The sequence below is a fragment of the Coregonus clupeaformis genome, chromosome 29 (assembly GCF_020615455.1).
Source record: "Coregonus clupeaformis isolate EN_2021a chromosome 29, ASM2061545v1, whole genome shotgun sequence".
Lineage (NCBI taxonomy): Eukaryota > Metazoa > Chordata > Actinopteri > Salmoniformes > Salmonidae > Coregonus > Coregonus clupeaformis.
In genome coordinates, this window is record NC_059220.1 from 63463799 (window position 1) to 63535887 (window position 72089).

Genomic DNA, 72089 nt, shown 5'->3' on the forward strand with positions numbered 1-72089 from the left:
AGCGGGAGAGAGAGAGCGAAGGTTGCGACGGCACATTACCGCAGCTACATTATAACTACAGCTACATTATAACCACATCCTCTTTCTATAACCTACGCTACAATATCTATCCTATCCTCTATCTATATCCTACTTTATAATATTTGAATGCATGACGTTCAATGGGATTTCTCTCTGTGTAGCCACCATTTGTATTTCGTTTTATTCTCCAGATATTGCAGATGTACAGACCACTGATTTAAACAGACATCTTTCTATGTCTGCTGTTGCTGTCTCTGACATCCTCCATGCTGTCTCTACAGATCTGCTCCCTCAGAGTGCTGGTCCATATTTTACCATATCTTTATGTCCAGCGAGACGTGTTGCATTTGCCCAGGCCTAATATGAAGGGAGACACCCCATGGGGGGAAGGGAGAGACATTGACAGAGACATAAAGACGAGAGAGAGAGAGAGAGACAGACAGACAGACAGGTAGGGCTGGGCGATATCAGCAAAATATCATATCACAATATTTTTCTACGTTTTGACAGTATGAGGGTATTTGAAGAAAAACGTATTTATTTATTTTTTATTTAATTTTATCCCCTTTTTTGTGATATCCAATTGCGATCCAATTACGATCTTGTCTCATCGCTGCAACTCCCCAACAGGGCTCAAGAGAGGCGAAGGTCGAGTCATGCGTCCTCCGAAACACGACCCGCCAAGCCACGCTTCTTAACACCCGCTCGCTTAACCCGGAAGCCAGCTGCACCAATGTGTCAGAGGAAACACCATTCAACTGACTATCAAAGTCAGCTTGCAGGCACCCAGCCCACCACAAGGAGTCACTAGAGCGCGATGAGCCAAGTAAAGCCCCACCGGCCAAACCCTCCCCTAACCCGGATGACGCTAGGCCAATTGTGTGCCGCCCTATGGGATCGTACCCCAGGCTGTAGTGACACTGCAACACTGCGATGCAGTGCCTTAGACCGCTGCGCCACTCGGGAAGCCCGATATTTTTTGTTTCTGAATAATACAAGTTTGAAATACTGTATGTTCTATGAGAAGTGCGTGAACCTAGGATGTAAACAAATGAATTCTTAGTGGTTTTAATGGGCTTTCTGCATTCTGATGGTTTTACACTGAACGGAAATATAAACACAACATGTAAAGTGTTGGTCCCATGTTTCATGAGCTAAAATAAAAGATCCCAGAAATGTTCCAGACATCTTGTGAACAAATTTGGTTTACCTCCCTGTTAGTGAGCATTTCTCATTTTCCAAGATAATCCATCTACCTGACAGGTGTGGCATATCAAGAAGCTGATTAAACAGCATGATTATTACACAGGTGCACCTTGTGCTGGGGAAAATAAAAGGCCACTCTAAAATGTGCAGTTTTTTCACACAACACAATGTCACAGATGTCTCAAGTTTTGAGGGAGCGTGCAATTGGCATGCTGACTGCAGGAATGTCCACCAGAGCTGTTGCCAGATAATTTAATGTTCATTTCTCTACCATAAGCCGCCTCCAACGTCGTTTTAGAGAATATGGCAGTACGTTCAACCGGCCCCACAACTGCAGACCACGTGTATGGCGCCGTGTGAGCCAGCGGTTTGCTGATGTCAATGTTGTGAACAGAGTGCCCCATGGTGGCGGTGGGGTTATGGTACAGTATGGGCAGGCATAGGACACAGACAATGAACACAATTGTATTTTATCTATGGCAATTTGAATGCACAGAAATACCGTGACGAGATCCTGAGGCCCATTGTGAGGCCCATTTATTTTAAGGTATCTGTGACCAACAGATGCATATCTGTATTCCCAGTCATGTGAAATCCATAGATTTCCAAATCCATAGGTCCTAATGAATTTATTTCAATTGACTGATTTCCTCATATGAACTGGAACTCAGTAAATTCTTTGAAATTGTTGCATGTTGCGTTTATATTTTTGTTCAGGATATATTCAACCATACTAGAACAAAACTGACAGTGAGTAAATTAATCCAGTTTGTAAAACGTTTTATTTATTTAGCATTGTATCAAAATATCGTTTTAGGCGGTATTGTAAAAATCCATACCAGTATAGCTTAAAAGATGATACTGTATGTCACCCAGTCCTACAGACAGACAGACAGAAATCTCCAGATAAAATACTGGTGAGAGACTGGGAGGAGAGGGAGGAGAATCTTCATGATAGATTCCTACCCCGTGGAACTCTGTGGAGGAGTCTTCATGATAGATTCCTACCCCGTGGAACTCTGTGGAGGAGTCTTCATGATAGATTCCTACCCTGTGGAACTCTGTGGAGGAGTCTGCATGATAGATTCCTACCCTGTGGAACTCTGTGGAGGAGTCTTCATGATAGATTCCTACCCTGTGGAACTCTGTGGAGGAGTCTGCATGATAGATTCCTACCCTGTGGAACTCTGTGGAGGAGTCTGCATGATAGATTCCTACCCTGTGGAGCTCTGTGGAGGAGTCTTCATGATAGATTCCTACCCTGTGGAACTCTGTGGAGGAGTCTGCATGATAGATTCCTACCCTGTGGAACTCTGTGGAGGAGTCTTCATGATAGATTCCTACCCTGTGGAACTCTGTGGAGGAGTCTTCATGATAGATTCCTACCCTGTGGAACTCTGTGGAGGAGTCTGCATGATAGATTCCTACCCTGTGGAACTCTGTGGAGGAGTCTTCATGATAGATTCCTACCCCGTGGAACTCTGTGGAGGAGTCTGCATGATAGATTCCTACCCTGTGGAGCTCTGTGGAGGAGTCTGCATGAAAGATTCCTACCCCGTGGAACTCTGTGTTGGAGTCTTCATGATAGATTCCTACCCTGTGGAACTCTGTGGAGGAGTCTTCATGATAGATTCCTACCCTGTGGAACTCTGTGGAGGAGTCTGCATGATAGATTCCTACCCTGTGGAACTCTGTGGAGGAGTCTGCATGATAGATTCCTACCCTGTGGAGCTCTGTGGAGGAGTCTGCATGATAGATTCCTACCCTGTGGAACTCTGTGGAGGAGTCTGCATGATAGATTCCTACCCTGTGGAACTCTGTGGAGGAGTCTTCATGATAGATTCCTACCCTGTGGAACTCTGTGGAGGAGTCTGCATGATAGATTCCTACCCTGTGGAACTCTGTGGAGGAGTCTGCATGATAGATTCCTACCCTGTGGAGCTCTGTGGAGGAGTCTTCATGATAGATTCCTACCCCGTGGAACTCTGTGGAGGAGTCTTCATGATAGATTCCTACCCTGTGGAACTCTGTGGAGGAGTCTGCATGATAGATTCCTACCCTGTGGAACTCTGTGGAGGAGTCTGCATGATAGATTCCTACCCTGTGGAGCTCTGTGGAGGAGTCACTTGATAGATTCCTACCCTGTGGAACTCTGTGGAGGAGTCTTCATGATAGATTCCTACCCTGTGGAACTCTGTGGAGGAGTCTGCATGATAGATTCCTACCCTGTGGAACTCTGTGGAGGAGTCTGCATGATAGATTTCTACCCTGTGGAGCTCTGTGGAGGAGTCTTCATGATAGATTCCTACCCTGTGGAACTCTGTGGAGGAGTCTGCATGATAGATTCCTACCCTGTGGAACTCTGTGGAGGAGTCTGCATGATAGATTCCTACCCTGTGGAACTCTGTGGAGGCCTGTCTGATAAATGGTGCTGTTGCAAAGGTCAACCGCAGCGTCAGCAGAGCAGCACTCCTAATACTTGCCTCCCATCCACCGCGCTCCTCCTCCTTTCCTCCTCTCATCCTCTCACTCCTCTTTTACTGTCATCCCAACACCTTCCTCTTCTCCACTCCTCCATCCCTCTCACTCCCAATCAGTCAGGGAGGGGTGAGAGGGGACGGACCCTGGTGGAGCTATGCACCACCCCACCCCTATACCTCTGTCTCAGCCCTCCCTAACCCTGCACCCCCATCCATCCACATCCCCAACTCAAAGCCAGCCAGTTTTAACACACACACACATACACACACACACACAGGTTTAATAAATCACCCTGGTGCTAATGGAGCTGAGGGGGTCTTGTAAAGAGGGATCACATTTCTACTCTCGCTGCTGCCCTTATATTGATAGTTTGTGTGGGTGTGTTTGTGTGTGTGTGAGAGAGCATCTCTATTTGTCCATCTATTAATAGCCCATTGCTTTGTAGTGTCCGCCAGGCTAGTGTCAGAGCAGGTGATATATGAGTGGCCAACTGGCGATGGGGACATTCTTCTGTGATGTATGTGTGTGTTCTGATGAAGATGTTGGGTTTTGTGGCAGTGTGTGTGTGTGAGAGAGAGAGAGAGAGAGAGAGAGAGAGAGAGAGAGAGAGAGAGAGAGAGAGAGAGAGAGAGAGAGAGAGAGAGAGAGAGAGAGAGAGAGAGAGAGAGAGAGAGAGAGAGAGAGAGAGAGAGAGGGGGGAGAGAGAGAGAGCGAGAGGGGGGAGAGAGAGGACAAGAGAGAGAGAGAGAGAGGGGAGAGAGAAAGAGAGGAGAGAAGAGAGGAGAGAGAGAGAGAGAAGAGAAGAGAGGAGAGAGGAGAGAGCGAGAGCACTAGCCTGTGGTAATTATTTTACTGATCTGCACTATTCTGTATTCTATTATATATTCTATTCTATCCACTCCTAATCTGCACCTCTCATTTACAAAGATACAGCAGCTAGAGCCTGCATGCAGCCCCAGCCTCTGGCTCAAAGACGACTCAGTGCTTTTTAGTGCCCAGTTCTGTCCTATCATATTAGGGAGGATTCAAGCTAAGACGCAGGAAAACATTCCCTTGTTCTCTTGGATCCTCCGAGAATATTTCAGCCTTTGTGTCTGTGCTGTGTCTTGGATTCCTTTCTGGGGGATAGCGGGTATCTTGTTTTCCCATCAGTTTTGAGATGCTGAAGAGATATCAACAGGCATGTGTGCATTCACTCTCAACTGACTGATAATATCAAAGTCAAAGACTTCCAAAATATGTCCCCTCAGAAACACACAGAGACACAAAGAGACACAAAGAGACACAGAGACACACAGAGACACACAGAGACACACATAAACACACAGAGACACACAGAGACACACAGAGACACACAGAGACACACAGAGACACACAGAGACACACACACAGAGGTTTTGTTTGCAGTCTTTGTGGTATTAACATGGCAAGTTAAATTAATTACTTTGTCAAAGTATACATGAATGGTGGGACCAACATCAATAACAATAGTAGTAGTGGAAATGGGATTACCATTAACAGCAACTACAACAACAATATGAATGAGAATAACAATACATTAAAGCAATAGTAGTAGACCAGTCTCAACATGATTGAGAAGACACATGACATGGTATGAAAGCCAAAACAAAACAGGAAATATTATTGACATTAAATTACGCTTTTCACTGGCTGTCCGTCAGGTTGTGGCAGGAGGACACATATTTGGCTGCCAAAACTGCACATTTTGGCTTTTCACCCAATAAATATTTGATTTTATAGTTTCAAATTCTCTCTCTCTATTAATTTAGCCTACCCTTTGTGATTTTAATTTACATATTTAAATGACTCGGCTCAGTCGGCTGACTGTTATATTATCATACATACACTACATACAGCATATTACATTTGAGCTCATGTTGAATGTCAACACAGGATTGTTAGACCCTGAGCAGTTGGTACATCTCAAAATGTTAAAAGGGTTAGGAGTGAGAATATACAGTACCAGTCAAAAGTTTGGACACACCTATTAATTCAAGGTTTTTTATATATTTGTACTATTTTCTACATTGTAGAATAATAGTGAAGACATCAAAACTATGAAATAACGCATATGGAATCATGTAGTAACCAAAAAAGTGTTAAAATCAAAATATATTTTATATTTGAGATTCTTCAAAGTAGCCACCGTTTGCCTTGATGACAGCTTTGCACACTCTTGGCATTCTCTCAACAATGAGTGCATTCAGGTGCGGGTCCCGCGGCAAATTTTCTTCACAATATATATATTTTTTATTCGGATCCCTATTAGCTTTTACCGCAGCTACAGCTAGTCATCCTGGGGTCCACAAAAAACACAAAACATGCCAAGTAACAAAACACTGATGCACTGATAGACAAGGACAGTCACACACATTTTAAATTCAACGATATACAAACAATACCCAAAAAATTATGTGCGTTAGAGTGTGTCTGTGTTTGTGAGTGTGTGTCCCCTCACAGTCCCTGCCGTTCCATGAAATGTTGTTTAATCTGTTTTTTAAAGGTTATTTTGCTGTTTGCTTGAGTAATGGGAGATTGAACGGAGTTCCATGCGATCATGGCTCTGTAAAATACTGTGCGTTGCCGTGAATTTGTTTTGGACTTGGGCACTGTGAAGAGACCCCTGGTGGCATGTCTTGTGGGGTATGTATGGGTGTACGAGCTGAATGTTATTTGATTATGCAGACTATCTGGAATTTTCATTACAGTAATAAAAACTAGAAGAGAGCAGTTCATCTCTCGTCAACCATCAACCAGGAAAGACTGGCATGCGTGTTATTGATGACAGGCAATGTGTGCTGCTCTGTTCTGAGCCAGCTGCAGCTTTGCTAGGTCTTTCTTTGCTGTACTTGACCCTATTACCGGACAGTAATCAAGATGAGACAAGACCAGAGCCTGAACAACTAGTACAGTTGATTTTTGTGTAAAAAACAGACATACCCCTCACCATCTTCACAACAACTTTGTCAATATGATTTGACCATGATAATTAACCATCCATTAACTTGTTCAATGGTCACACCCTTTATACACAACTCCAGCTGAGGTTTAGGTCTTAGAGAGTGTTTTGAACCAAATACAATACTTTTAGTTTTAGATGTATTTAAGACCAGTTTATTATTAAATCACCAATTCCGATACTGACTCTAACTCCTTATTTAGAATTTCAGTGAGCTCACAGGCTTTGGGTGCTGACATGTAGAGTGTGGAATCATCCGCATACATAGTCATTCTAGCTTCGTGTAAGACCAGTGGCAAAGAATTTGTAAAAATAGAGAAGAGTAACGGCCCAAGACAACTGCCCTGAGGGACACCACACTGTATCTGATGTTAGAGATGCTTCCACTGAAGAACACTCTCTGGGTTCTATTGGTTAAATAACTCTCCAACCATGTGATGGCAGGTGCTGTAAAGCCATAACAAACATGGCTTTACATCTCAATAAACAAACATAGGCTCATTGTGTTCAGAACAACCCAGGGTATGATGACATGTAATCTTGTAACTGTACATCAAACATATTGATCATAAATGTTGACAATGTATATGTATATGTGAGTTTTATGATGTGAAGTGCAAATTTGGACACACAGGTGTTTGCCTTGCTTGTATGACATCAAAGGGGTAATTATTATAATCCTCAATGTCTCATCTTTCACAAAAATGTATGCACGCATGACTGTAAGTCGCTTTGGATAAAAGCGTCTGCTAAATGGCATATTATTATTATTATTATTATTATCTTTCAAAATACATTGAGTCATCTTAATTTACAGCATTTCCCTCAATCACACAACAAAACATTTGCAAAAGTTGCCCACTTATCAGGAGGGATGGGGGAACTTCTTGTCGCGCTCAAGTTCAAAATGGCTGTCAGTCAAAATCCATACAGAGCTGTGAAGCGCAGAGCCAGAGCTCTGACGTCATGTATAGCATCCCTGCAAACAATAATGAGTCGTTAGGACGTCCCTGGGACGTCACGAAATGGTCACCTAAAGTCGTCAGGACGTTGTGTCATGTTCCCTGGAGGTTTTGTCTAGTTCCCGGTTGGTCTCGGAGGCGTCCCCAAGGACAACTTTAGGACGTTCTTGGGACGTTGTGTCATTGTCTCCTGGAGGTTTTGTCTAGTTCCCGGTTGGTCTCGGGGATGTCCACGAGGACGTTTTTAGGACTTTCTTGGGATGTCCTAAGAAAGGGAACTAGACAAAAACCTCCAGGGGACCATTACACAACGTCCCAAGAATGTTCAGGGGACCATGACACAATGTCCCAGGAACATCCTAAAAATGTCCCCGGGACAAACCAGGAACTATTAAAAAGTCCCCCATAGAACTGTCCCTTGGGACCATCACGTGACATCCTAAGGACTAGTAAAATGAAAGTCCTGAGAATGTCCTAAAAAGGTCCTGACATGGTCCTCAGTGACGTCCTGGGAACATACAGGGAACTAGACAAAGGTCCCCCAGAGAACGTTCCCTTGGGACCATCACGCAACGTTCTTAGAACGTTCACAGAATGTCAGTGGGATAACGTCGCACCGAAACCCTTAAGGGACCTAATGGGAACATCGCAGAATGTCCTCAGGCAATCCCCTGTTTGCTGTGATTTTACTGTACAGCCACTACATTCCACTTTAGGCGCTTAGTGCCCAAATCTGCCATTTTCAACCCATATACGGGTACGAGTGTAAAGGGTTAACTTTCTCACTCTCTCCAAATGGAGAAGTGACAAACTAACTTCATATTATCATGATGAGTAAGCTTTCCTCTTGCTCGGTGTTGGCCATATGGAGGGAAAGAGATAGAGGGATTGAGAAAGAGAGAGAGAAATAGAGTGTTAGAGAGTGTTAGGCTACAGAGAGCGAAGATCTGAGAAAAATAGAGGGAACGAGAAGTCTCTCTAGAGGGTTTTTTAATAGGGGTAATCAGACCTGGGACAAGTCAATAACACAGAAATGTAATTGAAGAACCCTGCTCTAGACTATAGTGAGTTAATGGTTGACACAGACAGCATTGTTTGTCCGCTAGCTGAACCAAGGACACACAGTGGAGCAGGGCAGAGCACAGTGGAGCAGGGCAGAGCACAGTGGAGCAGGGCAGAGCACAGTGGAGCAGGGCAGAGCACAGTGGAGCAGGGCAGAGCACAGTGGAGCAGGACAGAGCACAGTGGAGCAGGGCAGAGCACAGTGGAGCAGGGCAGAGCACTGTGGAGCAGGGCAGAGCACAGTGGAGCAGAGCAGAGCACAGTGGAGCAGGCCAGAGCACAGTGGAGCAGGGCAGAGCACAGTGGAGCAGGACAGAGCACAGTGGAGCAGGGCAGAGCACAGCAGCATGCCCTTAATGTGGATCAAGGCCCCGTGCCTCAGCCCATGAGACACTACTGACAGAGAGCCGGGAGAGAAAAGGAGAGAAATGAAAGGGGGATGAAGCACTCCTTTAGGAACCTGTTGCCAGCCATACAACCCCCCATTTTGAGCCCAGAAGTGCAGCTTCAACCTTATACTATAGGAATGCAAGGCAAGGCAGTGTGGTGTTATCCATCCCCTCTGTGTTTTATAGAGAGAGATTGTGTGTGTGTGTGTGTGTGTGTGTGTGTGTGTGTGTGTGTGTGTGTGTGTGTGTGTGTGTGTGTGTGTGTGTGTGTGTGTTTGTGTAAAACAGCAGCGCTGCTAGCGTAGCTCGCTAAGCTTCCTGCACTGTTAACCATTAGACACTGTGAAGGCTTCATTTCCTCCTGTGAATAGTACACTGCTTTGCTTTAATCCCATATGAATAGGTTCTGGTCTACTGGTTGGACGAAGAACAAGCAACAGGGTGTGTGTACGCGTGCACGGGTGTGTGCTTGTGTGCACGTCTGATTTTGTGTGCATGTGTTTGCGTGTGTGTGCTGGGAGGGCTATGCAGAACACAGGGAGGTAGAGGACAGTGGGCTCAACTGTGGTCTGTGGGACAGACTGACTGGTAGAGGACAGTGGGGTCAGTTGTCATGACAATGATGGGGATAGGTGACATTAACTGTAGGCAGAGTTCTACACTAATCACTCTCACAGAGGTCACTGCAGGGCTCAGCTGTGTTAGTGTGTGTGTGTGTGTGTGTGTGTGTGTGTGTGTGTGTGTGTGTGTGTGTGTGTGTGTGTGTGTGTGTGTGTGTGTGTGTGTGTGTCACTGACTGTCCCTAACCCTGCCTGTTACAGCACTAGAACATTCAGCACGTTTCAATTTCATTTCCTTCATTCCTTGTTTAAAATAAACTTCTTTAGAGAGAGAAAGAGAAGGGGAATATGAAGAGAAATAGAAAAGGAGGGAGGACTCAGAAGGGAAGAGAAAGAGAGTCAGAGAGGAGATTCAAAGACGAGAAAGAGAGAGAAAATAACGTCTTTAAGCAGCCCTGAATGTCACCGTCTGGCCCTGAGTGTCACCGTCTGGCCCTGAATGTCACCGTCTGGCCCTGAATGTCACCGTCTGGCCCTGAATGTCACCGTCTGGCCCTGAATGTCACCGTCTGGCCCTGAGTGTCACCGTCTGGCCCTGAATGTCACCGTCTGGCCCTGAATGTCACCGTCTGGCCCTGAGTGTCACCGTCTGGCCCTGAGTGTCACCGTCTGGCCCTGAGTGTCACCGTCTGGCCCTGAGTGTCACCGTCTGGCCCTGAGTGTCACCGTCTGGCCCTTAGTGTCACCGTCTGGCCCTTAGTCTCACCGTCTGGCCCTGAGTGTCACCGTCTGGCCCTGAGTGTCACCGTCTGGCCCTGAGTGTCACCGTTTGGCCCTTAGTGTCACCGTCTGGCCCTGAATGTCACCGTCTGGCCCTGAATGTCACCGTCTGGCCCTGAGTGTCACCGTCTGGCCCTGAATGTCACCGTCTGGCCCTGAGTGTCACCGTCTGGCCCTGAGTGTCACCGTCTGGCCCTGAGTGTCTCTGTCTGGCCCTGAGTGTCTCTGTCTGGCCCTGAGTGTCTCTGTCTGGCCCTAAGTGTCTCTGTCTGGCCCTGAGTGTCTCTGTCTGGCCCTGAGTGTCACCGTCTGGCCCTGAGTGTCACCGTCTGGCCCTGAGTGTCTCTGTCTGGCCCTGAGTGTCTCTGTCTGGCCCTGAGTGTCTCTGTCTGGCCCTAAGTGTCTCTGTCTGGCCCTGAGTGTCTCTGTCTGGCCCTGAGTGTCTCTGTCTGGCCCTGAGTGTCTCTGTCTGGCCCTGAATGTCACCGTCTTGTAGATAAGAAATGAGAGGAAACCAAAAATCCAAACTAGCCCTCTAAATTATTGTTGGGGAACAATGTCAGAGCAAAAGGAAGCAAGTTTTCTTCCAGGACAACCTTGTACGTGGCTTGATTCATGCGTCCTTCACAAAGACAAATCTGCCCGATTCCAGCCTTGCTGAAGCACCCCCAGATCATCACCGATCCTCCACCAAATTTCACAGTGGGTGCGAGACACTGTGGCTTGTAGGCCTCTCCAGGTCTCCGTCTAACCATTAGACGACCAGGTGTTGGGCAAAGCTGAAAATTGGACTCATCAGAGAAGATGACCTTACTCCAGTCCTCTACGGTCCAATCCTTATGGTCTTTTGCAAACCTCAGCCTGGCTCTTCTTTGCTTCTCATTGATGAAGGGCTTTTTTCTAGCTTTGCATGACTTTAGCCCTGCCCCTAGGAACCTGTTTCGAACTGTCCTCGCCGTTTGCCATTCTTTTTGTAGGTCACTTGATGTCATCCTACGGTTGTTGAGTGACATTCGAATGAGTTGGCGGTCATCCCGGTCAGTAGAGAGTCGTTTTCGCCCTCTGCCGGTCTGTAGCTTTGTTGTCCCCAATGTCTGCTGCTTGACCTTGTTCTTATGAACCGCCATCTTTTAAATTTTAAGGATTGAAGCAACCTGACGCTCACTGTATCCCTCTGCCAGTAAAGCCAGAATTGAACCCTTCTTTTCCTCACTCAAAACGTTCCTTTTCAACTCTTTTGGCATGGTCAATAGTTATTTTTTGATTAATATTACTTTTGAGGTACTATTAGCACTGTTTTTGCCATCCAGCTGGTCCTATTGCAAGAGGATAGTGATGACCACAGCAGTGATTTTTATACTTTTCCTCGTTAAATAAGATTTGGTTCAGGTGATCACCTAATCAGTACCTAATTCAGTAGAATGAGGTGTGCCTGTGTTGGAATTCAACAGACACTGGAATGGAATGGCTGTCATACATGTAGAGATGCTGATTTAAGAAAATGTTGCAGTGGTCTCTTAATTTTTTCCAGAGCTGTATATAGCTATTTAAAAATAGATATCTATTCAAATATCTTGCATATCTTATTTTCCATCATTATCAATTAATATGTGTAATAATGTTGGCAGTTCATTAGTGTGATTTTAACCTATAACCCGGATTGCCATTGTATTACATTACATTTTTGACAAGCAATTATTACCATGCCAGACCATTAACATCAATTCGTGGGACGATCACCGTCTCCATGGCAACGCCGCCCGCCATATTCCGTTTGATCAACACTGACTGTCCCCGCAACACAGCCACTGATTGGTTTAGATTAGATGCTACTTGGAGGTCTGGCAAACATCAGACAGTGACCCGTGGAACGGACCGTCAGTGTGTGGTTGAGGACAGGAAGGCCCAAAAAATTGTCAAAGACTCCAGTCACCCAAGTCATAGACTGTTCTCTCTGCTACCGCACTGCAAGCGGTACCGGAGCACCAAGTCTAGGTCCAAAAGGCTCCTTAACAGCTTCTACCCCCAACCCATAAGACTGCTGAACAATTAATCAAATAGCCACCCTGACTATTTGCATTGACACCCCCCACCCCCACTTTGTTTTTACACTGCTGCTACTCACTGTTTATTATCTATGCATAGTCACTTTACCCCTACCTACATGTACAAATTAACTCAACTAACCTGTACCCCCGCTCATTGACTCGGTACCGGTACCCCCTGTATATAGCCTCATTATTGTTATTTTATTGTGTTATTTTTTTAATTGTTGGTTAAGGGCTTGTCAGTAAGCATTTCACTGTAAGGTCTACTATGCCTGTTGTATTTGGCGCATGGGCGGCAGGTAGCTTAGTGGTTAAGAGCGTTGTGCCAGTAACCGAAAGGTCGCTGGTCCTAATCCCCGAGCCGACTAGGTGAAAAATCTGTCGATGTGCCCTTGAGCAAGGCACATAACCCTAATTGCTCCTGTAAATTGCTCTGGATAAGAGCGCCTGCTAAATGACTAAAACGTAAAATGTAATGTGACAATTTGATTTGATTTGATTTGATGTGTGTGTGTGTGTGTGTGTGTGTGTGTGGGCTGTCCCCCCTGACTGCTAGCACCATATTCCAAACTACAATAGATTAGTCAGCTGTGGCGTTAGCTAGCTAGCTGATGGTATTGTCTTAGACAGGGCAGGGGGCAGGTCCAGGGGCGGGTCCAGGGGCGGGTCCAGGGGCAGGTCCAGGGCCAGGGGCGGGTCCAGGGGCAGGTCCAGGGGCAGGTCCAGGGGCGGGTCCAGGGGCAGGGCCAGGGGCGGGTCCAGGGGCGGGTCCAGGGGCAGGTCCAGGGGCGGGTCCAGGGGCGGGTCCAGGGGCAGGTCCAGGGGCAGGTCCAGGGGCGGGTCCAGGGGCGGGTCCAGGGGCGGGTCCAGGGGCAGGTCCAGGGGCAGGGCCAGGGGCGGGTCCAGGGGCGGTTCCAGGGGCGGGTCCAGGGGCGGGTCCAGGGGCGGGTCCAGGGGCAGGTCCAGGGGCAGGTCGGGCGGGTCAGGGGCGGGTCCAGGGGCGGGTCCAGGGGCAGGGCCAGGGGCGGGTCCAGGGGCAGGTCCAGGGGCAGGTCCAGGGGCAGGGCCAGGGTCGGGTCCAGGGGCGGGTCCAGGGGCAGGGCCAGGGGCGGGTCCAGGGGCGGGTCCAGGGGCAGGGCCAAGGGGGACAGCGTCCTGACTGGCTAGAGCTACAGTCTGTTGTGGAGCTGCTGTACGGAACACAGAAATGGCCCTCAGACAGGCCTTAGGGATGGGTGTGTCACTCTGTTTCCTGTCTGTGTCACCTTGTCAGAGGTTTTGTCTGTGAGTGTGTGTGTGTCTTTATGTGTTTGTCCGTGTCCGTGAGTGTGTGTTTGTGTGTGTGTTTGTGTTTGTGTGTGTGTGTGTGTGTGTGTCCTATCTTTGGTGCCCCCTCAGGGCTTTCTCTGTCTTCTATACTGAACAAAAATATAAACGCAACATGCAACAATTTCAAAGATTTTACTGAGTTACAGGTCATATAAGGAAATCAGTCAATTTAAATAAATTCATTAGGCCCTAATCTATGGATTTCACATGACTGGGCAGGGGCACAGCCATGGGTGGACCTGGGAAGGCATAGGCCCACCCACTGGGGAGCCAGTCCCAGCCACTCAGAATTAGTTTTTCCCCACGAAAGGGCTTTATTACAGACAGAAATACTCCTCGAAACCTACTAACATTACTACATTTCAGGGATTATCTTTTTCAGCTCATGAAACATGGGACCAACACTTTACATGTTGCGTTTATATTTTTGTTCAGTGTAGCTGTCTATGTGTGTCGTGTCCTCTCTTGGCTTTGAGTCCCCCACCCGGTCAGACACAAGGCCCTACGGAACACAAGATGGCGAGCGTGGTCAGGGGAGGGGTGTGTCAGGGAGGGGGGCCTGAGGTGTGAGGACATGCCCAGAGGGATCATGGGGGAGAGAGGCGGACGCATGCTGATTAGCGTGGCATTGATTATCATTAGGCCTGTCAGACTGACACAGACACATACACAGCATACACACACACACACAGATCTACAGCAACATATGCTGCGTGGCGTGAAATCGTGATGAGAGGCGGAGATGGACCTGCTGGAGCTGGTTTGGTCTTTCTGCTCTCACTCTGTCGGGTTGGAGAACGTCACTTCACAGAGGAATTTGTGTCTGATACAAGGATGTGAGAAGCCCTCGTATTGAATAAAACATTAAACAAAAGAAGGCCCCTCTTTGAAAGTACAATGAAAGTGTCACGACAAATGCGTCATAGGATTTCTTCAAAATGCGAATATTTTGCATTACTTTCAATACATCTTAGTCATAAATTGTATTTATTTTTATTATATGAAATTGCAATTTTGAGCACACTCTCACTTCCACTTAACCTCCATCAGCGCTTCATAAGCCCTTTACTTATAAAATAACCAAACTGCTCCCTAAACCCAAACTTCCTCATTGTATTATTATATACAGTACAGGTCAAAAGTTTTAGAACACCTACTCATTCAAGGGTTTTTCTTTATTTTTTACTATTTTCTACATTGTAGAATAATAGTGAAGATATCAAAACTATGAAATAACACATATGGAATCATGTAGTAACCAAAAAAGTGTTAAACAAATCAAAATATATTTTATATTTGAGATTCTTCAAATAGCCACCCTTTGCCTTGATGACAGCTTTGCACACTCTTGACATTCTCTCAACCAGCTTCACCTGCAATGCTTTTCCAAAAGTCTTGAAGGAGTTCCCACATATGCTGAGCACTTGTTGGCTGCTTTTCCTTCGCTCTGCCGTCCGACTCATCCCAAACCATCTCAATTGGGTTGACGTCGGGTGATTGTGGAGGTCAGGTCATCTGATGCAGCGCTCCATCACTCTCCTTATTGGTAAAATAGCCCTTACACATCCTGGAGGTGTGTTGGGTCATTATCCTGTTGAAAAACAAATGATAGTCCCACTAAGCCCAAACCAGATGGGATGGCGTATCGCTGCAGAATGGTGTGGTAGCCATGCTGGTTTAGTGTGCCTTGAATTCTAAATAAATCACAGACAGTGTCACCAGCAAAGCACCCCCACACCATAACACCTCCTCCTCCATGCTTTACAGTGGGAAATACACATGCGGAGATCATCCGTTCACCCACACCGCGTCTCACAAAGACACGGCGGTTGGAACCAAAAATCTCAAATTTGGACTCCAGACCAAAGGACAAATTTCCACCGGTCTAATGTCCATTGTTCGTGTTTCTTGGCCCAAGCAGGTCTCTTCTTATTATTGGTGTCCTTTAGTAGTGGTTTCTTTGCAGCAATTTGACCATGAAGGCCTGATTCACACAGTCCCCTCTGAGCAGTTGATGTTGAGATGTGTCTGTGACTTGAACTCTGTGAAGTATTTATTTGGGCTGCAATTTCGGAGGCTGGTGACTCTAATGAACTTATCCTCTGCAGCAGAGGTAACTCTGGGTCTTCCATTCCTGTGGCGGTCCTCATGAGAGCCAGTTTTCATCATAGCGCTTGATGGTTTTTGTGACTGCACTTGAAGAAACTTTAAAAGTTCTTGAAATTTTCCGTATTGACTGACCTTCATGTCTTAAAGTAATGATGGAGTGTTGTTTCTCTTTGCTTATTTGAGCTGTTCTTGCCATAATATGGACTTGGTCTTTTACCAAATAGGGCTATCTTCTGTATACCCCCCTACCTTGTCACAACACAACTGATTGGCTCAAACGCATTATGAAGGAAAGAAATTCCACATATTAACTTTTAAGAAGGCACACCTGTTAATTGAAATGCATTCAAGGTGACTACCTCATGGAGCTGGTTGAGAGAATGCCAAGAGTGTGCAAAGCTGTCATCAAGACAAAGGGTGGCTATTTTAAGAATCTCAAATATAAAATATATTTTGGTTACTACATGATTCCATATGTGTTATTTCATAGTTTTGATGTCTTCACTATTATTCTACAATGTAGAAAATAGTAAAAATAAAGAAAAACCCTTGAATGACTAGGTGTTCTAAAACTTTTGACCGGTAGTGTACATCGAATGATTTATTCTGGAAATGCCTCTGGCTCTTAGACGAGAATCCTCCCTGGGAAGAGTTCTCAGAAGCCATCCAGCTGTGCATTCCCGAGTGTGTGTGTGGTGTGTGTGTGTGTGGTGTGAAAATGTGTGCACTCACTAACTGTAAGTCTCTCTGGATAAGAGCATCTGCTAAATGACTAAAATGTAAATGTGAGTGTCCCTGAGTCTGCAGGCCCCTGGAGCTGCGCTGGGCTTTGCGGGTCCCAGCTGCAGTGGGAGCCAGTGTGTGTGTGCGTGTATGTGTGTGCGCGTATTGTGTGTGTGTATGTGTGAGTGCTGGGTCGAGAGAAGGAGTCCTCTCCTCTCCAGTCCAAACTCATTGCTCCTTTAAATGGCTTTTCCATTTGGCTTTTTTCTATGGCAGGGAATGGAACGTTCTCTCTATTTCTCTCTATTCCAAAACTCTGTTTTTCTTCTATTGACACTGGAGTGTGGAGTGCTTTCTTGTTCCAGGTAAGAGGGGAGAGGAAAGGAGAGCGCTCTCTCTCTCTCTCTCTCTCTCTCTCTCTCTCTCTCTCTCTCTCTCTCTCTCTCTCTCTCTCTCTCTCTCAATTCAATTTAAGGGCTTTATTGGCATGGGAAACGTATGTTAACATTGCCAAAGCAAGTGAAGTAGATAGTAAACAAAAGTGAAATAAACAATAAATATTAACAGTAAACATTACACTCAGAAGTTCCAAAAGAATAAAGACATTAAAATGTCATATTATGTATATATACAGTGTTGTAACAATGTGCAAATAGTTAAAGGACAAATGGGAAAATAAATAAACATAAATATGGGTTGTATTTACAATGGTGTTTGTTCTTCACTGGTTGCCCTTTTCTTGTGGCAACAGGTCACAAATCTTGCAGCTGTGATGACACACTGTGGTTTTTCACCCAGTAGATAAGGGAGTTTATCAATATTGGGTTTGTTTTCAAATTCTTTGTGGATCGCTGTAATCTGAGGGAAACTCTAATATGGTCATACATTTGGCAGGAGGTTAGGAAGTGCAGATCAGTTTCCAACTCATTTTGTGGGCAGTGTGCACATAGCCTGTCTTCTCTTGAGAGTCAGGTCTGCCTACGGCAGCCTTTCTCAATAGCAAGGCTATGCTCACTGTGTCTGTACATAGTCAAAGCTTTCCTTAAATTTGGGTCAGTCACAGTGGTCAGGTATTCTGCCACTGTGTACTCTCTGTTTAGGGCCAAATAGCATTCTAGTTTGCTCTGTTTTTTAGTTTGTCCTTTCCAATGTGTCAAGTAATTCTCTTTTTGTTTTCTCATGATTTGGTTGGGTCTAATTGTGTTGTTGTTATTGTTGTCCTGGGGCTCTGTGGGGTCTGTTTCTCTCTCTCTCTCTCTCTCTCTCTCTCTCTCTCTCTCTCTCTCTCTCTCTCTCTCTCTCTCTCTCTCTGTGGCTCAGGGAGTGTTGTTGCTGGGATTATTTAGCCTCACACAGAGGTCCTGGAGGGTGTTGTTTCCACTGTGAAAAAATATGTGAAAGAATGGAGCTAAGTCTTTGGTGTGTATTCAGGGGTGTAATGGGCAGAAGATGAGATGGAAGAGTTATTCTGCTTATCCTATTGATTGGTTTTCCAAAAAGACATGACATTTTTGTTGTTGTAGTCTTTTATAGGAAAAAGTGTATTATGGATTAGGGAAGGAGATTAGTTATCATTATGGACTAGGGAAGGAGATTAGTTATCATTATGGACTAGGGAAGGAGATTAGTTATCATTATGGACTAGGGAAGGAGATTAGTTATCATTATGGTCTAGGGAAGGAGATTAGTTATCATTATGGACTAGGGAAGGAGATTAGTTTTATATCATGGAACTAGATAAGGAGATGAGAGTTATTATTCTTGGTCTAGGGAAGGAGATGAGAGTTATTATTCTTGGACTAGGGAAGGATATGAGAGTTATTATTCTTGGACTAGGGAAGGATATGAGAGTTATTATTCTTGGTCTAGGGAAGGAGATGAGAGTTATTATTCTTGGACTAGGGATGGATATGAGAGTTATTATTATGGACTAGTGAAGGATATGAGAGTTATTATTCTTGGTCTAGGGAACGACATGAGAGTTATTATTATGGACTAGGGAAGGATATGAGAGTTATTATTCTTGGTCTAGGGAAGGAGATGAGAGTTATTATTATGGACTAGGGAAGGATATGAGAGTTATTATTCTTGGTCTAGGAAAGGAGATGAGAGTTATTATTCTTGGTCTAGGGAAGGATTGAGAGTTATTATTATGGACTAGGGAAGGATATGAGAGTTATTATTCTTGGTCTAGGGAAGGAGATGAGAGTTATTATTATGGACTAGGGAAGAAGATGAGAGTTATTATTATGGACTAGGGAAGGATATGAGAGTTATTATTCTTCGACTAGGGAAGGATATGAGAGTTATTATTCTTGGTCTAGGGAAGGAGATGAGAGTTATTATTCTTGGACTAGGGAAGGATATGAGAATTATTATTCTTGGTCTAGGGAAGGAGATGAGAGTTATTATTCTTGGACTAGGGAAGAATATGAGAGTTATTATTATGGACTAGGGAAGGATATGAGAGTTATTATTCTTGAACTAGGGAAGGATATGAGAGTTATTTTTCTTGGTCTAGGGAAGGAGATGAGAGTTATTATTATGGACTAGGGAAGGAGATTAGAGTTATTATTCTTGGACTAGGGAAGGATATGAGAGTTATTATTATGGACTAGGGAAGGATATGAGAGTTATTATTCTTGGTCTAGGGAAGGATATGAGAGTTATTATTCATGGTCTAGGGAAGGAGATGAGAGTTATTATTATGGACTAGGGAAGGATATGAGAGTTATTATTCTTGGTCTAGGGAAGGAGATGAGAGTTATTATTCTTGGTCTAGGGAAGGAGATAAGAGTTATTATGGACTAGGGAAGGATATGAGAGTTATTATTCTTGGTCTAGGGAAGGAGATGAGAGTTATTATGGACTAGGGAAGGAGATGAGAGTTATTATTCTTGGACTAGGGATGGATATGAGAGTTATTATTCTTGGTCTAGGGAAGGATATGAGAGTTATTATTCATGGTCTAGGAAAGGAGATGAGAGTTATTATTATGGACTAGGGAAGGATATGATAGTTATTATTCTTGGTCTAGGGAAGGAGATGAGAGTTATTATTCTTGGTCTAGGGAAGGAGATAAGAGTTATTATGGACTAGGGAAGGATATGAGAGTTATTATTCTTGGACTAGGGAAGGATCTGAGAGTTATTATTCTTGGTCTAGGGAAGGAGATGAGAGTTATTATTATGGACTAGGGAAGGAGATGAGAGTTATTATTATGGACTAGGGAAGGATATGAGAGTTATTATTCTTCGACTAGGGAAGGATATGAGAGTTATTATTCTTGGTCTAGGGAAGGAGATGAGAGTTATTATTCTTGGACTAGGGAAGAATATGAGAGTTATTATTCTTGGTCTAGGGAAGGAGATGAGAGTTATTATTATGGACTAGGGAATGATATGAGAGTTATTATTATTGGTCTAGGGAAGGAGATGAGAGTTATTATTATGGACTAGGGAAGGATATGAGAGTTATTATTCTTGGTCTAGGGAAGGAGATGAGAGTTATTATGCTTGGACTAGGGAAGGATATGAGAGTTATTATTCTTGGTCTAGGGAAGGAGATGAGAGTTATTATTATGGACTAGGGAAGGAGATTAGAGTTATTATTCTTGGTCTAGGGAAGGATATGAGAGTTATTATTCATGGTCTAGGGAAGGAGATGAGAGTTATTATTATGGACTAGGGAAGGATATGAGAGTTATTATTCTTGGTCTAGGGAAGGAGATGAGAGTTATTATTCTTGGTCTAGGGAAAGAGATAAGAGTTATTATGGACTAGGGAAGGATATGAGAGTTATTATTCTTGGTCTAGGGAAGGATATGAGAGTTATTATTATGGACTAGGGAAGGAGATGAGAGTTATTATTATGGACTAGCGAAGGATATGAGAGTTATATTCTTGGTCTAGGGAAGGAGATGAGAGTTATTATTATGGACTAGGGAAGGAGATGAGAGTTATTATTATGGACTAGGGAAGGATATGAGAGTTATATTCTTGGTCTAGGGAAGGAGATGAGAGTTATTATTATGGACTAGGGAAGGATATGAGAGTTATATTCTTGGTCTAGGGAAGGAGATGAGAGTTATTATTATGGACTAGGGAAGGATATGACAGTTATATTCTTGGTCTAGGGAAGGAGATGAGAGTTATTATTATGGACTAGGGAAGGATATGAGAGTTATATTCTTGGTCTAGGGAAGGAGATGAGAGTTATTATTATGGACTAGGGAAGGATATGACAGTTATATTCTTGGTCTAGGGAAGGAGATGAGAGTTATTATTATGGACTAGGGAAGGATATGACAGTTATATTCTTGGTCTAGGGAAGGAGATGAGAGTTATTATTATGGACTAGGGAAGGATATGAGAGTTATATTCTTGGTCTAGGGAAGGAGATGAGAGTTATTATTATGGACTAGGGAAGGAGATGAGAGTTATTATTATGGACTAGGGAAGGATATGAGAGTTATTATTATGGACTAGGGAAGGATATGAGAGTTATTATTATGGACTAGGGAAGGAGATGAGAGTTATTATTATGGACTAGGGAAGGAGATGAGAGTTATTATTATGGACTAGTGAAGGAGATGAGAGTTATTATTATGGACTAGGGAAGGAGATGAGAGTTATTATTATGGACTAGGGAAGGATATGAGAGTTATTATTATGGACTAGGGAAGGAGATGAGAGTTATTATTATGGACTAGGGAAGGAGATGAGAGTTATTATTATGGACTAGTGAAGGAGATGAGAGTTATTATTATGGACTAGGGAAGGAGATGAGAGTTATTATTATGGACTAGGGAAGGATATGAGAGTTATTATTATGGACTAGGGAAGGAGATGAGAGTTATTATTATGGACTAGGGAAGGAGATGAGAGTTATTATTATGGACTAGTGAAGGAGATGAGAGTTATTATTATGGACTAGGGAAGGAGATGAGAGTTATTATTATGGACTAGGGAAGGATATGAGAGTTATTATTATGGACTAGGGAAGGAGATGAGAGTTATTATTATGGACTAGGGAAGGAGATGAGAGTTATTATTATGGACTAGTGAAGGAGATGAGAGTTATTATTATGGACTAGGGAAGGAGATGAGAGTTATTATTATGGACTAGGGAAGGAGATGAGAGTTATTATTATGGACTAGGGAAGGAGATGAGAGTTATTATTCTTAGTCTCTGCAGATGGAGCTGGAACTTCATCATTCTTCCACCTATGTCCCTTTACTCAGTACTGTTCAGGCAAGGATGATTAAAACATTTATATCATTGTTACTGTCAAACTATAAACTATCATGAAGGGTTCGGGAAGAATACAGAGTTGTTATGGGGACATGGCGGTATCCGTGCCAGTCAGTCAGTCTGTAATTATCTGCTGTGTGTGTCTGTCTCTCAAAAGCTCTGACAAGCTGACTGAGAGAGAAGCACACTGACTGGCAGTTATAGAGAGTCAGTAACTGGAAGTTACGCAGAGACTGCATCACAAATGGCACCCTATTCCCCTAGGGCCCATAGGGCTCTGGTCTAAAGTAGTGCACTATGTGAGGAATAGCGTGCCATTTGGGACGGACCTAGAAAGTAAGATCAAGCTTGCTTAAATATTCTCAAACAACTCTGTATCTTTTTGTTCACCAAGGAAAATGAACTTGAGATGGCATTGCATAACTTACTCAAATACTCCCTATGACACATAAACCAGCTTTCTTGACAAAGCGGAAAATGAAGCACCACAGTATCCTATCTATATGTTCATCAAAGCCCGACCTTGATGTTTGTTATTCTTGTTGTGTTTTGAGAAGTGTTGTTGTGAGTTATTTTCTGTGGAGACTGGAGACCCGCTGGGCACAAACTGGTTGAATCAACGTTGTTTCCATGTCATTAAAAAAAAAAAAAAAAGCAATGTGATGACGTTGAATCAACGTGAAAAACTGATTGGATTTGCAAAAAGTCATCAACGTAAGAGAATTTTATATTTTTTTCACCCAACTTTTAATTCTAAATCCAATGACATGGTGACATTTTTGGGTGATTTCGTGTTGAATTGACGTTAGTTGACAACTCGACCAAATGTAAATCAAAACTAGACGTTGAAATGACGTCTGTGCCCAGTGGGGAGAGTCTGCGGTCGCCAAAGCCGTGACAGGGTATAGTAACATCCCTAACAGGGTACAGTAACATCCCTGACAGGGTACAGTAACAGCTCTGACAGGGTACAGTAACAGCTCTGACAGGGTACAGTAACAGCTCTGACAGGGTACAGTAACAGCTCTGACAGGGAACAGTAACAGCCCTGACAGGGTACAGTAACAGCCCTGACAGGGTACAGTAACAGCCCTGACAGGGTACAGTAACAGCCCTGACAGGGAACAGTAACAGCCCTGACAGGGTACAGTAATAGCCCTGACAGGGTACAGTAACAGCCCTGACAGTTAAAGTCCACTGTTATGTGTTGTGCCTCTCCAGTAGGTGACCTCTGCTCTGTCTGATGAGATCAGGGACGTCATGGGATGATGTCATGATGTCACCCAGTCATTATCATCTTAGTTACTGTATACATTTCTGTGTGCCATCCATGCTTGTCAATATACCCCACCCTGCTGTACGTCCTGCAGTGCTCTACTCTACACCACCACACTACTTCCCACAGTTAGTCATTCCTCTCCTCTCTCTCTCCTCTCTGCAGGCAAGGACAAGCTACTTAATAACCACAGCCTGAGTAACCAAGGTGTCAAGGTAAGGTTCGGATTACTTTCTGCTTGAACTGTAACTAACCAAGGTGTCAAGGTAAGGTTCGGATTACTTTCTGCTTGAACTGTAACTAACCAAGGTGTCAAGGTAAGGTTCGGATTACTTTCTGCTTGAACTGTAAGTAACCAAGGTGTCAAGGTAAGGTTCGGATTACTTTCTGCTTGAACTGTAAGTAACCAAGGTGTCAAGGTAAGGTTCTGTTTACTGTCTGCTTGAACTGTAAGTAACCAAGGTGTCAAGGTAAGGTTCGGATTACTTTCTGCTTGAACTGTAACTAACCAAGGTGTCAAGGTAAGGTTCTGATTACTTTCTGCTTGAACTGTAACTAACCAAGGTGTCAAGGTAAGGTTCTGATTACTTTCTGCTTGAACTGTAACTAACCAAGGTGTCAAGGTAAGGTTCGGGTTACTTTCTGCTTGAACTGTAAGTAACCAAGGTGTCAAGGTAAGGTTCTGTTTACTTTCTGCTTGAACTGTAAGTAACCAAGGTGTCAAGGTAAGGTTCGGATTACTTTCTGCTTGAACTGTAACTAACCAAGGTGTCAAGGTAAGGTTCGGATTACTTTCTGCTTGAACTGTAAGTAACCAAGGTGTCAAGGTAAGGTTCGGATTACTTTCTGCTTGAACTGTAACTAACCATGGTGTCAAGGTAAGGTTCGGATTACTTTCTGCTTGAACTGTAACTAACCAAGGTGTCAAGGTAAGGTTCGGATTACTTTCTGCTTGAACTGTCAGTAACCTAGGTGTCAAGGTAAGGTTCTGTTTACTTTCTGCTTGAACTGTAACTAACCATGGTGTCAAGGTAAGGTTCGGATTACTTTCTGCTTGAACTGTAACTAACCATGGTGTCAAGGTAAGGTTCGGATTACTTTCTGCTTGAACTGTAAGTAACCAAGGTGTCAAGGTAAGGTTCGGATTACTTTCTGCTTGAACTGTAACTAACCATGGTGTCAAGGTAAGGTTCTGTTTACTTTCTGCTTGAACTGTAACTAACCATGGTGTCAAGGTAAGGTTCGGATTACTTTCTGCTTGAACTGTAAGTAACCAAGGTGTCAAGGTAAGGTTCGGATTACTTTCTGCTTGAACTGTAACTAACCAAGGTGTCAAGGTAAGGTTCTGTTTACATTCTGCTTGAACTGTAAGTAACCAAGGTGTCAAGGTAAGGTTCGGATTACTTTCTGCTTGAACTGTAAGTAACCAAGGTGTCAAGGTAAGGTTCTGTTTACTTTCTGCTTGAACTGTAACTAACCAAGGTGTCAAGGTAAGGTTCGGATTACTTTCTGCTTGAACTGTAACTAACCAAGGTGTCAAGGTAAGGTTCGGATTACTTTCTGCTTGAACTGTAAGTAACCAAGGTGTCAAGGTAAGGTTCGGATTACTTTCTGCTTGAACTGTAAGTAACCAAGGTGTCAAGGTAAGGTTCGGATTACTTTCTGCTTGAACTGTAACTAACCAAGGTGTCAAGGTAAGGTTCTGTTTACATTCTGCTTGAACTGTAAGTAACCAAGGTGTCAAGGTAAGGTTCTGTTTACATTCTGCTTGAACTGTAACTCACAGGACAGATAAAGTTGTGGCTATCAGTCTCACTCTGGCGCTGAGGGTCAAATAGAGTGGAGTGTGTAAACAGAGTGTGTAAAGACTAGTTTATTTATGGTATGTTTCCATATCTCCCTGGTATGCATCACTTCTCAGCACGTGTCTTTAGTTCACACCACTGAGCTGCTGATGTCACGTTGACACTGAAGCTTGGGTGGTTTTCACTCTGCTACTGGGTGGAGTGTCACACTCTGTGTGTGTGTGTGTTGTTTCTGTTACACAATGCTGGCCTGAAGTAACTGTAGTTCTCACTGCTCCCATGTTCCACAACTACATTTGCATAGGAGCAGAGCAGAGTGTCACCCAAGTCATACACTGTTCTCTCTGCTACCGCACGGCAAGCAGTACCGATGCACCAATTCTGGAACCAACAGGACCCTGAACAGCTTCTACCCCCAAGCCATAAGACTGCTAAATAGTTAGTTAAATAGTTCACCAATAGCTACCCGGACTATCTGCATTGACCTAATCTATCTGCATTCACTAACTCTTTTGACTCATCACATATGCTACTGCTACTGTTTATTATCTATCCTGTTGCCTAGTCACTCTATTCCTACCGATATGTACATATTTACAGTACCAGTCAAAAGTTTGGACACACCAACTCATTCAAGGGTTTTTCTTTATTTTTACTATTTTCTACATTTTAGAATAATAGTGAAGACATCAACACTATGAAATAACACAAATGGAATCATGTAGTGACCAAAAAAGTGTTAAACAAATCAAAATATATTTTACATTTTAGATTCTTCAAAGTAGCCACCCTTTGCCTTGATGACAGCTTTGCACACTCTTGGCATTCTCTCAACCAGCTTCCTGGAATTCTTTTCCAACAGTTTTGAAGGAGTTCCCACATATGCTGAGCACTTGTTGGCTGCTTTTCCTTCACTCTGCGGTCCAACTCATCCCAAACCACCTCAATTGGGTTGACGTCGGTTGATTGTGGAGGCCAGGTCATCTGATGCTGCATTCCATCACTCTCCTTCTTGGTCAAATAGCCCTTACACAACCTGGAGCTGTGTTTTCGGTCATTGTTCTGTTGAAAAATAAATAATAGTCCCAATAAGCGCAAACCAGATGGGATGGCATATCGCTGCAGAATGCTGTGGTAGCCATGCTTGTTAAGTGTGCCTTGAATTCTAAATAAATCACAGACAGTGTCACCAGCAAAGCACCCACACAACATCACACCTCCTCCTCCATGCTTCACGGTGGGAACCACACATGCGGAGATCATCCGTTCACCTACTCTGTGTCTCACAAAGACACGGCAGTTGGAACCAAAAATCTTAAATTTGGACTCATCAGACCAAAGGACAGATTTCCACCGGTCTAATGTCCATTGCTCATGTTTCTTGGCCCAAGCAAGTCTCTTCTTCTTATTGGTGTCCTTTAGTAGTGGTTTCTTTGCAGTAATTCGACCATGAAGGCCTGATTCACGCAGTCTCCTCTGAACAGTTGATGTTGCTGAACAGTAAGCATTTCACTGTAATGTCTGCACCTGTTGTATTCGGCGCATGTGGCCAATACAATTTGATTTGATTTGATTTGATTTTAGATGTGTCTGTTACTTGAACTCTGTGAAGCATTTATTTGGCCTGCAATCTGAGGCTGGTAACTCTAATGTACCTATCCTCTGCAGAAGAGGTAACTCTGGGTCTTCCTTTCCTGTGGCAATCCTCATGAGGGCCAGTTTCTTCATAGCGCTTGATGGTTTTTGCCACTGCACTTGAAGAAACTTTCAAAGTTCTTGAAATGTTCCGGATTTACTGACCTTCATGTCTTAAAGTAATGATGGACTGTCGTTTCTCTTTGCTTATTTGAGCTGTTCTTGACATAATATGGACTTGGTCTTTTACCAAATAGGGCTATCTTCTGTATACCCCCCCCACCTTGTCACAACACAATTGATTTGCTCAAACACATTAAGAAGGAAAAAAATTCCACAAATTAACTTTTAAGAAGGCACACCTGTTAATTGAAATGTATTTTGATTTGTTTAACACTTTTTTGGTTACTAAATGATTCCATATGTGTTAATTCATAGTTTTGATGTCTTCACTATTATTCTACACTGTAGAAAAAAGTACAAATAAAGAAAAACCCTTGAATGACTAGGTGTGTCCAAACTTTTGACTGGTACTGTACATCAATTACCTTGTACCCCTGCACATCAACTCTGTACTGGTACCCCGTGTATATAGCCTAGTTATAGTTACTCATAGTGTATTTATTCCTTGTGTTATTATTTTTCTATTATTTCTCTAGCATTTCACTGTTATTCTACACCTGTTGTTTACGAAGCATGTGACAAATAACATTTGATTTGATTTGATATGTTTGGCTCTGTCTCAGTGACAAAAGAAGCCCATACATTGTCAGATGTCCTCTTCCTCTGTTCTGTTACTGCTCAGATGTCCTCTTCCTCTGTTCTGTTACTGCTCAGATGTCCTCTTCCTCTGTTCTGTTACTGCTCAGATGTCCTCTTCCTCTGTTCTGTTACTGCTCAGATGTCCTCTTCCTCTGTTCTGTTACTGCTCAGATGTCCTCTTCCTCTGTTCTGTTACTGCTCAGATGTCCTCTTCCTCTCTGTTCTGTTACTGCTCAGATGTCCTCTTCCTCTGTTCTGTTACTGCTCAGATGTCCTCTTCCTCCCTGTTCTGTTACTGCTCAGATGTCGTCTTCCTCCCTGTTCTGTTACTGCTGTCTGATTGACTGATTGAAAAGGGAAGGTTAGTTAGACTGCAATCAGACAGTGCTAGTACTGAACTACCCTGTCTTTATCCTGATACCTTTCCTTCTTTTCTCCTCTCTCTCTCTCTCTCTCTCTCTCTCTCTCTCTCTCTCTCTCTCTCTCTCTCTCTCTCTCTCTCTCTCTCTCTCTCTCTCTCTCTCTCTCTCTCTCTCTCTCTCTCTCTCTCTCACACACACACACACACACACACACACACACACACACACACACACACACACACACAGAGAGAGAGAGAGACGCAGTGCCCAGTCCTCAGCGACACTCTGGGCTGCCAGCTATCTGATTGTAATCTGCCCATTCAGTTTGTGGAGGTGGGGCACACACCCTCTCTGGCCAAAAATAATTCAGGACAGGAGCATCATTGAATTCAGCCTAACCCTCTTGGACAGCATTCAGGCATATAAAGCTTACGTGGGGAGGTTACTTACTGCATATGCAGTATGCAAGTTCTGTAGTATTCTCTGAGTGAGGAGACTGCAGCAGATCTGTATCATATAGACAGAATATGACCCTGAATGCCTGCATTGCAGTCTGTGTCTGCACTGGCCTGCCCCCTTGTGGCTGGTTTAAAACACTGCACTACATTGCATCTGCATTGCATGAGAACTAGATAGATCTGTAATAGTACAACAGTAACATATTTAAGTGCTATATTATTAATTAATATCCACTGTAATGACATATGATAATGTCTTCTATTGCATCATAGGATGAGTTGATGATTTGGAAAGTGGCAACATCATTCATTGTAATCTACTATCAGTATATATTTTTAGAAAAGATTTGTCTAGTCATGGCAGAACACTGCACAATACTGTTATGACCAGTATAGAATAGTGAGAATAAATATAATTAACCTGTTATGACCTTGCTCTCTCTCTCTCTCTCTCTCTCTCTCTCTCTCTCTGTCTCTCTCTCTCTCTCTCTCTCTCTCTCTCTGTCTCTCTCTGTCTATCTCTTTCTCTCTCTCTCTCTCTCTCTCTGTCTCTCTCTCTCTCTCTCTCTCTCTCTCTCTCTCTCTCTCTCTCTCTCTCTCTCTCTCTCTGTCTCTCTCTCTCTCTCTCTCTCTCTCTCTCTCTCTCTCTCTCTCTCTCTCTCTCTCTCTCTCTCTCTGTCTCTCTCTCTCTCTCTCTCTGTCTCTCTCTTTCTCGCTCTCTCTCTCTCTCTCGCTCTCTCTTTCTCTCTCTCTCTCTCTCTCTCTCTCTCTCTCTCTCTCTCTCTCTCTCTCTCTCTCTCTCTCTCTCTCTCTCTCTCTCTCTCTCTCTCTCTCTCTCTCTCTCTCTCTCTCTCTCTCTCTCTCTCTCTCTCTCTCTCGCTCCCTATAGCTACCATCCTAGGGTGTGTTTGTGATGCCCCCTTACTAGCGGGTCCCCTCCCAGTGTGTGATGCATCATGGCTCCGGTGCTGAGTGCCTTGTGGGGGCTGGGGGTCAGGGGGTCAGGGGACGCCACGGCGACGTCCTTAGGCAACGAGCAGCTGGTCCTAGTAGGCACCCTGACGACCATCTCTTCCTTAGTGCTGCTCTCGCTGTTACTGCTGCTGTGCGCCAACTGCCAGGGGTGAGTGGGACTTGTAGGACACACACACATTCAATAACATGTAAGATGAAAACATAAATAATGTTACTGTCATTGTACTTATGTTATATTTATACTGTACTGTTGATTTACTTCTAACAAATAGTTTATTTATCACATTCTTACTTTGGTACCGATAGATAGACCAGCACAATTGGGTGTCTGTATAATAGACTATATTATTACAGTCTGCATAATATACTACATTATTACAGTCTGTATAATATACTACATTATTACTGTCTGTATAATAGACTACATTATTACAGTCTGCATAATAGACTACATTATTACAGTCTGAATAATAGACTACATTATTACAGTCTGCATAATAGACTACATTATTACAGTCTGAATAATAGACTACATTATTACAGTCTGCATAATAGACTACATTATTACAGTCTGCATAACATACTACATTATTACAGTCTGTATAATAGACTACATTATTACAGTCTGCATAATAGACTACATTATTACAGTCTGAATAATAGACTACATTATTACAGTCTGCATAATAGACTACATTATTACAGTCTGCATAATAGACTACATTATTACAGTCTGTATAATAGACTACATTATTACAGTCTGCATAACATACTACATTATTACAGTCTGTATAATAGACTACATTATTACAGTCTGCATAATAGACTACATTATTACAGTCTGCATAATAGACTACATTATTACGGTCTGTATAATAGTCTACATTATTACAGTCTGTATAATAGACTACATTATTACAGTCTGTATAATAGACTACATTATTACAGTCTGTATAATGACTACATTATTACAGTCTGCATCATAGGCTACATTATTACAGTCTGAATAATAGACTACATTATTACAGTCTGCATAATAGACTACATTATTACAGTCTGCATAATATACTACATTATTACAGTATATAATATACTACATTATTACAGTCTGCATAATAGACTACATTATTACAGTCTGCATAATAGACTACATTATTACAGTCTGCATAATAGACTACATTATTACAGTCTGTATAATAGACTACATTATTACAGTCTGCATAACATACTACATTATTACAGTCTGTATAATAGACTACATTATTACAGTCTGCATAATAGACTACATTATTACAGTCTGCATAATAGACTACATTATTACAGTCTGTATAATAGTCTACATTATTACAGTCTGTATAATAGACTACATTATTACAGTCTGTATAATAGACTACATTATTACAGTCTGTATAATGACTACATTATTACAGTCTGCATCATAGGCTACATTATTACAGTCTGAATAATAGACTACATTATTACAGTCTGCATAATAGACTACATTATTACAGTCTGCATAATATACTACATTATTACAGTATATAATATACTACATTATTACAGTCTGCATAATAGACTACATTATTACAGTCTGTATAATAGACTACATTATTACAGTCTGCATAATAGACTACATTATTACAGTCTGTATAATGGACTACATTATTACAGTCTGTATAATAGACTACATTATTACAGTCTGCATAATAGACTACATTATTACAGTCTGCATAATAGACTACATTATTACAGTCTGCATAATAGACTACATTATTACAGTCTGTATAATGGACTACATTATTACAGTCTGTATAATAGACTACATTATTACAGTCTGTATAATGGACTACATTATTACAGTCTGTATAATAGACTACATTATTACAGTCTGCATAATAGACTACATTATTACAGTCTGTATAATAGACTACATTATTACAGTCTGTATAATAGACTATGTTATTACAGTCTGTATAATAGACTACATTATTACAGTCTGCATAATATACCACATTATTACAGTCTGCTTAATAAACTACATTATTACAGTTTGCATAATATACTACATTATTACAGTTTGTATGCAGTATGCTGTAGCCCAGAGTTAATACATCAACTCAAAGCAGACAAAGTCAAAGTTTTAATCACCATCTTCCTTCTTCATCCTTCTTCTTCTCCAGGCCAAAGAAAGCAAATGGCTGCACAGTAGACCACGAGAACCTCATGAATGGAGTGAGTCTGACTGAACTAAAGGGATCTGTCACTTGCTTCACTTAAAACAGCCTTAGTTAGTCTGCTATGTCTGTCCCTGAAAAGAACTCTGAGAGAGGGAGGGAGATGGAGAGAGGGAGGGAGATGGAGAGAGGGAGGGAGATGGAGAGAGAGAGAGAGAGAGAGAGAGAGAGAGAGAGAGAGAGAGAGAGAGAGAGAGATGGAGAGAGAGAGGGAGATGGAGAGAGAGAGGGAGAGAGATGGAGAGAGGGAGGGAGATGGAGAGAGAGAGATATGGAGAGAGAGAGGGAGAGAGATGGAGAGAGGGAGGGAGATGGAGAGAGAGAGAGAGAGAGATATGGAGAGAGAGAGGGAGATGGAGGGAGAGAGAGATATGGAGTGAGAGATGGAGATGGAGAGAGAGAGGGAGATGGAGAGAGGGAGGGATATGGAGAGAGGGAGGGAGATGGAGAGAGGGAGATGGACAGGGTTTTAGCCATATGCAGCTCTTAGTGCAGAACGGGATGGAGGGAGTCTATTGGATGGATGACCCTGGTCAAGAGGTCAAGAGTTCAGAGGTCAGCATTATCCAGGAAGGAATGGACAGAAGGGAGACATGAATTGCAGAGGGGGAAGGAGTATTAGTATAATGTGATAAATGCAGCCAAAATATTTACTCCCTCTATCACACACACACACACACACACACACACATTAGCCCCTATGTGGGAGAGTCATCATGTTGTGATCATAGAGCGTGTCTAGTTGTAAATTAGGCTTGGGATCTCTGCCAGCTCTGTGATTGACAGGTCCCAGTGGCACACACACACAAACACACATACACTGTGTACGCTGGTCTGGAATCAACACCAGGGGCGTATTCATTACGCCGATTCTGTTGCAAAATGTTTCTTAAACGGAAGCAAACGGAACGAAACGGCGAGGGACCTACCTGCATTTGTCCAGTAGAAACCCTAGTTTTAGTTGCTAAACGTTTTGCAACTGTTTGGACTAATAATTACACCCCAGATGTGTAGAATTTGTTCCACTTCGGTCTGCAGTATCTTCATATAAACTGAAATGTTCACAGAGAAGAATCAGTATTTTCAGAACCACTATATTTAATTCACCTTTTATTTCACCAGTTCACGGTTTAGCACATTAATTGCATAGTAAACTGTTTATTTCAATGGGATTCTGAATGCATATTGTGAATTCTCGCACTATACCCAACCATTCCATCATGATGAAGACCATGATGAGCATTAGCTATGGTAAAGATTAAATTACTACTTACAAGTTGTGGTTAAGTGAGATAAATAGCTCTCTTTCAGAAAGAAACTGACATCGTCCTTTCATTCTAATTACATGCAGTCACACACACACTCTTTGCTCAAACCTCCGGGGACGTGGAAACCTTTTTATCTGATAGTTACAGTATCTGGAGAGTAACCTTTACACTGTAGTGTCGGGCCTCGCCTGTGAAGTTATGAAGGAGGACTTCACTTTAACGACAGACTGACGGGTTGAATTGGGTCTTTAACGACAGACTGACAGGTTGAATTGGATCTTTAATGACAGACTGACGGGTTTAATTGGGTCTTTAACGACAGACTGACAGGTTGAATTGGGTCTTTAACGACAGACTGACGGGTTGAATTGGGTCTTTAATGACAGATTGACAGGTTGAATTGGGTCTTTAACGACAGACTGACAGGTTGAATTGGGTCTTTAACGACAGACTGACAGGTTGAATTGGGTCTTTAACGACAGACTGACGGGTTGAATTGGGTCTTTAACGACAGACTGACAGGTTGAATTGGGTCTTTAACGACAGACTGACAGGTTGAATTGGGTCTTTAACGACAGACTGACGGGTTGAATTGGGTCTTTAACGACAGACTGATGGGTTGAATTGGGTCTTTAACGACAGACTGACTGGTTGAATTGGGTCTTTAACGACAGACTGACAGGTTGAATTGGGTCTTTAACGACAGACTGACGGGTTGAATTGGGTCTTTAACGACAGACTGACGGGTTGAATTGGGTCTTTAACGACAGACTGACGGGTTGAATTGGGTCTTTAACGACAGACTGACGGGTTGAATTGGGTCTTTAACGACAGACTGACGGGTTGAATTGGGTCTTTAACGACAGACTGACAGGTTGAATTGGGTCTTTAACGACAGACTGACGGGTTGAATTGGGTCTTTAACGACAGACTGACAGGTTGAATTGGGTCTTTAACGACAGACTGACGGGTTGAATTGGGTCTTTGTCTTCTTCTCAACAGACAGACTCCACTAACCCCTGTGTCTCTATAGGTACGCCATCAGATTCAGCCTAGCAACAGTCATTATCAGACACAGCCACCAGGTGGTGCTGTAGATCTGAAGGTTACTGCCTCTGTCCTTTGGTTTTATATCAGTGAGGTTACTGACAACACAAAGACCTGCAGTGGCTCAATGCCCATTGTTCCCCTCACAATGTCCTGATGTTCATATGAATTGAGGTGTAATTGTGTAAAGGTATTATATCTGATCACAGCCTCTCAGAATGAGGCGTAGGATGACACTGATCTAATGTACACTACCAGTCCAAAGTTTAAACACACCTACTCATTTCAGGGTTTTTCTTTATTTTTTACTATGTTCTACATTGTAGAATAATAGTGAAGACATCGAAACTATGAAATAACACATATGGAATCATGTAGTAACCAAAAAAGTGTTAAACAAATTAAAATATATTTTATATTTGAGATTCTTCAAATAGCCACCCTTTGCCTTGATGACAGCTTTGCACACTCTTGGTATTCTCTCAACCAGCTTCCTGGAATGCTTTTCCAACAGTCTTGAAGGAGTTCCTACATATGCTGAGCACTTGTTGGCTGCTTTTCCTTCACTCTGCTGTCCAACTCATCCCAAACCATCTCAATTGGGTTGAGGTCGAGGGATTGTGGAGGCCAGGTCATCTGATGCAGCACTCCATCACTCTCCTTCTTGGTCAAATAGCCCTTACACAGCCTGGAGGTGTGTTGGGTCATTGTCCTGTTGAAAAACAAATGATAGTCCCACTAAGCCCAAACCAGATGGGGTGGTGTATCGCTGCAGAATGCTGTGGTAGCCATGCTGGTTAAGTGTGCCTTGAATTCTAAATAAATCACAGACAATGTCACCAGCAAAGCACCCCCACACCATAACACCTATTCCTCCCTGCTTTACGATGGGAACTACACATGCGGAGATAATCCGTTCACCCACACCGCATCTCACACGGCGGTAGGAACCAAAAATCTCAAATTTGGACTCCAGACCAAAGGACACATTTCCACCGGTCTAATGTCCATTCCTCGTGTTTCTTGGCCCAAGCAGGTCTCTTCTTCTTATTGGTGTCCTTTAGTAGTGGTTTCTTTGCAGCAATTTGACCATGAAGGCCTGATTCACACAGTCCCCTCTGAACAGTTGATGTTGAGATGTGTCTGTGACTTGAACTCCGTGAAGCATTTATTTGGGCTGCAATTTCTGAGGCTGGTAACTCTAATGAACTTATCCTCTGCAGCAGAGGTAACTCTGGGTCTTCCATTCCTGTGGTGGTCCTCATGAGAGCCAGTTTCATCATAGCGCTTGATGGTTTTTGCGACTGCACTTGAATAAACCTTAAAAATTCTTGAAATTCCGTATTGACCGTCATGCCTTAAAGTAATGATGGACTGTCGTTTCTCTTTGCTTATTTGAGCTGTTCTTGCCATAATATGGACTTGGTGTTTTACCAAATAGGGCTATCTTCTGTAAACCCCCCCCCCCCACCTTGTCACTTTACAACTGATTGGCTCAAACGCATTAAGAAGGAAAGAAATTCCACAAATTAACTTTTAAGAAGGCACACCTGTTAATTGAAATGCATTCCAGGTGACTACCTCATGAAGCTTGTTGAGAGAATGCCAAGAGTGTGCAAAGCTGTCATCAAGGCAAAGGGTGGCTATTTGAAGAATCTCAAATATAAAATATATTTTGATTTGTTTAACACTTTTTTGGTTACTACATGATTCCATATGTGTTATTTCATAGTTTTGATGTCTTCACTGTTATTCTACAATGTAAAAATAAAGAAAAACCCTTGAATGAGTAGTTGTTGTAAAACTTTTGACTGGTAGTGAATATATAATGTATATAGCTCCACTTATCCAAAGTGACTTATAGTACAGCGAGTTCATATATTTGTAGGATGTGTACTAACTGAGCCACACAGGACCACACAGGGACGCAGGGTAAACTGATCCCAGACCTGTGTCTATAATAAGCCACATATCCCCATCCTAACCCAGTGTTTGTCGGTCTACAGGTGTCTGAGAGAGAGACATTTACCGGTATTCAGTCTGTGGACAGCCCAGGGACTGACCTATTGGTGAGCAGTTCACACAACGGCCCACTAACCAGTGGCACAGGTAACACACACACACACACACGCACACACACACACACACACACACACACACGAAGACCGCCTCTGCATGTGTTGTTTATTGTTTGTTGCCGTTTCATTCATGACTTTTTAAAAGAGTGTAATATTCATTCAGCATACATTCCATCTACATTTAGCCTTCACTTTGCACACTTACTTGGTTATTCGTTTGGTTTCCACACCTGTGGCAATCTAATCCATGAGACATGGTCCACTAGTAGTCTGGTAACAGATCTGTGTTGTAGCCAGCTCCACTGTTGGTTGTCATGCCAAACATCTAGGCCCTCTGGCATGACAACCAATGACAAAGGAGTTAGACAATGCACAAACAAGCTCTATGAACGAACAGTCTAACTAGTCCAAATTGTCCACTGCAGCTTTCAAAGATGCAATGTTGTTGTTTAAGATCGAGGCTTCCCATCCTCAAACTCTCTCTCTGTTAACCCGGCATAACCACCCACACACACCATCCTCAAACTCTCTCTCTGTTAACCCGGCATAACCACCCACACACACCATCCTTAAACTCTCTCTCTGTTAACCCGGCATAACCACCCACACACACCATCCTCAAACTCTCTCTCTGTTAACCCGGCATAACCACCCACACACACCATCCTCAAACTCTCTCTCTGTTAACCCGGCATAACCACCCACACACACCATCCTCAAACTCTCTCTCTGTTAACCCGGCATAACCACCCACACACACCATCCTAAAACTCTCTCTCTGTTAACCCAACATAACCACCCACACACACCATCCTCAAACTCTCTCTCTGTTAACCCGGCATAACCACCCACACACACCATCCTCAAACTCTCTCTCTTTTAACCTGGCATAACCACCCACACACAACATCCTCAAACTCTCTCTCTGTTAACCCGGCATAACCACCCACACATCCCATCCTTTTTCCCTTTGTCGTGTCCAATTCAATTAAACCCAACCCAACTCAACTTAACAAAATTCAATTCAATTCAATTGAACTCAACTCAAATGTATTGATCCATCCTCCCCCAGTGTTGACAGACACCCAGGACAGCAGTCCCCAGCCCTCTGAGGAGATGCTGTCCAGCCAGTCAGAGCTGCGGAGCTCCAAGTGTCCCCAGGACCGTGAGCTGCCCAGCATCCCACCCAACAGCGCTCTGGAGGGGATGGGATCCTCCAACGGACCCCCTCTCCCTCCCTCTGGAGATGGCACCTACGAGGTATTAGGGATTGTTGTTGTTCATGTTATTATATAGGTATTTATTGACTTATTGGAATGAGTCCTCTTGTGTTTATTGAATGGTTGTACTGTATGAACCCAGGGAGACTAGTCCTAATGTACTGACGGCTGTCTCAATCAACTCAACTAAACTAGGTGGTGAAGGAAAGAGGCGGCATCTTGACAGCGTCCCGGGACGTGAGTGTTGAAGACTCCCTGTACGAGACGGTCAAAGAGCTGAAGGACCATCCAGGAAGCATGGCTGTAGGTCTACCCAACGGACACGGTACTACGTCCCCCCTCAGCCCTGATGACAATGACATTTCCCACCACAACCACCTCCCACCTCCCCGCCACCCTCCAGCCCTCCACAACGGCCACCTCAGCCCCGGCAGCACCCCGGAGCGAGGGCCCCTGTGCGCGGGAGTGGAGTACGCCTCGGTGGATCTGAACAAGAAGAGCCGTCACAGTGCAGACCTGGAGGCCAGGCGCTCAGCCACCATCGCTGCTGCTGTGAGCCCCACAGAGGAGCCCGAGGAGGAGAGACCCCCGCCTGTGCCTGACAAGGTGCTGGATGAGAATGACAACCAGCCTACCATGATGGACGCAGGAGGGGTGGTGGTAATGGGGGCTGCGCTGCACAACGGAGAGGTGAGGATCGTTGTTTATGTCTATGTCTGTGTGTTTATGTATGTTTGTGAGGGAGAAAGACCGCACTTGTACAGCAGAAAGACAGCTCAACTGATTCCTGACTAGATGTATTGATTCAGTTGTGAGCCACAAGTTAGAGTAGAAAGCAGAACAGAAAGAGCCTCTCTCTGTCTCTGTGTCCGATCGACATTATGAGGGAGAGAAAGAGCGAGAGAGAGAAAGAGCAGGGAGAGAGAGAGAGGAAGAGCAGGGAGAGAGAGAGAGGAAGAGCAGGGAGAGAGAGAGAGGAAGAGCAGGGAGAGAGAGAGAGGAAGAGAGAGCGAAATGAGAGATGTAGAATAGAGATAGAGATGGAGGGAGAGAGAGATAGAAGATAGATAGAGAGAGAGAGAGAGAGAGAGAGAGAGAGAGAGAGAGAGAGAGAGAGAGAGAGAGAGAGAGAGATAGAGGGAGAGAGAGAGAGAGAGAGAGAGAGAGATAGAGAGAGAGAGGATAGATAGAGGAAGAGAGAGAGAGAGAGAGAGAGAGAGAGAGAGAGAGAGAGAGAGAGAGAGAGAGAGAGAGAGAGAGAGAGAGAGAGAGAGAGAGAGAGAGAGAGAGATAGAGAGAGAGAGAGAGGGAGAGAGAGAGAGAGAGAGAGAGAGAGAGAGAGAGAGAGAGAGAGAGAGAGAGAGAGAGAGAGAGAGAGAGAGAGAGAGAGAGAGAGAGAGAGAGAGAGAGAGAGAGAGAGAGAGAGAGAGAGAGAGAGAGAGAGAGAGAGAGAGAGAGAGAGAGAGAGATAGAAGATAGATAGAGGGAGAGAGAGAGAGAGAGAGAGAGAGGGGGGGGGGGTAGAGGGAGGGAGAGATAGAGGGAATATCCAAGGCCTGAGGTCATCTGCCTTTGGCCTAAAGAGCAGGAACCTGGACTTCACCAAAGAAATCGGAAATACAGACATTGTCATCCTACAAGGAACATGGTATAGACGGACCCACTGGTTGCCCTCTAGGTTACAGAGATCTGGTAGTCTCATCCACCAAACTACCAGGTGTGAAACATACATATCAGTGTGGATGATGGATCACCACCTCAAGCTGAACCTCGGCAAGACGGAGCTGCTCTTCCTCCCGGGGAAGGACTGCCCGTTCCATGATCTTGCCATCACGGTTGACAACTCTGTTGTGTCCTCCTCCCAGAGTGCAAAGAGCCTTGGCGTGACCCTGGACAACACCCTGTCGTTCTCCGCTAACATCAAGGCGGTGACCCGATCCTGTAGGTTCATGCTCTACAACATTTGCAGAGTACGACCCTGCCTTACACAGGAAGCGGCACAGGTCCTAATCCAGGCACTTGTCATCTCCCGTCTGGATTACTGCAACTCGCTGTTGGCTGGGCTCCCTGCCTGTGCCATTAAACCCCTACAACTCATCCAGAACGCCGCAGCCCATCTGGTGTTCGACCTTCCCAAGTTCTCTCACGTCACCCCACTCCTCCGCACACTCCACTGGCTTCCAGTTGAAGCACGCATCTGCTACAATACCATGGTGCTTGCCTACGGAGATGTGAGGGGAACGGCACCTCCGTACCTTCAGGCTCTGATCAGTCCCTACACCCAAACGAGGGCACTACGTTCATCCACATCTGGCCTGCTAGCTCCCCTACCTCTACGGAAGCCCAGTCAAAACTGTTCGCTGCTCTGGCACCCCAATGGTGGAACAAGCTCCCTCACGACGCCAGGACAGCAGAGTCACTCACCACCTTCGGAGACACTTGAAACCCCACCTCTTTAAGGAATACCTGGGATAGGATAAAGTGATCCTTCTACCCCCCCTTACCCCACCCCCCAAAAAAAAAAAAAATATTGTAAAGTGGTTGTCCCAATGGCTAACATAAGGTGAATGCACCAATTTGTAAGTCGCTCTGGATAAGAGCATCTGCTAAATGACGAAAATGTAAATGTAAATTAAACAGGGAAGGGACTCAGGGGGTATGCTAATTTGGTATAGAGCAGACCTAACTCACTCTATTAAATTAATCAAAACAGGAACATTTTACGATTGGCTAGAAAAAAATCTAAAGGAAATTATCTCAACAGAGAGATAATGTGTGTTGCCTATATCCCCCCACTAGAATCCCCATACTTTAATGAAGACAGCTTCTCCATCCTGGAGGGGGAAATCAATCATTTCCAGACCCAGGGACATGTAATAGTGTGGCGACTTAAATGCCAGAACAGGACAAGAACCTGACACCCTCAGCACACAGGAGGACAAACACCTACCTGGATGTGACAGCATTCCCTCCCCCATATGCCCTCCTAGGCACAAATATGACAACATAACCAACAAAAAACGGGTCACAACTCCTGCAGCTCTGTCGCACGCTGGGTATGTACATAGTCAATGGTAGGCCTCGAGGGGACTCCTATGGTAGGTACACCTATAGCTCAATTCTTGGCAGTAGTACTGTAGACTACTTTATCACTGACCTCAACCCAGAGTCTCTCAGAGCGTTCACACTCAGCCCACTGACACCCCTATCAGACCACAGCAAAATCACAGTCTACTTGAACAGAGCAATACTCAAACATGAGGCATCAAAGCCAAAGGAACTGAATAATATTAAGAAATGCTATAGATTGAAGGAAAGTTGTGTCAAAACCTACCAAAAAAACAATTAGGCAACAACAAATTCAATCCCTTTTAGACAACTTCCTGGACAAAACGTTCCACTGTAATAGTGAAGATGTAAACTTGGCAGTAGAAAACCTAAACAGTATATTTGACCTCTATGCTTCCTTATCAAATCTAAAAATCTCTAACAGAAAACCGAAGAAAAGTAACAACAATGACAAATGGTTTGATGAAGAATGCAAAAACCTAAGAAAGAAATTGAGAAACCTATCCAACCAAAACCATAGAGACCCAGAAAACCTGAGCCTACGCCTTCACTATGGTGAATCACTAAAACAATACAGAAATACACTACGGAAAAAGAATGAACAACAAGTCAGAAATCAGCTCAATATAATTGAAGAATCCATAGACTCTAACAACTTCTGGGAAAATTGGAAAACACCACAAATACAAATACAAATTCCATCTAGACACCGTTGCCCTAGAGCACACAAAAAACTATACACACCTCGGCCTAAACATCAGCGCCACAGGTAACTTCCACAAAGCTGTGAACGATCTGAGAGACAAGGCAAGAAGGGCCTTCTACACCATCAAAATAAAATGTTGACATATCAATTAGGATCTGGCTAAAAATACTTGAATCCACATATATTCATAAATTCAGAGCGTTTCGCTCTCGGAGCGCGTCACTGGACGCTCTGGCTGAGGAGTAGGGTTGATCCGAGCGTTCTGACCTCACAACGGCAGTCAAGCACCCAAGCTAACTGGCTAACGGTGGCTAGCTTGCTAGCTATTTCCAGACACAAATGAGAGAACACCTCACTCTGACCATTTTACTCGCCATAGAAGAGCTGGTTAGGCTGTTTTCATGTTATCCAGAGCGTTGGTGACTGTAACTGTGCTGCTGGCAACAATTTAATAATATTTTTTTTTGCCGACGTTTACTGACACCGGCCATATATTCAACGGGTGTTGAGCGTTCGTAAATTCATCAGTTATTCTGCACTCTGGCACACTCAGACAAGAGTGCTCTGAAATCGGAGTAGATAGACAGAATTAACAATGTCTATTGAGAACGCACAACGACTACACCACTTAGCTAAGAATGACGTGAATAATCAAGTCAATAAACGTTGGGTAGTTAGTTAGATTATAGTTAAAATATTGCCTGGCAAGTTCGATGTATTAGTAGCCAACTAACGTTAGGTAACTAGCTAACATACCGGTACATACTGCTGTAATGCTATGCGGTTCGTAAGGATAGCGTAGCTAACAAATTGTCAGCCAACATAACGTGTAACGTAACTTATTTGAAAAGTAATTGCTTTATTACATTGCTCAACATTTTCTTAACATTTGTCATAATTAGTTAAAGCAATGAATTTGTATCCGTGCTCGTCGGACTTTGGCTGCATATTTTCTGCCATTTTCACAACGTTGTGAAGCCACGCCCATTTTCTTAAGAATTGCATTAAGTGCTCTAAAAGCACGGAAATAGTGTCCACTGCTTGTATACTTCGTATTTTGGCGAATTTAATACGACATCAGGGAACTTTTGGCATACTAACTATATCCATACTATGACCAATAAGCATATTACATACTCAATTTACGTCACAAATAGTAAGGTTAGTGCTGTTAGTATGAGTATTCGAACACAGCTCTAGTTTCCTGAAACAAGTCACATATTTAGTATTTTTATATATTATTTAGTGATCATTTGTAGAGTGGCTCTCTATTTGCCCGCAGCAATAATTTTTTTTACCATTCTGAATGGCTAAAGAATCCATATGTTCTTCTGAAATATTAAAGACGTGCTCCGGTACTTTGGCGACTAGTAAGTATTTTTTAAACCTCCTGTTTTGGGCTGGATGTGTAGTTCATACATGTATAATCTATGAGCAGAATTACTGTCTTACCTCAATTAGCTACGAAATCCCTAGTTTGAAAGCGACTGTTTTCTGGAAGCTGTGCGGCGCCATTTTCCCTACATTTACCCCCATGTGGGCCAGCCCAGAGTACCGGAGAATATCTTTAACACAGAAACACGGAACATGTTAAGCTCTTATTATGGTGACGATCTGACAATTACAATTGTGATCTTGAATTGGACTCGCGTTGTTCTGGTCTCTGTCTTGACTCAGACTTTTCCCCTTTCGCCCCTGTCTTGGGCCAGCTCCAGCCGTCCAGCCAATTAGCTAATCAGTAATAAAAGTGTTGAAGGTCCAGCCGTCCAGCCAATTAGCTAATCAGTAACCAACATGTTTAAGGTCCAGCCGTCCAGCCAATTATCTAATCAGTAATCAACATGTTGAAGCTCCAGCCGTCCAGCCAATTAGCTAATCAGTAATAAAGTGTTGCGTTGGGCAGCAGGTGACGCCTAGCCCAGCTTGACCCTCTGGCTCCCTGCTATATGATGAACCAACCGCTGGGCTGGGCTGGGCTGAGCTGGGCCCCCTACACTCCCAAAGCCTGTTCCGTGTTCCGTCCTCCAGTGTTGGAATGTGGAGTCAGCATTAATTCTGTTCTACGCCTCTACCCCCAGTTTTCTTTTTACAAACCCCATATTACACACGCATGAATGGAATCGTATGGACACACACACACACACACACACACACATTTGCAGACACCCTGGGGCTGATTTAAGGTTAACCCGTAACTTTCTTTATTCTCTGTGGTGGTGCGTCGGTGTGACTGGGGTTGGCTGGTGATTTGTCTTGTCAGACCGACAGGGTAATGTGTGTGGTAATGTATGCAAAGCAGAGTGGAGAGGAGTGGATAAGGAGGAGAGGGGAGAGGAGGAGAGGAGAGGAGGAGAGCCTGATGAGATCCAGCTGCCCACCGTCATTCTGACAGACCAGGCAGATGATGGATGGCGCTCGGTGTGTGTCTGTGTGTGTGCGTGTGCGTGTGTGTGTGTGTGTATTTAAGTCTGCTGGATTCTCCCTCAGGTAGACCCTAAGCAAACACACAAACACACACTCAGACACACACACACAGATGATTTTCCTTTGTTCAACACTGCAATCTCTCCCGCTCTGTAACACAGCTATTAAGCCATAATAACCAGAAATGACTGTTCTGTTGTCTGGAATAATTTGACTTTGCATCGCCCGTGGCCTTAGAAGCTTTTGATTTACACTGAGAAAATGTAATTGACCTTGTCATTCACTAGTGTGACGCTCACAAGGGGCCATTCTCTTAGATAAACTGATATTCAGTATATCAACAGTGGAGTTGTCTGTCACCAAAGGGAAAGAGCTTGATTATGTTTTAGATGTGTGTGTGCGTGTGTGTGTGTGTGTGTGTGTGTGTGCGTGCGTGCACGTGCGTGTGATAGCCTGTGTGTACGGGTGTACGTGTGTGTGTACCACTGGAGGTTGATGGCACCTTAATTGGGGAGGACGGGCTCATGGTAATGACTGGAGCGCTATAAGTGGAATGGTATCAAATACATCAAACACATGGTTTCCAGCAGTTTGATACCATTCCATTTTCTCTGTTCTGGCCATTATTATGAGCCGTCCTCCCCTCAGCAGCCTCCTGTCTTGTGTACAGTGTGTGTGCATTTGTGTGTGTGTTTGTGTATCCATGTGAAACCAAACCACACACATTCTCTGGCTGACTAACGCTTTGGAATGTTAGACTTCGGTCCTCCATCATCAGTCTGCCGTAGTAGAGGTCCTGTCTGTCAGTCCATACCCCCTAACTACCTTGATACATTCTCATCAATAGTGACCTGACAAAGAACAACTCTGGGCTCTAGTTTTCAGCTATAATATGGTCAGTAAAAATGACTTGACTGCCATATCTAGGAACCAGTCTTCTCCTGGTCAAGTGGTGTAGTCAGGAACAACTCCTGGTTGTAGTCAGGAACAACTCCTGGTTGTAGTCAGGAACAACTCCTGGTAGTAGTCAGGAACAACTCCTGGTTGTAGTCATGAAACCACTTACTTAACTGGACTGGCACTTTAATTTGTAAAGCCACGCGGACAAAGACTTTATGGACACTAAATTAGAACAAACTAACACTATGAGAGACACAAGGAGGCTGGTTGATGATGGGGGCTTGAGCTTGTCTTCATGATTCCACGCCGCTGCACTCCAAGGCAATCAAATGAAATGTTTCGCTAATGAAGCCAAAATAAAAGCAAATCTGCTGAGTTTTGAGAACGTGTGTCCATAAAGTAATCATATCGATTAGAGATAGAAACTAAGTTGGTTTGTCCAACACAAGATTTACATCTTATATGTCCTTATACAGTATGTCCTTGACCAAGTGAAAGATGGACTTTAAAAGAGGCTCCATCCTCACAGTACATCCAAGCTATATGAGACGTGATGTAGCAGCCAGCCAGTCACCATCTCTGATATTAACGTTCTCTTTAGAGAGGTGTTCTTTATGTCTGTCAGCTAGCTATGTGTTGTTGATTAATGACTCTCTCCATCGGTCATAAGGGTCAGTATATAGCAGCTATACACAATAACACTGCTAAATTATTGACTAAATAATATACACCTGCTCAACTCAATGTGATAAAGACAGTATGGACAACCACAACACAGCACATTGTTTTTATGTTGAGTGTAATGCCTGAACTGTAAAGTCTGAATGTTCGTTTTTGTTTTCTTCTCTTTACAGTTAGACTTTCCACTGTCTACCTCACCGGGGCTAGACAACCATGTGCTGTCAGGGATCGAGGTAAGGTGGTGACTCTCCGCTGAACTCCCTGTGCTCTTCTCATTCCCCTATTGTCCTGACGCTTATCAAGTAAACAGAGATGTCAGTCTCACTGTGATCTCACCTGGTTGTTAGAGATGTCAGTCTCACTGTGACCTCACCTGGTTATTAGAGATGTCAGTCTCACTGTGACCTCACCTGGTTGTTAGAGATGTCAGGCTCACTGTGACCTCACCTGGTTATTAGAGGTGTCAGTCTCACTGTGACCTCACCTGGTTATTAGAGATGTCAGTCTCACTGTGACCTCACCTGGTTATTAGAGGTGTCAGTCTCACTGTGACCTCACCTGGTTATTAGAGATGTCAGTCTCACTGTGACCTCACCTGGTTATTAGAGATGTCAGTCTCACTGTGACCTCACCTGGTTATTAGAGATGTCAGTCTCACTGTGACCTCACCTGGTTATTAGAGATGTCAGTCTCACTGTGACCTCACCTAAATAAAGCATACATAAATAAAATAGTCCTTTGATGCTCACACTGACTGCATCCTCTCCTCTCTCTCCTCTCTCTCTCCTCTCCTCCCCCCTCTCTCTCCCTCTCTCTCCCCTCTCTCTTTCTCTCTCTCTTTCTCTCTCTCTCTCTCTCTCCCCTCTCTCTCGCTCTCTCTCTCTCTCTCTCTCCAGCTGTCAGACCTGTACTCCACGGTGGGGAAGCCAGGTCTAGATGTGGAGGAGAAGGAGAGTGACTACAGCAGCATTGCTGATATCAAGGGACTGGTCCCCGAGTCTTCCTCCAGCGATCTTGACCCTGGCTACGAAACCATCCACATCCCTAAGACTGGTAGTGGAGAGGACTTGGGGCTGGGGAACCAGGTTCAAGAGCCAGACTATGAGAGTGTAGGTGAGCTGGCCCTGGGGTTGAACAGGGAGAGCTCCCGTCTCTGACTGCCTATGGGCCCTAAAGCCTTAGTCTCTGGGGCCTCACCCTCAACCCCAGCCATTAACCTAACTCCTAGCCTCACCCTCAACCCCAGCCATTAACCTAACTCCTAGCCTCACCCTCAACCCCAGCCATTAACCTAACTCCTAGCCTCACCCTCAACCCCAGCCATTAACCTAACTCCTAGCCTAACCCTCAACCCCAGCCATTAGCCTAACTCCTAGCCTCACCCTCAGCCCCAGCCATTAGCCTAACTCCTAGCCTCACCCGCAACCCCAGCCATTAGCCTAACTCCTAGCCTCACCCTCAACCCCAGCCATTAGCCTAACTCCTAGCCTCACCCTCAACCCCAGCCATTAGCCTAACTCCTAGCCTCACCCTCAACCCCAGCCATTAACCTAACTCCTAGCCTCACCCTCAACCCCAGCCATTAACCTAACTCCTAGCCTAACCCTCAACCCCAGCCATTAGCCTAACTCCTAGCCTCACCCTCAGCCCCAGCCATTAGCCTAACTCCTAGCCTCACCCTCAACCCCAGCCATTAGCCTAACTCCTAGCCTCACCCTCAACCCCAGCCATTAGCCTAACTCCTAGCCTCACCCTCAACCCCAGCCATTAGCCTAACTCCTAGCCTCACCCTCAACCCCAGCCATTAGCCTAACTCCTAGCCTCACCCTCAACCCCAGCCATTAGCCTAACTCCTAGCCTCACCCTCAACCCCAGCCATTAGCCTAACTCCTAGCCTAACCCTCAACCCCAGCCATTAGCCTAACTCCTAGCCTCACCCTCAACCAGCAGCCCTGATGTGAGGGAGACCACCACATGGCTCTGAACGACAACTTTCAACCCTACCATCCATCACCAGTTCAGGGTTTCCGCTCACTGCCCCCTCAGTGCAGTTTGGGTGCGCCCACCGCCCAAGGTTATCTGATTGAACTATAATCTTAACTCTCCATTCATGGTGCCCTTAAATTACAATGTACGCAGGGTGCTGTCATGTCATTGATATCTGAACTATGAAATCACCGTCCATTGTCAAGTTATTGGCCTCCGTCCTCTTTGTTGTCATCGACTGTTATCAATGTGGGAAGGGAAGGGACATTATTAAATGCACTACATTATCCATTACCATCATAATCACTTCATCAGACCACAGAATGATCCATTCCTAGGCATTTATAACCAGTCATTACAAACTGAGTTAATGTTATAAGGCTGGTGACAAGCTGACTGGCCAGTGACGTTTGTCAGTGCCTTGTGATTGAAAACCAACCGAGTCTTTGTGCCATAATGTCGTTCTATAAAGGTTTGAGTAGAAGGTTTCCCCACAATGTAGTGCCACTTTTTATGTAGTCCGTTCTTCCTTTGTAGTGCCCCATTTCATTCAGAACTTCATGAGAGGTATGACAGATATGAGAGATATGACAGATATGCGAGATATGAGAGACATTAAAATATGATAGACATGACAGATATGACAGATATGACAGAGATGACAGATATGACAGATATGACAGATATGAGAGACATGAGAGATATGCGAGAAATGACAGATATGACAGATATGACAGATATGGTAGATATGAGAGATATGAGAGACATGAGAGATATGATAGATATGGTAGATATGAGCGATATGAGAGACATGAGAGATATGATAGATATGCGAGAGATATGATAGATATGTGTACTTACATACTATTGTGAAATAAGTAGCAGCAAATCAGGCAGTTTAGACATCTAAACTCAAAAAAGAACGGCTTGTTTTAGTTTCTAAAGCATTTAAAAAACATTTCACATGTCAACCGTTTGATCAAATTCATATTTATTTCAAGATGATGGATCATTGTGTGATTTAAAGGGATATCAGGAAGGGCGTTTGTTTATGAGGGAAACTTTAAGAGGTTTTGTTCTGTACACGGGATAAAGAGAAGAAGAAGTGGGTTGCCGTGGTAATAAAGTAGTAGTCAAGGTACTCATAAATGATCCTGACTTTTTAGAAAAGGACTTTCAAAAGACAAACAATGGTGAGACCATATCTATCAATGTTGTGATTTCTTCTTAAATCCCGTGAGAATTGTTCAACTCAGTTGTTTTTCTTTTTTATATTTCTTCACAGGATTCAAAATGTATTTAAAATACTTGTATTCTCTCAATGTGACAATATGCAACAGCAAAACTGTGTGTGTTAATTGATCAAGGTGTATAATATGTGTTTGTACGGCGTGTTTATGTTTCTGCTTACCCTGATGTAGGTACGCATACGGTCCGTATTAATATGGTAGAAAATTATTCTAAAGCACAGTGTCAAAAACGTTATGGTACAGCTTGTGTACAGAGCATAGAGCATCATCATCATCAACTGAGTGTACAAAACATTAGGAACACCTTCCTAATATTGAGTTGGCGTGGACACTACAAGGTGTTGAACGCGTTCCACGGGGATGCTGGCCCATGTTGACTCCAAATGCTTCCCACAGTTGTGTCAAGTTGGCTGGATGTCCTTTTTGTGGTGGACCATTCTTGATACACACAGGTATCAAAAGTATGGAAAATGTATGCACTCACTAAATGACTAAAATTTTTAATTTTTAAATGAAACTGTTGAGCGTGAAAAACCCAGCAGCGTTGCAGTTTTTGACAGATTTAAACCGGTGCGCCTGGCACCTACTACCATACCCCATTCAAAGGCACTGACATTTTTTTGTCTTGCACATTCACCCTCTGAATGGCACACATACACAATCCATGTCTCAATTGTCGCCTCCCCTTCATCTACACTGATTTAAGTAGATTTAACAAGTGACATCAATAAGGGATCATAGCTTTCACCTGGTCAGTCTATGTCGTGGAAAGAGCAGGTGTTCCTAATGTTTTGTACACTCAGTGTCTATACCCCTTCATGGGCACAATTTGAATATCAAATGCTTCTAACTCACCTATTTTAACTAGCATTATTACAACAGCATGTGCTGTTGACATGCCAACCGAGGCCTGTATGTAGTTAGAGTGGTATTTTAACCATTTATTACGCAGTTATTGTATGAATTTGCAAATGGTAAAGTATATTTTGTAGTATGTATGCGGACTGGTTTATAGTGGCTATGAAATCAGCTACAGTACAGTAAGCCCATGGTGTCATTTTAAGGGAAATTCAATAGGAAAAGTGTTGTTATCACAAATACAGACGATAGCTGCAAGATGCTCCTCACTCGGACTGTGACCCAACTATTGTTGATAAGATACCGTTTGCGATTGAATGGTGGCTCACAACTGTTTTGGGTTCTGTAATCTGTTTAATTAACAGGACACCATCCCATTGGTTATTTTGTTCTGTCATTTTATTCATATGGTACATTTGTGTTGGTACAAGCTTTTTAAAACATGAAGGTCATGCTACTTTCATTTTAAAAAAGAAAAGAAAAAGAATTCATGTCTGAATGAATATTGTTTTGTGGTGTTTATTTTAAAATTAACCATGTAAATTCTGACTGTGAATAACTAGCTATTGCAATGATGATATCTGCATTTGACAGAAAAACACTGATATTAGCTTCTTTTCCATCCCATTTCTCTGTTATCTCAATATTGCACATTATTGTTGTACGCAGAGTGAGTGAGTGCATATTGCATTACACATGTGTGAGCTTGTATGAGCTTGTTGACGACAAATCCAGCGCCCAGGTTGACTGATATCCAGGTTGACTGATATTAGATTCAGAAATGATATCCAATAAGGAGAGAAAGGACTGATCCCATTAAATTAGCCACAATTGATAAATGTGCATTAAAGAGGATATACAGTGCATTTGGAAAATATTCAGACCCCTTGACTTTTTCCACATTTTGTAACGTTACAGCCGTATTCTAAAATGGATTAAATTGTTTTTTTTCCCTCATCAATCTACACACAATACCCCATAAAAACAGGTTTTTGCAAATGTATTAAAAATAAAAAAAATCTGAAATAACACATTTACATCAGTATTCAGACCCTTAACTCAATACTTTGTTGAAGCACCTTTGGCAGCGATTACAGCATCGAGTCTTAGGTATGACGCTACAAGCTTGGCACACCTGTATTTGGGGAGTTTCTCCCATTCTTCTCTGCAGATCCTCTCAAACTCTGTCAGGTAGGATGGGGAGCGTCGCTATTTTCAGGTCTCTCCAGAGATGTTCAATTGGGTTCAAGTCCGGGCTCTGGCTGGGCCACTCAAGGACATTCAGAGACTTGTCCCGAAGCCACTCCTGCATTGTCTTGGCTGTGTGCTTAGGGTCATTGTCCTGTTGGTAGGTGAACCTTCGCCCAGTCTGAGGTCCTGAGTGCTCTGGAGCAGGTTTTCATCAAGGATCTCTCTGTACTTTGCGCTGTTCATCTTTCACTCGATCCTGACTAGTCTCCCAGTTCCTGCCGCTGAAAAACATCCCAACAGCATGATGCTGCCACCACCATGCTTCAACGTAGAGATGGTGCCATGTTTCCTCCAGATGTGACGCTTGGCATTCAGGCCAAAGAGTTCAATCTTGGTTTCATCAGACCAGAGAATGTTGTTTTCATGGTCTGAGAGTCATTTAGGTGCCTTTTGGCAAACTCCAAGCGGGTTGTCATGTGCCTTTAACTGAGGAGTGGCTTCCGTCTGGCCACTCTACCATAAAGGCCTGATTGGGGGAGTGCTGCAGAGTTGGTTGTCCTTCTGGAAGGTTCTCCCATCTCCACAGAGGAACTCTGGAGCTCTGTCAGAGTGACCATCGGGTTCTTGGTCACCTCTCTGACCAAGGCCCTTCTCCCCCGATTGCTCAGTTTGGCAGGGCGGCTAGCTCTAGGAATAGTCTTGGTGGTTCCAAACTTCTTCCATTTAAGAATGATGGAGGCCACTGTGTTCTTGGGGACCTTCAATGACGCAGACATTTGATGGTACCCTTCCCAAGATCTGTGCCTCGACACAATCCTGTCTCGGAGCTCTATGGACAATTCCTTCGACCTCATGGCTTGGTTTTTGCTCTGACATGCAATGTCAACTGTGGGACCTTATATAGACAGGTGTGTGCCTTTCCAAATCAGGTCCAATCAATTGAATTTACCACAGGTGGACTCCAATCAAATTGTAGAAACATCTCAAGGATGATCAATGGAAACAGGATGCACCTCAGCTCAATTTCGAGTCTCATAGCAAAGGATCTGAATACTTATGTAAATAAGATATTTCCGTTTTTTTTATTTTTATACATTTGCAAAAAAGTCTAATAACCTGTTTTTGCTTGTCATTATGGGGTATTGTGTGTAGATTGATGAGGGAAAACATGTATTTAATCAATTTTAGAATAAGGCTGTAACGTAACAAAATGTGTAAAAAGTCAAGGGGTCTGAATACTTTCCGAATGCACTGTAGATTTCAGATGTCCTTTTGAAGTAAGAGGGAGAAGCAGAGACCCTCCCAACAACAACAACAACAACATTTTCACACATTTTATAGAGTCATTGTCTTTGTGATTAACATGAATGAATTAACATGAAACATGTTCTTCCATCCAGATTCCAGATTAGTTCATGTAGCAGGGGAATGCCATCATTAAACATAATGGTGTCGTTTGAAATGCCATAACAAATGGTCTGTCAGAGAGGAGCGTTAGTGCCATATCTCACAACCAACGGTACCAAACACAGACACACACACACACACGCACGTACGCACACACACGCGCACACACAAGTATACACACACGGATGCTCTGACAGGGGGGAGTGGGTTAGGGGGGGATGGGGGGCCCGGGCATGGAGAGAATGTCATCATAGCACCCTCTCATTGAGCCCACTGATATTGAGACATAGCACCCTCTCATTCAGCCCACTCTAATATTGAGACATAGCAACCTCTCATTCAGCCCACTCTAATAATGAGACAATACATTCTCAACAAGCAGCAGGGAATTCCTCACCATCGTCTTCATTATGGGGCTTGTATCCCACATGGCACCCTATTGCCTATGTAGCGTACTACTCTGGTCAAAAATAGTGCACTATACTTGTATAGGGAATCGGGTGCCATTTGGGATACAGCCAGAGCAATGCTTTCTTTCGCAGTTATGTGCACATCTGTCATAAGATTCCGTCTGGCTTCCTGTGTATGCGTGTGAATATTTTATGACTGTCACGGTTCAGACAGACGACAAGAGGACCACAATTGCGTCACACCAGAAAGTTTATTTAAACTTAAAGGGAAAGGGATGTAGGGAGTGAGTGAAGGCTCCAGGGGTTATCCCGTCCGATGTGCTGGGTCTGTGCCTCCCCCCAGTGGCAGCGATGCGTCCAATGACGCCGGTGGTTGGTGGTCCAGAAGTCCTGGGGGGGGGGGAGGAAACACAGACACAACAGGGCGGAATGAAACCAGGCAGCAGTACAGTTCAAGGGAATCCAAAATACGTAGTAGCAAGGCAGAAGGCTGGTCAGAGTTACCGGGATTGAAGAGTAGTCAGGAGTCGTAATGGCAGAAGCAGGTCTGGATCTCCTAAGGCAGAAGAGTCTCCAATAAACAGGCAGGTCCGGGGTCACAAAACCAGGGGTGAGCCAGAAGCGCGAGCAAACAGGTTCCGGGGGTGAGCTTTGCAGACGATCTGACACCGGAGAGCTGAAAGACAGGGCCTTAAATACTGGGAGAGGTTAGTGGGTAATGCAGCGCAGCTGGCAGAGTAATTAGAGCCGAGCAGAGCAGGGACAGGTGGAGCTAGTTAGGCTGAGTAGAGAGAGGGAGGTGAGCAGAGTGGAAGATAGTGGAAACCAATTAAGGTGGTAACCCGGTGGAGTGAGAGGGCTCATGACAGAACCCCGCCAAGGGACGGCCCCAGAAGTCCCAAGAGCAACACCACGCCGGGCGGGAGGAGGGGAGCCGGAGGAGGGCTAGAACTCCTCCGAACGGTCCGAGTGAACGTCCTCATCTCTCGGAGGAAGCCGGAGGGCCGCGGGTCGGGAGATGGGACAGGTCCCGAGACAGGATCAGGCACAGGACAGGAAGCCGAGCGGGCCGGACGGTTAGGGACCCTCTGGGGCGGCCCCCCTACGGATTGCAGGTTGATCAGGATGCCGTTGTGGAAAGCGGTGATGAGAGTCCTATCCACAATCCGACTAGCTGGCACCCGGGTCCTTTCCTCAGGTCCATAGCCCTCCCAGTCAATGAGGTACTGGAGACCCCTACCCTCCGTCTGGACCGAAGCAGGCGGCGGACGGTGTAAACCAGACCACCATCGACGAGCCGTGGAGGAGGAGGACCAGGCGCAGCAGGGACCAGCGGACTCCTGGGCACAGGCAGGGGCTGCAGCAATCCGGCTGGGGGCTGGCAGGACGACTTGTGTTGGTTGCAGATGGGGCAGGCTTGGACGAATTCCCGTACATCCTTCCTCAGAGAGGGCCACCAGAACCTCTGGGCGAGCAGTGCTAAGGCGGGTGGAGCCAGGGTGACAAGCTAGGCGGGAGTCATGTCCCCACTGAACGACCTGGGACCTCAGGTCCTCGGGGACAAAAAAGGCGGTCAGCTGGGCAAGTGCTGGGACCTGGCTGGTTACGGAGAGCCTCCAGCACCTGTTCCTCAACAGCCCAGGTCAGAGCTGCAACGATGCAGGGACTTGGCAGAATCGACACAGGGTCCTTGGAGGGGTCAGGAGCGGAGTTAGTAGGTACTGGCCGAGGGGGTAGTGCGGCGGCAAGCAGGCAGGTTCGGTGGCAGTCCTCTCCCCACTCCCTGATCACCCCGGTCACCCAGTCGAGCTGAGGGTTGTGCCGGCGGAGCCATGGGTAACCCAGGATGAGGGGTTGGCCTGGAGAGGGGAGCAGGTGAAACTGGATAGTTTCTTGATGGTTACCGGACAGACCCATCGAGACCGGGGCCGTGACATGAGTGACCGATCCGAGTAAGTGTCCGTCCAGTGCCCGGGCAGGAATAGGAGGTGTCAAACGGAGGTTCTCCAGTCCCAGTTGGCGTGCCAGCTTGATGTCCATTATGTTGGCTTCGGCGCCAGAATCCACCAGAGCAGCCAGGGTGTGAGTTGAGTCAGGGAGGCGGAGGTGAACTTGCAGCAGGGGTTTGCGGTCGGAGGACTGGATGGTCATTGAACTCAACCGGACTCCCCCTATGCCCGGTGAGCTTCGGCCCTTTAAAGGGCAGGTTACCACACGATGTCCATCACCTCCACAATAGAGGCAGAGGTTTGAGGTGAGCGCCGCTGGCGCTCTGCAGGAGTGAGAGAGGCTCGCCCAATCTCCATAGGCTCAGACTGATCAAGCTGACCTGGGTGAGTGGCAGTAGATGACAGGAGCCCAGTCGGATCTCTCCGAATGCCGGTAGTAGGTGGACCTTGGCGCCCCCTCCCACGACGACGGGTCTGTATCCTACTGTCGATCCTGACAGTCAGTGCGATGGCTTCATCAAGAGTGGAAGGCAGTTCATGGGAGACCAACTCGGCCTTGATATAGTCAGCCAAACTATGGAAGAACGCGCCCACCAACGATGGTGTGTTCCAAGAACTTCGTCTAGCCAGGGTTCGGAAGTCGATGGAATGGTCTGCGACTGTACGTCTGCCTTGTCGAATACTGAACAGTTCACGAGACGCCTGCTGCGGTTGGGGAATCCAGGTCAAACACCTTCAGCATCTCCTCAGCAAACAGGTCGAAGGTTGCACATGCGGGGTTTGACGTTCGAACTCTGCTGTTCCCAGAGTCGAGCTCGGCCCGTCAGGTGAGTGATGGCATACCCAACTTTAGCCCCCTCCGTGGCGAAGGTCCTTGGCTGCAAGGGAGAACTGAAGTCGGCAGCTAGTCAGGAATGGCCGGACCTGGGTTGAATCGCCGTTGAACCGCTCGGGGTTTCCAATCTTGGGTTCGGAGCAGCGGCTGCAATGACCGGGGCAGGTAACCCGGGGCAGGGCTGGTGGGCAGACTGGCTGGGGTCAGGTTGGTGAGGAGTTGAATGATCATGGCGAAGTTGTTGTTGCTGCTGCTGGGACTGCTGCTGGTGCTGCTGGAACTGCTGATGCTGTTGGTGGCCGACCTGAAGCAGAGAGGAGATGACGCCGCTCATGCGGCCTAGCTCTCTCTCAGTGTGTTCCAGGCGTAGCATGGCGGTGGGTTGCTCAGGCTCTTCGGTTTCCATGTCGGGGGAAGTGTGCGCTGAGTCCATAATGGTCAGATCGTACTGTCACGGTTCAGACAGACGACAAGAGGACCACAATTGCGTCACACCAGAAAGTTTATTTAAACTTAAAGGGAAAGGGATGTAGGGAGTGAGTGAAGGCTCCAGGGGTTATCCCGTCCGATGTGCTGGGTCTGTGCCTCCCCCAGTGGCAGCGATGCGTCCAATGACGCCGGTGGGCAGGTGGTCCAGAAGTCCTGGGGGAGGAAACACAGACAGAACAGGGCGGAATGAAACCAGGCAGCAGTACAGTTCAAGGGAATCCAAAATACGTAGTAGCAAGGCAGAAGGCTGGTCAGAGTTACCGGGATTGAAGAGTAGTCAGGAGTCGTAATGGCAGAAGCAGGTCTGGATCTCCTAAGGCAGAAGAGTCTCCAATAAACAGGCAGGTCCGGGGTCACAAAACCAGGGTGAGCCAGAAGCGCGAGCAAACAGGTTCCGGGTGTGAGCTTTGCAGACGATCTGACACCGGAGAGCTGAAAGACAGGGCCTTAAATACTGGGAGAGGTTAGTGGGTAATGCAGCGCAGCTGGCAGAGTAATTAGAGCGAGCAGCAGAGCAGGGACAGGTGGAGCTAGTTAGGCTGAGTAGAGAGAGGGAGGTGAGCAGAGTGGAAGATAGTGGAAACCAATTAAGGTGGTAACCCGGTGGAGTGAGAGGGCTCATGACAATGACCATAAATGGAAAATATTAAAACATATATAACAGGTACATGTGTTTTTTTATTCATGAAGAAAGCTTGCAGAAGAGAATGGTGTTTTTAATACATTTAATCTGGTACGTTGATTGGCAATTTGCAACACTATTGCCTTTTATTTTTTGAAAGTCTATAGTTTGTCATGTTAGCTGTTAAACAGGCTCATATGCAGCATTCATATAGTTATTAGGCCTACACTCTGACCAAAAGAGGGAGAAGTATTTAATTTAAGAAGTATTTTAATTTAAGAAGTACTTTAAGAAGTAATTTAATTTAAGAAGTAATTTAAGAAGTACTTTAATTTTACAGCAGGCCTACACATAATATCAAAATATATCAAAAGCACCGCTAGACCTTTCTTTCATTTCTTTCTTTCATTTTTTTCAAAAGCGTGCAACAAAGTAACAGTTAACTTGAGGTTGGGTTTTTAAAGTCGAGGACCAGACAGAAACATACTTGTCTGTCTTGTTTTTTCTCCAACATTCAAAGAACATGAGCATTGTACAATGTTGAACTACAATGTTGACCCCACTTGTACTACACTACACGTCCAAAAGTATGTGGACACCTGCTTGTCGAACATCTCATTCCAAAATCATGGCCATTAATATAGAGTTGGTCCCCCCTTTAATGCTATAACAGCCTCCACTCTTCTGGGAAGCCTTTCCACTAGATGTTGGAACATTGCTGCGGGGACTTGTTTCCATTCAGCCACAAGAGCATTAGTGAGGTCGCGCACTGATGTTGGGCGATTAGGCCTGGCTCGCAGTCGGCGTTCCAATTCATCCCAAAGGTGTTTGATGGGGTTGATGTCAGGGCTCTGTGCAGGCCAGTCAAGTTCTTCCACACCGATCTCAACCCACCATTTCTGTATGGACCTCGCTTTGTGCACGGGGGCATTGTCATGCTTAAACAGGAAAGGGCCTTCCCCAAACTGTTGCCACAAAGTTGGAAGCACAGAATCGTCTAGAATGTCATTGTATGCTGTAGTGTTAACATTTCCCTTCACTGGAACTAAGGGGTCTAGCCCGAACCATGAAAAACAGCCCCAGACCATTATTCTTCCTCCAACAAACTTTACTGTTGGCACTATGCATTGGGGCAGGTAGCGTTCTCCTGGCATCCGCCAAACCCAGATTAGTCCGTTGGACTGCCAGATGGTGAAGCGTGATTCATCACTCCAGAGAACGCATTTCCACTGCTCCAGAGTCCAATGGCGGCGAGCTTTACACCACTCCAGCCGACGCTTGTCATTGCGCATGGTGATCTTAGGCTTGTGTACCCATGGAAACCAATTTCATGAAGCTCTCGACGAACAGTTCTTGTGCTGATGTTGCTTCAAGAGGCAGTTTGGAACTCGGTAGTGAGTGTTGCAACGATTTTTACGAGCTACGCGCTTTAGCAATCGGCGGTTCCGTTCTGTGAGCTTGTATGGCCTACAAATTTGCGGCTGAGCCGGTGTTGCTCCTAGACATTTCCACTTCACAATAACAGCACTTACAGTTGACAGGGGCAGGTGTAGCAGGGCAGAAATTTGATTAACTGATTTGTTGGAAAGGTGGCATCCTATGACGGTGACACGTTGAAAGTCACTGAGCTCTTCAGTAAGGCCATTCTACTGCCAAAGTTTGTCTAAGGAGATTGCATGGCTGTGTGCTCGATTGTATACACCTGTCAGCAACGAGTGTGGCTGAAATAGCCTAATCCACTAATTTGAAGGGTGTGTTGTCGTAGTAAATATATAATGTTATAGCTTGGTCTGACTAAAATCTTGTGCATGACCCATTTTGTGTTGGGCCTTTGTATTCAATACAATGGACAAAAAGAGTCCTATCTTGTCAGCCTTGTCAGCAGGTGGCTATGGACAACACCCACGCCATAGGTCTCTCAGTTCTTCCAACTCACGAGTTCTTGCTCTGAGGACACACACACACACACACACACACACACACACATCATCACTGATAAACACACACACACACACACACACACACACCACTGATAAACACACACACACACACACACACACACACACCACTGTTAAACACACACAAACACACACACACACAAAAAAACCCTTCTCTTAGGCTGAACATCTGAAGACAGAGAACCCGACTCAGAGCCAATGCAACAGTGACACTGGCCTGGAGGTGACCTCGCCCAACTCATCAGGACCAATCAGAAGATCAGAACTACTAGATTCAACCTACTTCATTTTATTGTATAAAATGTCAGCACACAATGTTTCGGGGCTCTCTCAGATATCTCCCTACGAGATTGACGAACGGGTCCGTGCACGCGATTCCAGATATCTTTACCTCTGAATAAACTGCCTTATATTATACCATTATCCACCTTGTCCAAAAGTCTCTACTTGGTCTCCGTTCTCCAGTAAACTTGTTTTATCAACAGTGTCCACATACTTTTGTATATATAGTGTATATCAGGTATTCTGTGTAGTTGGCTTCTTAGCCAACCCAGTTGAAACAGTACCTTATAAAGTGCAAACAATTATTGTTGTAGCTCACTTGGATAGGCTTATGTTAATAAGCAATTGTGAATATTGCTTGATTTTGTTTGTCTATGGCGATAGAGAGCTTTCTGACCCATTTTTCTGATAGTCATCGTCAAATTAATTACTTGATGCCTTATAAATCCAGGAGCAATGCTTTTACATAATGGCTTTCATAGCTCCTAAAATAAAAACTTTATGTAGGCTAAGCCAAGTGTACAGAATAATACAAGGCTTAGATTTGCTTTCAAACGATAAACTAAACGCTTGATATAGACATAGTAACACTGGCTTCTCTACAAGCCATGCTGAGCCTGGCTGGTCTAAATTTTTATTTTCACTACATTCTCCTCTTTTCCTCCTCTCCTCTAACCCCTCCTTCCTCGTTTCCTCTTCTCTCCATCCTTGCGTCATTGTTTTGAATGGAGTATCCTCTCCGGCTTCCATTACCTTCTGTTGGAGGGAAACTGACACAGAAAAAAGGAGCGTAGTTTAGTGGAGGCGTGTGCTCTGCGGACCAATGGGAGCTCGAGTTGGCCGCGAGACCGCACATGTTTATAGGCAGCATTCCGCCGGTAGAGACACTGGCTCGTGGCAGTCGTCTACGAACTTGCACTTCTCAAATATGGATCCGGAGTCACTTTACGCGGCTATTTCAGCGAGTTTGACCCTGTCAGACGGCAAACCGGTGTAAAATATGTGTGAAACTTGAATTATTTTTCGTGTAGACCAATATTTATAGTTTTGTTTGTATATTGGCAAAGCCATTTTGTTCGGTTTAAAGATTGCTGTACAAATGTCATTGTCGGTCCGAGAGTGTTGGCCGTTCCGTGTTTTTGTGCTTTCTCGTGAGTTTAGAGGGAACAGTCAGGAAAACAAACAGATCGAACGAAGAAAGATCGGTAGCCGGTCGGTTGAAGAGCTTATTTAGCGGGGAATGACTCGCTTTCATGCATTCCTTAATCGGTGCTTGTTGCTTTTCCTACACATATTCGTGCTTTCGAATGTCCTTCGTTTTGAACCGTGGTAGCAGAGTATAGTCTATCCGCTGCCGTGTTGTGTTTTAACGTCAGTGTTTACAGTATCAATTGTAGCTAATTCGACGTCCATCGATAGAGATTGACCGCTTCAAATTCGGTGTTAAACATTTATCGCTATGCATACGAGGCGTTTGGTGAAGCGTTCGATCCTGGGGAGCCGAGTGTATGCGCCGAGTCCGACAGGGGACAGGACTCCGTTGACAGGAGTCGTAAAGGCTGTCAAGCAGCAGGAAAACAGAGACGTTTCAACCGGACCCTGGCGTAACGTCTACACCGTGTTAATGCAAGACGGAAGCCTGAAAGAATTAGCCGAGGACGAGATAACCGTGGGCTTCAACCAAACGACTGCGAAGGGACCGCTCAGATCGAGCTTGAAGGTGTGTGTGTGTGTGTGTGTGTGTGTGTGTGTGTGTGTGTGTGTGTGTGTGGTGTGTCTGTGTCTGTGTCTGTGTCTGTGTCTGTGTGTCTGTGTGTGGCCGGGGAGCCTGCTGTTGTTGTGCCGCGGTGTTTTGCGTCGTTTCATCGCTTAGTGCACAGAGAGTGGGAGCCTTTTATCAAATCACATTTTATTGTTCACATGCGCCGACTACAACAGGTGTAGACTTTACAGTGAAAGAAGTATTACACGCATTGTCTGCCGCTGCAACAAGTCATTTCAATGATAGGTAGACAGTAACACAACCAGAAGAATCCAGGTGAGATTTATTTTACGGTGCAGATTGAATGTTAACAATGGACTGTCAACAAAGGGGTTCCCATTGAATGATTATGATAGGGCCTGCGCAGTGTTTACATGAGCTAGCTAGTGGTGGGTAGCCGAGGCAAACAACACGCTCTGTAGCATTGTGGACAGAGCATTGATGTAATAAGCGGGTCCCAGATTGTACACAATGACAATTCATCCATATTGACCTGTCATTGCATTGAAATATGTCAAAATATAATGTATCCATTTCTGTAACAAGTAGTTGGAAAAACTGTTGAATTGTAGGCGAGCTAACTTAGAATAGAATAGTATATGTCATATTTTATGCCACACTGTTCCTAAATATCAAGATGTATTCTTTCCTGCATTTTAAAGTTCCAGCCTGATGGTGTCTTAATGGTTTCACAACAAAGATGGTCTGGTGAGGCTGCCTGCCTGGCTGTCCCTTATGTACAACCACTACTAGGAAAACGGCTCCTATTATGAGAGGGGAATTATTTTTATTTTTTATTTTTTTATTTCACCTTTATTTAACCAGGTAAGCCAGTTGAGAACAGGTTCTCATTTACAACTGCGACCTGGCCAAGATAAAGCAAAGCAGTGCAATAAAAACAACAGAGTTACATATGGGGTAAAAAACATAAAGTCAAAAATACAACAGAAAATATATATACAGTGTGTCCAAATGTAGCAAGTTATGGAGGTAAGGCAATAAATAGGCTATAGTGCAAAATAATTACAATAGTATTAACACTGGAATGCTAGATGTGCAAGAGATTATGTGCAAATAGAGATACTGGGGTGCAAAAGAGCAAAATAAATAACAATATAGGGATGAGGTAGTTGGGTGGGCTAATTTCAGATGGGCTGTGTACAGGTGCAGTGATCGGTAAGGTGCTCTGACAACTGATGCTTAAAGTTATTGAGGGAGATAAGAGTCTCCAGCTTCAGATATTTTTGCAATTCGTTCCAGTCATTGGCAGCAGAGAACTGGAAGGAATGGCGGCCAAAGGAGGTGTTGGCTTTGGGAATGACCAGTGAGATATACCTGCTGGAGCGCAGACTACGGGTGGGTGCTGCTATGGTGACCAATGAGCTAAGATAAGGCGGGGATTTGCCTAGCAGTGATTTATAGATGGCCTGGAGCCAGTGGGTTTGACGACGAAGATGTAGTGAGGACCAGCCAACAAGAGCGTACAGGTCACAGTGGTGGGTAGTGTATGGGGCTTTGGAGACAAAACGGATGGCACTGTGATAGACTACATCCAATTTGCTGAGTAGAGTGTTGGAGGCTATTTTGTAAATGACATCGCCGAAGTCAAGGATCGGTAGGATAGTCAGTTTTACGAGGGCATGTTTGGCAGCATGAGTGAAGGAGGCTTTGTTGCGAAATAGGAAGCCGATTCTAGATTTAACTTACTTTGGATTGGAGATTCTTTATGTGAGTCTGGAAGTTGAGTTTACAGTCTAACCAGACACCTAGGTATTTGTAGTTGTCCTCATACTCTAGGTCAGACCCGTCGAGAGTGGTGATTCTAGTCGGGTGGGCGGGTGCCAGCAGCGTTCGATTGAAAAGCATGCATTTAGTTTTACTAGTGTTTAAGAGCAGTTGGAGGCTACTGAAGGAGTGTTGTATGGCATTGAAGCTCGTTTGGAGGTTTGTTAACACAGTGTCCAATGAAGGGCCAGATGTATACAAAATGGTGTCGTCTGCGTAGAGGTGGATCTGAGAGTCACCAGCAGCAAGAGCGACATCATTGATATACACAGAGAATGCATGTGACTGTTGGATAACACTGCGTTTAAAGGGTATAATGTGATGCATTGTGATATATCTAAGATCGAAGAGGTGTATGTTATTACAATAATCCTGCTTGTTGAAAATGTATAATGAAAAACATTGTTTTCAATGTCTTGTGTTATTGTGCATGTAGCCTATAAATATGTATTTGGGGATTGATCCAAGCAAGTTCAGTGACTGGAATGCACAGTAAACAAAACAGGCATATGGATTCCATATCAAAACAGCAAATGCAAGCATTGTATCTTCATAAAGGCATGACAGAAATGCAAGATGTCATAGCACGGGTATTCATATGCACAACCACATTTTATAAACAAGCCCATTTCATTATGTATAGTCAGAATGTAAACTGGTCAAATACAGGTCCATAGAGTATTGTGGTCCATCTTCATAATGGATCGACAGAAATGCAAGACGTCATAGCCAGGGCCTCTTAGATATGCACTACCACATTTCATGTACACTACCGTTCAAAAGTTTGGGCTCACTTAGAAATGTCCTTGTTTTCCAAAGAAAAGCAAAAAAAATTGTCCATTGAAATAACATCAAATTGATCAGAAATACAGTGTAGACATTGTTAATGTTGTAAATGGCTGTTGTAGCTGGAAACGGCTGATTTTTTAAAATGGAATATCTACATAGGGGTACAGAGGCCCATTATCAGCAACCATCAGTCCTGTGTTCCAATGGCACGTTGTGTTTGCTAATCCAAGTTTATCATTTTAAAAGACTAATTGATCATTAGAAAACCCTTTTGCAATTATGTTAGCACAGCTGAAAACTGTTGTGCTGATTTTAAAGAAGCAATAAAACTGGCCTTCTTGAGACTAGTTGAGTATCTGGAGCATCAGCAATTGTGGGTTCGATTACAGGCTCAAAATGGCCAGAAACAAATAACTTTCTTCTGAAACTCGTCAGTCTTTTCTTGTTCTGAGAAATGAAAGCTAATCCAATTGCCAAGAAACTGATGATCTCGTACAACGCTGTGTATTACTCCCTTCACAGAACAGCGCAAACTGGCTCTAACCAGAATAGAAAGAGGAGTGGGAGGCCCCGGTGCACAACTGAGCAAGAGGACAAATACATTAGAGTGTCTAGTTTGAGAAACAGACGCCTCACAGATCCTCAACTGGCAGCTTCATTAAATAGTACCCGCAAAACACCAGTCTCAACGTCAACAGTGAAGAGGCGACTCCGGGATGCTGACCTTCTAGGCAGAGTCGCAAAGAAAAAGCCATATCTCAGACTGGCCAATAAAAAGAAAATATTAAGATGAGCAAAAGAACACAGACACTGGACAGAGGAAGATTGGAAAAAAGTGTTATGGACAGACGAATCGAAGTTGAAGGTTTTCGGATCACAAAGAAGAACATTTGTGAGACGCAGACCAAAAGAAAAGATGCCGGAGGAGTGCTTGATGCCATCTGTCAAGCATGGTGGAGGCAATGTGATGGTCTGGGGGTGCTTTGGTGGTGGTAAAGTGGGAGATTTGTACAGGGTAAAAGGGATCTTGAAGAAGGACGGCTATCACTCCATTTTGCAACGCCATGCCATAGCCTGTGGACGGCGCTTGATTGGAGCCAATTTCCTCCTACAACAGGACAATGAACCAAAGCACAGCTCCAAACTATGCAATAACTATTTAGGGAAGAAGCAGTCCGCTGGTATTCTGTCTATAATGGAGTGGCCAGCACAGTCACCGGATCTCAACCCTATTGAGCTGTTGTGGGAGCAGCTTGACCGTATGGTACGTAAGAAGTGCCCATCAAGCCAATCCAACTTGTGGGAGGTGCTTCAGGAAGCATGGGGTGAAATCTCTTCAGATTACCTCAACAAATTGACAACTAGAATGCCAAATGTCTGCAAGGCTGTAATTGCTGCAAATGGAGGATTCTTTGACGAAAGCAAAATTTGAAGGACACAATTATTATTGCTATTAAAAATCATTATTTCTAACCTTGTCAATGACTACATTTCCTATGCATTTTGCTATATTTCCTATTCAAACTCATTTCATGTATGTTTTCATGGAAAACAAGGACATTTCTAAGTGACCCCAAACTTTTGAACGGTAGTGTAGCCATTCCATTTATAGTCAGAATGTAACACTTGAAATGATTAGCTCTAACAGCATGGTAGCTTCCTCAGCACGGCTCGATCTCCAGTGTTGTGGTACTCGGTTTACAGACCACATGTTGAGTGTCTGTCATGTCTAGGTGTCAGATACATTCTTACTCGGTCTTGACTCTGTATCGGACAGTGAGGACTCGTAATTTCTTCCCGAGACCAGCGGAGTAAAAAACTCACACAGTAATAATCAGCTTCCATTCAGTCAGCGCATAAAACTGTTTTGCCAGGCCAAATATATACACTCCTTTCATGAAAAATGTATATCTTATCACATATTGAAACCTGGGCCTCCTACTTTACTTGTAACAAATGTTCTTTACTTTAGTTGAAAAAGATCCTCAAATTTTGTCGCGATGGTCAGAATTTCCTTGATTCGCTGGTAGAGTGGGGGTATTGTTTTGAAAGTTGCACGCTCACTACTAGTAAGGGGAGATGGGGGGGGGGATTGTAACAGTCTTTATATCTATTATAGACATGTTTGCACAGTGGCGAACCGTGGCTATTGGAACTAGGCCTTCAGTGGGAGAGAAATCTTCCAACACGTTGTACCAAACTCAAAAATCAAGAAAAATTATAGAAACATAGCATCACTTAATGCGCCCAACTGAATGAAACAGGCCTGAGGCTGAGCTGAGCTTGGGCCTGCCACTCACACAGAGACAGCACCCACATGGATAATGCTACCAACAACAACAACAACCACACTGTTTACACAACCTATGGTAGCCTAACACTATCACCAAAAGCGATAACAGTGACAGGTCAAATGATGTGTGTGACAGCCTCGTGATGCTGAAAGGACAGTGACTGTAATACCAGCGCACTCCATGTAGGCCCCGTGTAGCTCAGTTGGTAGAGCATGGCGCTTGCAACGCCAGGGTTGTGGGTGCGATTCCCACGGGGGGCCAGTATGAAAATGTATGCACTCACTAACTGTAAGTCGCTCTGGATAAGAGCCTCTGCTAAATGACTAAAATGTAGGAAAGTGCACCTTTTTTTTTTTTTTTTTAAGCACATAGGGCCGATGGAAAGACAGCAGTCACACACAGCATGATGTTAAAGGACAAGCAGTCACACAGCATGATGTTAAAGGATAAGCAGTCACACAGCATGATGTTAAAGGATAAGCAGTCACACAGCATGATGTTAAAGGATAAGCAGTCACACAGCATGATGTTAAAGGATAAGCAGTCACACACAGCATGATGTTAAAGGACAAGCAGTCACACAGCATGATGTTAAAGGATAAGCAGTCACATACAGCATGATGTTAAAGGATAAGCAGTCACACACAGCATGATGTTAAAGGATAAGCAGTCACACAGCATGATGTTAAAGGATAAGCAGTCACACAGCATGATGTTAAAGGATAAGCAGTCACACAGCATGATGTTAAAGGACAAGCAGTCACATACAGCATGATGTTAAAGGATAAGCAGTCACACAGCATGATGTTAAAGGATAAGCAGTCACACACAGCATGATGTTAAAGGATAAGCAGTCACACACAGCATGATGTTAAAGGATAAGCAGTCACACAGCATGATGTTAAAGGATAAGCAGTCACATACAGCATGATGTTAAAGGACAAGCAGTCACACACAGCATGATGTTAAAGGATAAGCAGTCACATACAGCATGATGTTAAAGGATAAGCAGTCACATACAGCATGATGTTAAAGGATAAGCAGTCACACAGCATGATGTTAAAGGATAAGCAGTCACATACAGCATGATGTTAAAGGATAAGCAGTCACACAGCATGATGTTAAAGGATAAGCAGTCACACAGCATGATGTTAAAGGATAAGCAGTCACACACAGCATGATGTTAAAGGATAAGCAGTCACACAGCATGATGTTAAAGGATAAGCAGTCACATACAGCATGATGTTAAAGGACAAGCAGTCACACACAGCATGATGTTAAAGGATAAGCAGTCACATACAGCATGATGTTAAAGGATAAGCAGTCACATACAGCATGATGTTAAAGGATAAGCAGTCACACAGCATGATGTTAAAGGATAAGCAGTCACATACAGCATGATGTTAAAGGATAAGCAGTCACACAGCATGATGTTAAAGGATAAGCAGTCACACAGCATGATGTTAAAGGATAAGCAGTCACACAGCATGATGTTAAAGGAAAAGCAGTCACACAGCATGATGTTAAAGGACAAGCAGTCACACAGCATGATGTTAAAGGATAAGCAGTCACACACAGCAGGATGTTAAAGGATAAGCAGTCACACAGCATGATGTTAAAGGATAAGCAGTCACACAGCATGATGTTAAAGGATAAGCAGTCACACACAGCATGATGTTAAAGGACAAGCAGTCACACAGCATGATGTTAAAGGATAAGCAGTCACACAGCATGATGTTAAAGGACAAGCAGTCACACAGCATGATGTTAAAGGACAAGCAGTCACACAGCATGATGTTAAAGGATAAGCAGTCACACAGCATGATGTTAAAGGATAAGCAGTCACACACAGCATGATGTTAAAGGATAAGCAGTCACACACAGCATGATGTTAAAGGATAAGCAGTCACACACAGCATGATGTTAAAGGATAAGCAGTCACATACAGCATGATGTTAAAGGACAAGCAGTCACACACAGCATGATGTTAAAGGATAAGCAGTCACATACAGCATGATGTTAAAGGATAAGCAGTCACACAGCATGATGTTAAAGGATAAGCAGTCACATACAGCATGATGTTAAAGGATAAGCAGTCACACAGCATGATGTTAAAGGATAAGCAGTCACACAGCATGATGTTAAAGGATAAGCAGTCACACAGCATGATGTTAAAGGATAAGCAGTCACACAGCATGATGTTAAAGGATAAGCAGTCACACACAGCATGATGTTAAAGGATAAGCAGTCACACACAGCATGATGTTAAAGGATAAGCAGTCACACACAGCATGATGTTAAAGGATAAGCAGTCACACAGCATGATGTTAAAGGATAAGCAGTCACACAGCATGATGTTAAAGGATAAGCAGTCACACACAGCATGATGTTAAAGGATAAGCAGTCACACACAGCATGATGTTAAAGGATAAGCAGTCACATACAGCATGATGTTAAAGGATAAGCAGTCACACAGCATAATGTTAAAGGACAAGCAGTCACACAGCATGATGTTAAAGGATAAGCAGTCACACACAGCATGATGTTAAAGGATAAGCAGTCACACAGCATGATGTTAAAGGATAAGCAGTCACATACAGCATGATGTTAAAGGATAAGCAGCCCATTCACTTGGACATAAATGGCCAGTAGGGTCCAATCATAAGAATACAGAAACACAACCATTAGGCTAAGCATTTCCCAATCGAAATGTACAACTATTACTTCCCATTGCAAAACAAAAGAATGTTCAGCAAACAAAGTAACCTGTGATCTAAAGTTTAAATGCAACAATGTTTCACACACAAGTTATTTTCAAAGGGATGGCTACCAGCACGAGAGCTGCAATAAAAAAAAAAACAGTTCAGCTCACCAGATGATGATGATAATTAGAAACTTAACTTCTTGTTGAAAGTTAATCTTCAAAAGGGCAAAGCTTCAGTGGTTTAGCTAGCTAGATTTATCTACCCAGAGACCACCAAAGAAAAATCCTGATTTGGATATTTTTTTTCTCTTCAGCGTTAACACTTTCATTTCCAACAAAAGCTGAAGAGATTACATCAGAACATCATTGAAAATAATAATCTAATTAGAATGTATTATTAATGTATAAATCCTTCGCCCTTCTCTGAAGGTGTAGAAGGCCCATTGTCCCCCACTGTGTTTGGGTTAGTAACAACTTGTAGAGTCATCATGCATTTTTTTCACAATTCTGAATGTCTAAAGAATCCATATGTTCTTCTGAAATATGAACACAAATACTGGACATTTTTTACTCTTTACTCTTATTCTGTCTCGCCCCCCTCCGGTCTTGACTCTGTCTCGCTCTCCCTCCGGTCTTGACTCTGTCTAGCCCCCCGCCCCCCCTCCGGTCTTGACTTCGGACTCTATTCGCTCCGGTCTTGATCTTGAATAGGTTTCGCATTAGGTGATCTCGAACACAACACTGTCAATCTCCATAAAGTTGAAAGACGTGGATAGAATCAGGGGGCAGAGGCGAGGAGGGGATGGAGGGAGGAGGTGTGAGAGATGTGTAACTGAAGAGGGTCACATCGCCCAGAAAGCAGCTGCTGTAGCAGCCATAGTAACAAAGTGCGACTCAGAGTAGAATCTGGAGCTCTGGCTAGGTGCCCAGAATGCCAAATAATCACCATGCTTTTGGGGAGGAGGAGGGGGTGGAGGGCGGTAGGAGGGGAGGTGGGAGGAGGAGGAGGGGAGGCGGGAGAATGCCACGTTGTTGTGAGGAAAGGAAGAGGGCATGGATGAAGGGAGGAGGAGGAGGAGGGGATGGGAGGGGGAGGAGGAGGAGGAGGGAGGCGGGAGAAGCCACTTGGAAAAGGAAGAGGAGGATGAAGGGAGGAGGAGGAGGAGGGGATGGGAGGCGGGAGAATGCCACTTGTTGTTGTGAGGGAAGAAGGTGTGGTGTTGACGACCAAGTGCCATTATGGGTGGCTCCCACACAGACAAAGACGTATGTTGTTGTTGTTGTTGTTGATTAATATCAGACCCTAACTGAAGCTAACTGGCTGTCAGGCTGGAGTCACTGACTCTCTTTGTCCACCAGCAGTCTGCTCCTCATTGGTTGGTTTGCCTGCGTGCCACACGGGGCCAAGTTTAGATTTGTTCATGATGGATGGTAATCAGATGGAAGAGAGACTGAGGCCGGTTCGGTTGACGTGCGACGTGTTGCTCTGCCAAAAACATTCACCAGATCATGGATCAACACAAGTAGTTGTTGTTTAGAGCGCCGCCAGAGACGGGCTGTGTTGGTGGTCTATAGAGATGGACTGGCTGTTGCATTTGGGTGTCGTAAGCTGCAGTGATGTGACGGTTCAGAGAATGAGATCAACATGGTTAACTGGGTTACATCACCAGACACATGGAGTGTTTTAAACCAATCAATTACTGCATAGTTACTGTGGTCCTAATCGTTTCCCCTGACGTAATAATAATAATAATAATAATAATAATATGCCATTTAGCAGATGCTTTTATCCAAAGCGACTTACAGTCATGTGTGCATACATTTTTACGTATGGGTGGTCCCGGGGATCGAACCCACTACCCTGGCGTTACAAGCGCCGTGCTCTACCAGTTGAGCTACAGAGGACCACGTGTGTCGTGTTTAGGCTACGGTGGTTCAGCTGTAGTAACATAGCGTGTTCATTATGTCAAATCAGTGTGTCAAATCGGAGGGCCTGTTGTCTGGACCTATGGCAGTCTCTATGGGGGTGCCACAGGGTTCAATTCTTGGGCCGACACTTTTCTCCGTGTATATCAATGATGTCGCTCTTGCTGCAGGTGACTCTCAGATCCACCTCTACGCAGACGACACCATTTTGTATACATCTGGCCCTTCATTGGACACTGTGTTAACAAACCTCCAAACGAGCTTCAATGCCATACAACAATCCTTCAGTAGCCTCCAACTGCTCTTAAACACTAGTAAAACTAAATGCATGCTTTTCAATCGAACGCTGCTGGCACCCGCCCACCCGACTAGAATCACCACTCTCGACGGGTCTGACCTAGAGTATGTGGACAACTACAAATACCTAGGTGTCTGGTTAGACTGTAAACTCAACTTCCAGACTCACATAAAGAATCTCCAATCCAAAGTTAAATCTAGAATCGGCTTCCCTATTTCGCAACAAAGCCTCCTTCACTCATGCTGCCAAACATGCCCTCGTAAAACTGACTATCCTACCGATCCTTGACTTCGGCGATGTCATTTACAAAATAGCCTCCAACACTCTACTCAGCAAATTGGATGTAGTCTATCACAGTGCCATCCGTTTTGTCTCCAAAGCCCCATACACTACCCACCACTGTGACCTGTACGCTCTTGTTGGCTGGTCCTCACTACATGTTCGTCGTCAAACCCACTGGCTCCAGGCCATCTATAAATCACTGCTAGGCAAATCCCCGCCTTATCTTAGCTCATTGGTCACCATAGCAGCACCCACCCGTAGTCTGCGCTCCAGCAGGTATATCTCACTGGTCATTCCCAAAGCCAACACCTCCTTTGGCCGCCATTCCTTCCAGTTCTCTGCTGCCAATGACTGGAACGAATTGCAAAAATCTCTGAAGCTGGAGACTCTTATCTCCCTCAATAACTTTAAGCATCAGTTGTCAGAGCACCTTACCGATCACTGCACCTGTACACAGCCCATCTGAAATTAGCCCACCCAACTACCTCATCCCTATATTGTTATTTATTTTGCTCATTTGCACCCCAGTATCTCTATTTGCACATAATCTCTTGCACATCTAGCATTCCAGTGTTAATACTATTGTAATTATTCTGCACTATAGCCTATTTATTGCCTTACCTCCATAACTTGCTACATTTGCACACACTGTATATATATTTTCTGTTGTATTTCTGACTTTATGTTTTTTACCCCATATGTAACTCTGTGTTGTTGTTTTATTGCACTACTATGCTTTATCTTGGCCAGGTCGCAGTTGTAAATGAGAACCTGTTCTCAACTGGCTTACCTGGTTAAATAAAGGTTAAATAAAAAAAAATAAAAAAAATAATACTGTAATAATAGTGAATGCTCTGGCTGGCTGTGTAAGTCTGGCTGGCTATGTAAGCAATTCTTTTTTTCTTTACCCTGGAGCGAAGCCCTCCATTTGAGGTATTTTCACAAAGTTGACTGAATGACTTGTATGTACACACAGCCTGGCCCCAGCCTAATCCATGTACATCTACTACTGTATTCTACAAATATAGCTTTTTCCAAGATTTAAATCCTTGAATAGCACTGTAGGCCTATAGGCTATTTGATGAAAGTTTAATCCGAATACATTTGATATAATATCTCTTTGTGAACAATACAGAGTTGAATAAATCCCATTAGGATGAAACCAAGTATACCATAACTCCTGAGCTATTGGCAATTTATGATGCATAAAATCATGTTTACCTTTGGCCTACTAAAGGTGTGTGTGTGAGTGCGCGCGCTTGTTAAATAATATTACTTAAAATTACTTACATTATTCATCTACTGAATTTAGGAACTGCGAGACACAGTAACCCCACACAACTTTTATGACACATGCAACTCAACTCACATTTTATGGCCGATTTTGCTCGCTCTGCAATTTCCTGTTATGCATGAAATATGATTATTCAATACGGCTGTGAAAGGAAGCAATGGAGATTGTTTTGGTTATAGTCAAATATCTGGTCAGGGTAACAGTTAATCTTTCTCTTAGTTCAGATAATCCATCTTGTTGTTTGACCAAAGTCCTGTTTTCAAAAAGGCTTTCTCGCTTTGTTGAAGTCTGCTCAGCCAGGTGTTTATAGAGAATAATCCATATTTTATAGAGATGTATCGATTCACTGATAGGCCTACATATCGGTCCCCAATTCAAATTCTTTAAGATATGACTGCATCAGTCCCCGGACCCCAAACAGATCCAAATGTAGCATGCATCGTCAGAGAATCGATTTAAATGTTACGAATCGCTGATTCACTAAAATTATTTGCTCATATTATTTTCTTTCTACCTTCTGAAAATACCTCATCTTTTGTGACAACTGATGCGTCCTCTCCTTCAGTGTCAAACTAGGCATGTAACTGTGTTGACAGTCATTGATCTACAAGTGATTTAGCATGCCGAACAACCCCAGGCAATATCAGTAGCCTAGTCAAACTGCGCACTGACCAAGGCGAGGTATGTGGCCTGTTCCTGATCTTGCACATCTGCTTGGCACCTTCAGCATTCAAGTGCTAAAATGGCTTGCGCGAGATTAGGCTTTATTAGTTGAGTGACAACCTAAGTAATTGACTGGGTTATTGTTATCAATGCGCTGTTTTACCGGAATGAAAGTAAGCTAAGCTACCAGAGACAAGTCTCATCTGGCTATAAGCTACCTGCTGAACGGGGCTTTTATTTCCATTGTTCAGG

The 72089-nt window shown here is 44.2% G+C and overlaps 2 protein-coding genes across 2 annotated transcripts in view; both read left to right on the plus strand.

Annotated features, from left to right (window-relative positions):
- Positions 1-29221: 29221 nt before the first annotated feature.
- On the plus strand, positions 29222-48371 carry LOC121572645 (phosphoprotein associated with glycosphingolipid-enriched microdomains 1). The gene is made up of 7 exons (XM_041884675.2): positions 29222-29324; positions 31357-31408; positions 35732-35834; positions 36876-37063; positions 37219-37713; positions 44977-45036; positions 45700-48371. Exons 2-7 carry the CDS (start codon positions 31400-31402, stop codon positions 45958-45960), a joined length of 1116 nt encoding a protein of 371 aa, XP_041740609.2. The 5' UTR covers positions 29222-29324; positions 31357-31399; the 3' UTR covers positions 45961-48371.
- Positions 48372-59124: 10753 nt separating this feature from the next.
- Positions 59125-72089, plus strand: part of LOC121572283 (zinc finger protein 704-like) — a 73119-nt gene continuing 60154 nt past the window's right edge. Inside the window, exon 1 of the mRNA XM_045209030.1 lies at positions 59125-59760. Within this exon, the coding sequence (XP_045064965.1) occupies positions 59500-59760 (261 nt within the window). The 5' untranslated portion in view covers positions 59125-59499. The remainder of the gene's footprint in view (positions 59761-72089) is intronic.

Coding starts and splice junctions, on each gene's coding strand:
- LOC121572645 (XM_041884675.2), top strand. Junction 35,835..36,875: donor CCCACTAACCAGTGGCACAG/GTAACACACACA, acceptor ATCCTCCCCCAG/TGTTGACAGACACCCAGGAC. Junction 37,064..37,218: donor CTGGAGATGGCACCTACGAG/GTATTAGGGATT, acceptor CAACTAAACTAG/GTGGTGAAGGAAAGAGGCGG.